The sequence below is a fragment of the Equus asinus genome, chromosome 1 (assembly GCF_041296235.1).
Source record: "Equus asinus isolate D_3611 breed Donkey chromosome 1, EquAss-T2T_v2, whole genome shotgun sequence".
Taxonomy (NCBI): domain Eukaryota; kingdom Metazoa; phylum Chordata; class Mammalia; order Perissodactyla; family Equidae; genus Equus; species Equus asinus.
The window spans coordinates 33,711,912-33,782,655 of record NC_091790.1 but is presented as its reverse complement, the minus strand read 5'-3'; the positions used below and the strand labels follow the sequence as shown (position 1 = coordinate 33,782,655).

Sequence of the window (70,744 nt, the reverse complement as noted above, 5' to 3'; positions counted from 1 at the left end):
ATTACCAAGTAGACAAATGTTGAGTGAACTCAGGTCTCTGGGGTTAAGAGTTCTGGTTAACTTGAGAGATATGCTTGAGGTACAGACAGAGAATTGGGTCTTAAAACAAGAGATTTGGTAATTTTTATCTATCACTAGTTGGCTACACAATGCTGGGAAGATGACGAGATCTTTAGGTGTTTTCTTCCTCTGAAGAATGGAGAGTAGGGAAGCTGCTGGGTGACAACTGAGTGATAATTATAGTGTTGCACATACAATGCAGCAAGCAATGGGCTCATTGGCTGGAGTGGAAGATTCCCAAGGCCTCTTTTCTGCCATGTTTATTTCCATGTTGACTGCTCTAACCCTGGCTGAACAGAGATATGCACAGAAAAATGAATATGACAATTTGTTTTAGAAAGGTTTTTCTAAAAAAATTATTTTCTAAGGATGTACTACAAGGGATGAAACTAATAATTTCAAGGAATCAAAGAAATAGGTAGTGTTTTATAGAAAGTGAATTTTAAGATCATTTTAGTACTCAATTGTACCATGTTTTTGCTCAGCACTCTTTGCATTCCTCTGCTGTCAGTTTCCCAATTGTTTCAGAACAATCCCACTATCTTATAGCTCCAGTCCCACTTACCCATCTCAGAAATGATACTGTCACTGCCTACTATGACTAATAGACTGAAACAGTCTGGCATGGATCCCCACCATGTTATGTTGACAGAAGTGTGTTCATCCTGCTCTCAAAACCCTTAATTTTGTTATTCCCTGTTAATCCTCTCTCATATAAGGTTAAACTCCACTTCCCTGCCAACTCTTCATTCTTCAAGTTTAACTCCTTTTCATCTCATTTTCATTGATTCTAATTAAGCTGGATACTCAAGGTAGAAAGATGACTGGCTACTTATGAAATCCAATGACCTTTTGTCAGTGCTCATACTTCTCAAGCTTTCTTGAATATTTAATGCCATTGGACACCTTTATCCCTTTCCTGAGCCATTCTCTTTCCTTTGGCTTCTGTGCCGATACGTTAGACTCTGATCACTCCTTTTATAGATCTTTCATGGCTCTTCTCTCTCCACCCATCCCCAAGTGTAAAATTTTCCTAAAGTTAAGTCCCTCTGTCTTTGTACTTTCTTCCCTAACTACATTTCTTAGGCCCTCAATCTCTCCCACTCATTTCATCCCAATACCCATAGGTCTCAATCTGTGAAAATGTCCTCCCCTACCCACAGAACATGTGCTTCAGTAGTCAGGCAAGTCATACTGACCTTGACAACTGTTGAATAAAGAATAAGTCATTTTTCTCCTTTCAATTTGATGTGTCATAGCCAAAATCATTTGGTCTAGAACTATGATTTTGTAAGGCACATAAATTATGTTTTGTTATTTAAATAAGTCAAACCTTGAAACTGCTAAATTCAAATGTCTATGAGTCTTCTCTTTACTGTAGGTGCATGACTTTGCTGTTTCTGGATATACTCACATTTACTCCAACATATTTCTGTTCAGTCAGTTAGGAAAATGACTCTTTGACTTTGCTTTCTTTCTTGATGCAGCACAACAGAACACACTAGAGAACTCTGTAGGGAAGGCTCAAAAGTAAATGAATTTTATTGAGTATTGAACATTCAGCAAGTTGAAGAACTTTTTTTGAGGGCTTTTAGTTGGTGTTTCCACCCCAGCCCTTTCACATAATGTCTGCTTTCTTTTGTTCTGTGTGGTTAAATGCCTAGCCTCTGATGCTGAGTGTGCCCTGGGGAGAGATGTGGATGTTCACAATGGCCCAGCATGGTTCTTGGCTCTGTGCTTGGAGGAGGCAGGGGGACCACACAGCAGGAGGAGGCAAGTCAGCAGCAAGCTGCGGGTCTCTACATGGTGTAGAGCATCTCCAGGCTTTCCTCTGTGCCTCATCACACTTCAGGGCTTTTCCTCAAGTTCAAGGCTGAGGGGACAGATCCTGTCCACAGATGAACTGCTAACAGAGCTTTTATTCTTCCACTGGGTCTCAGCTTCTGCTTATCTATGTCAATTATTCTGATCACCATGTTGCTGCATATGATTCTGTTTCCTTTTCCTATAAATGTGGAAATTCCTTCATACAAGACTCATTCAGTAGCTCTTAAATTCAAAGGATAGACTCATGGCAGCAACCTCAGACTAAGCATCAATGATTCACACTTGTGAGCTGAAGAAAGCTTGAATTTGGCACACTAATAAAATAATGACTTCTTCCCATAATGTGATCATGGTACTGTCAATGAGCTAATGATGATTCAAGGGCCTTCTAAAATCATTTTAGGCATTTATCTACACTGTGTGGATGGCTTTTTTCTCAGTTCGGGGAACTAGGCTCTTTGTCAGCCTGCTCAAAAACGTTGTTACTCAAAGTGTGGTCTGTGGACCAGCAGCATCAGCATTAACTGGGACTTGTTAGAAATGCGGAATCTCAGGCTCCATCCTGGCTTACTGAATGAAAACTTGCATTTTTTTTTTAAGATTTTTATTTTTTTCCCTTTTCTCCCCAAAGCCCCCCATTACATAGCTGTATATTCTTCGTTGTGGGTCCTTCTAGTTGTGGCATGTGGGACGCTGCCTCAGCATGGTTTGATGAGCAGTGCCATAACCGCGCCCAGGATTTGAACCAACGAAACACTGGGCCGCCTGCAGCGGAGCGCGCGAACTTAACCACTCAGCCATGGGGCCAGCCCCTGAAAACTTGCATTTTTAGCAAGATCTTCTGGTGGTATGTATGCACTTTCAATTTTGAAAACAACATTTTAAGGCATTAAGTCTGTTTTTAAAAATTTGACTCATTGATACCTTTATCTAATCACCCTTCTTCTCTCCTTATATGTTTGTTTCTTTCTGAGTGTTTGAGAGAATATCTCCCAAACACATACATTTAGTTGAGTCCAGGACTTCTTGGTCACGCTGATTAGAATTAACATCAGTCAGATCATGTTTAAATTATCTGAACACAATCCAATGAGAATCTGTTTCTAATTCTTGACTTGACTATTTGGTAAACCAGTTCTGAGCTTTCTCTGTCTCTGTCTCTGTCTCTGTGTCTCTGTCTCTCATTCTCTCTCTGTCTCCATCTCTCAATCACACGCACTGCCAGTGAGCATGTAAAAATCCAGTTTTCCAGGTTCAAGTAGAGAGCTGGTTAAACGGTGTATGTTCCAGGCACCCTTTAACTGACACAGTAATTGTAGGAGCCCAAATGTCAAGAATAGAAACGGTTCTAATCAAATGCTATTGCTAGATTGCCTGGTTAGGAAAATTGTTTCTCAGTAGACCGTTATTCTTGCAAAGATATCTATCCAAAGACAGAAATGTTTGATCAAACTCACAACTACAACTCAATACAGCTAAGTGAAACCTCCAAGGTCAGTTTTGGGGTAACCTTATTTACGTAGAAAGAGCCAAACATTATTGATAATTGACTATTCAACTTATCGTTGTTTGCCTCTGTCTGTAAGAGGAGTATTTTGGACGGGATTGAAGGTACTAATTGAAAGCAAGTCCTAGACTTGCTCATCCCCCAACACTAATGCTCTGAGTTTTGACATTGACTTGAAGGCTGAGCTGGAGTGAGGTCTCTCCTCCAGGGGAGGAGTTAAAAAGAGCTTACTATGTTCAGGCTGAGCAATCTTTTGGGAGAGACATCTGTACTAATCATGGATCCAAACAATAGAGAGGAAGCAACAACTTCTATCACCAGGGATTGACTGGTCGCCCGACTCCATTTCAGAGGCCTTGGTTAGAAGTCAAGGAAGGCCTGGAAAGATAAGTAGGACATTTAAGCAGAATCCAGGGATACTATGTGGAAATTCTTTCAATATGACTACTTCAATAATTTATTTACTCATTTATGTATTTATTCAATAAGTAGTTATTAAGGATCTCTCATCTGTTAGGCACTATTCTGTGTACTCAGTTCACAGCAGTGATGAAAACAAAGATACCTGCCATTTACAGCTTAACAACTTTCTAGTTGGAAGCCACTGGAAGGTTTTGAGTGGACGTGTGACATGATTTAGCTTACAGTTTAGGAACATCCCTCTGGTTGCTCTGTTGAAAATAGGTTGTGTTTATTAAATAGAATGGACTGGTGGAGTACCAAAGACATCAGTGTGAGGCCTTCTCTATGTCCATCTAGGCTTGTGAACATAGATTCTCAGACCCAGTTGCTTCAGATTCTAGAGCAATTTACTCCTGATAGCCCTTTTGATTTAACATCTTATATTAAAGTTAAAGACAGGGAAACTCTTCCCCAGAAAGCATTACTTAAATCTTATTTTGGTAGTGGACTCCACTGCATGTATGGTAGCTTTGGGTTGAATGGTGTAGACTGCTATAAAAAAATCTTCCTAAAAATGACAGTAGCTGTTGAATGTCTCCTGAAACTTCCTATCAGACATTTATTAAAAATTCAGGTCTTCATCTCTCAGTATATCAATTTGCATGAGAAAAGGAATTGAGGATTAAGGAGGAAAAGGCTAACATTTGTTGATAGTATATTATGTGCCAGGCACTTTATGTACATCTTTTCATTTAATCTTCATGCCAACAATGTGCAGTGCAGTAGGTATTGTTACTCCTAATTCACAAATAAGGGAAATGAGCTCTGGGTAGTTCAGTGTTTTTGCATGTTGCACAACTCGACAGTAGCAGGAGCAAAATTGGGAAACTCAAGCTGTCTTCTTCTGACGGCACTATGCCACATCAGCAATGACTACCACATTAATGAAGACCACTGCTATGCACCACTATTTGAGTAAACACCATTATTACACCAGTTTAAATTAATTAAATGTATAGATTTAAAGATTGTTGCAACCCTCGAAATTCTATTATTTTGTAATTCAGGTCATCCAAGCAACATCTATCTTGAATTGCTTGCTGTAAAATATTCCTGTCAAAAGTCTGGCTGGCACAGTTGATATTTGATACAGCAATATAGAAGTGATCATTGCTCATTGGGATGGCTGCAGTCAAAAGAAAATGGCATGTGTTGAAGAGGATGTGGAAATTGAAACCCTTGTGCACTCTTGGTGGGAATGTAAAATGGTGCAGCCATTATGGAAAACAGTATTGATGCTCCCTCAAAATTAAAAATGGAATTACCATCTGATCCAGCAATCCAAATTCTGGGTATATGTTCAAAAGAATTCAAAGCAGCATTTTAAAGAGATATTTGCATATGCATGTTCACTGCAGTATTAGTCACAGTAGCCAAGAGGTGGAAGCAACTCAAATGTCCATCAATGGATAAATGGATTCAGAAAATGTGGTATATGCATATCATGGAATATTATTCAATCTTAGAAAAAAAGGAAATTCTGTCTTATGCTACTACATGGATGAACCTTGAGGACACTATGCTAACTGAAATAAGCCAATTACAAAAGGACTAATTCCACTTATATGAAGTATCTAAAAAAGTCAAAAATCATAGAAACAGGAAGTAGAAAGGTGGCTGCCAAGGGCTGGGGTGAAGGAGGAGAGAAGATTAGTGTTTAATGGGTATAGAATTTCAGTTTTGCAAGATGAAGTATTTCTAGGGTCCAGCCCAGTGGTGTACTGGTTAAGTTCACGTGCTCTGCTTTGGTGGCCCAGGGTTCACAGGTTCGGATCCTGGGCATGAACCTACACACCGCTCATCGAGCCATGCTGTGGCAGCATCCCTAAGTAGAGGAAGATTGGCATGGATGTTAGCTCCGGGACAATCTTCCTCAAGCAAAAGGAGGAAGATTGGCAACAGATGTTAGCTCGAAGCCAATCTTCCTCACAAAAAAAACAAAACATGGCTGCATTCGATCTGTCTGAGTTTTCTGAAATTGGAAATGTTTGTCTACTTTCTTTATACAATATTATTTTTCATTTATTACAAAGTGAGAATGATACCACTCATTCTATTTGCTTTTTATTTAGCTTCTAGGAAGCTCAGAGTACATGTTTTTATAAAATTTAGTAACTACTTAGCCCCGATTTCTGGTATAATCACCACCACCGTCACCATTAAGCATTACATTTTTACTTTGTATTTTATCGTGAACTAACTTTAGCCCTATTATGGATTTAACAAAATGAAATTTCTGGACTTGTAGACCTTCTTAAGCCATGGTTGAGTCTCCAAACTTGTCATTGGATGGCTTTCACTCACGTACACTTGCCTACTGAAGCATTTCTCAGATGTGTAAAAATTGCCCTTAAAGGCAGCAAGAATGAATGAGAACTCCTGATGGGATTTGGGTGTATCTCAGATAGTCCACTACAGGCATAACATTCCTTTGTAGCTTCGTGTTTTATCTCCTCCATAACACATCTGCATTTTTAAAGATAAAAGGATAATTTTTAAGTCACTTACCAAGTACTTAACTTTTCTTCAAATCTTTGAATAAAACTAGTACTCAGGGTAGACATGCTTTCTTTTGTCCTGTGACTTTGAAACCCCTTTAATTCCTAACACTAAATATGATACAAGAGCGAAATTTAGAAACCAAAGTAAACTTGCACATAACCTCTCCCAATCCTTCATTTTCCGTCTAAAGGAAAACTGGGTACAGAAAAGTTCAACCAAGATCAACCAGAGTAGAATGTGTTTCTGGTCTCCCGCACTAGGGGACTTTGTTACATTCCTGCCTCATTCTATGGTCCTGTCTCCCAACAAATCATACAAGGAGGCTGGATCCGACGATCTCCAGGTTTCTTTCTAGCTCTTCTATTTCTTTTTTGTGTTTCATGCCCATGGAGAGCTTCAACAATATGAGTAGAGTTAAAGAAAATAATGGAGGCCAATCACAGCTCTGAAGATCTCTAAAACTATCCAGTCTAAACACATGGCCCACACGTGAATCTTTGAAAGGATGTAGTTATATTTCTAGAGCAGGCTGTATACGGAGGTGTACAAAAGGTTACATTTTAATTTCTTCTATTCGCCTGTATTTCCATTTCAGAACGTAATTGTAACAGAGAAAGATATTGAACGGGCGGGGATGTACCACTTGTATATATCATTTCCCGGAAATACAGTCAGGTCTTTGAGTGATTATCCCTCAGGCAGTGCCGTCCAATAGAACTTTCTGTGGTCATGGGAATGCTCTATATCTGCTCTGTGCAATATGGCAGCCACTAGCCTTGTGTGGCTATTGAGCATGTGAAATGTGGCTAGTGCACCTGACAAACTGAATTTTAAATTTTATTTAACTTTAATTTAAGTTTAAAGATTTTATTTTTTCCCCCTTTTTCTCCCAAAAGTCCCCCAGCACATAGTTGTATATTCTTCGTTGTGAGTCCTTCTAGTTGTGGTATGTGGGATGCTGCCTCAGCGTGGCTTGATGAGCAGTGCCATGTCAGTGCCCAGGATTCGAACCAACGAAACACTGGGCTGCCTGCAGCAGAGCGCGCGAACTTAACCACTCAGCCACGGGGCCAGCCCCTAATTTAAGTTTAAATTGCACACATGGCTACTGGCAACCGGACTGCACAATCTCAGAGTCATAGCAGAAGAGAGAGACAAAGTGTTGAGGCATGAGGTGATTAACTTTGAAAACACAAATGCAAGGAATAAGGTGTAGGCAAGTAATTTTCTTTTCTTTGTAGTATTTTCAGAAATATAAAAGTCATCTTTGTTAATCATATAAAGAGATATCTCTGCAAAGGAAAAATCTTTACCTTTAAAAAAAAAGACAATTAAGTGACATAAAATTAACTTCTTTAAAAAGAAAATAAAAGTGAGCACTAATGCCACCTTGTGGATTCTGGATGCTGGGACATGTTCCGGTTCTGGGAATGTGCTCACGGGTGAGCTGTGAAGTTGAGGCTGTGTTAACAACAGCCTTTCAATCGCATCTTTTGAATGCAGTAGTATGAATTATAGTCACAGGGCCTCAAAGAATGCCTACACGACAAAAGTCAATTTTAGAAAAAATCATCTTTTAGCCTTGAGTGGCTGATGTAGGATGGGCAGCTATCCGAATTCAGTAGCAGCGAGCTTTTGAGAAAATAGTGGTTGGCTCTGTTTTGCTTCATTTCCATGACAATAAACCACTAAAAAATTGACCCAGGGTCCTCCTTTACCTCTTTAAAGCATCATGGAAAAGAAAAGGAAAAGGAGATGCAATAAAGTATTTAGAAGTTTTCAGGATTCTTCAATCAAAACAAAACTCTCTTTCTATGTACCCTTTTATTTTAAATCCCTGAAAATGTTTCTGATTGTCACTCATGGTTCTATTTGCTTAAACACGCGCGCACACACACACACACACATACCTGCAGTAATTCATTTTCCTTTTTCTCATTGCATATTCTTCTCATTAAAAGAATTGTAGGACCCTTTAGGGCAAGAATTCTGCCCTTGGTAGCATGGTGCTGGTCAAATATTAATTATAATTTACGCTTATTAATTGATTTGTCTTCTGGATCTCCTTCTATTAAAGCTCTTACAGATACTCCCCTGGTACAGCTAAGGATTTGGAAATTGCTTTTATTCTAGACAATGCTTATCTGTTAAAGTGAAAAGATAAAAACGATTTTGCGCCTATGGTGGGGATGAAGAGGAGTAATCCTGCGTATGGAATTACATTAGGGCATGGGAAGAAAGAGGCGATTATGTCTGTTTCATTCCTCCCCATTTGGTTCTGGAATGGTACTGATGATGGTATTGGAGGCATCTTTCTGAATATAGTACCAAAGACTAGCTTTTTATACTTTTTATGTGTCAATAGCAAACTAACCATAATATTAGGGTATTCTGTAAACCTGAATTTGGGATGAAGGGAAAAAGAAGGAAAGGAAGAAGTTGTAATTGATGGGAAACCTTGAATTCAGAATTCTGGAAATTTAATTTAGAAGGTAATAATCATGCGCATTAGTACACACACAAAGCAGAGATTGAAGAGGTGGGAGTAAGGAGAGTAGGGACATCAGGGACTCTAGATTCTTTGTCTCCTGGGGGGCCGGGCTGGTGGTGCAGTGGTTAAGTTCGCACTTTCTGATTTTCAGTGGCCTGGGGTTTGCTAGTTCAGATCCCGGGTGCGGACATAGCACCACTTAGCAAAAGCCATGCTGTGGCAGGCGTCCCATGTATAAAGTAGAGGAAGATGGGCATGGATGTTAGCTCAGGGCCAGTCTTCCTAAGAATAAAGAGGAGGATTGACAGTAGTTAGCTTAGGGCTAATCTTCCTCCAAAAAAGAAAAAAAAAAAAGAGAGAGAAGAAGATTCTTTGTCTCCAAAAAAGAATTTACTGGTGTCATAAACTGGAATAGGGAGACACACATACTATTCTACAGAAAGAAACAGCAGGATTTTCAACATATCGTAATGAGCAATGAATGCATTGTATGCTGTAAGAAATAATTAGAAAAGAAATGGATTAGGAAGAATAGCTGATGTTATAATAAGAGACCTGGCCATTTAGGTACACTAATGGAATCAAGAGAGGAAAAGAGTTTCCTGGATCATTGAGTTAAAAAGAGAATGGAGGGGGTGGCCTGGTGGCACAACAGTTAAGTTCACACATTCTGCTTTGGTGGCCCGAGGTTCACCGGTTTGGATCCCAGGAGTGGACTTACACACCACTTGTCAAGCCATTCTGTGGCAGGTGTCCCATATATAGAGGAAGATGGGCATGGATGTTAGCTCAGGGCCAGTTTTCCTCAGCAAAAAGAGGAGGATTGGCAGCAGATGTTAGCTCAGGGCTAATCTTCCTCAAAAAAAAAAAGAGAATGGAAAGCCTAACTTTCAGTGGGATAGGTAAGAATAGAATATATATATATATATATATATATATATATATATATATATATATACAGGAGAAGTTGTCTTAGAAATAAGAGACAAATCAAGTATAATGCCCAAGGAATAGAAAAGACAGCAATATCAAAGATCTCAAAGCTGACAATAATGAAGATTAACATATGAAAACCAGGAGCATTTCAAATGAAACAAGGCAATGCTTTCCGTGCTTAATTTCCTCTTTCAGGAATAAATTTATTGGCCAAATGTAGGTCAATGAAACAACAGTAGAAGATTTTGAAGGTTTGTACTCCAGAAACTTCAGAGGAACATAACTTATCCTGGGAGACATTCATGAAAGAAGACTCAAGTGTTTGTATGCATAAATTCATTTTTTCTTCAGCTAGAATTTAAGTAAAAATGTTCAAAGGCAACTAGGAAAATTTATATTACATAAGTTTAAAAAAGGAAAACAAAATTAGTACTTCCATTTCTGACAATATGGCAGACTAGATTATCTTAAAAGTCACCTGTAACTAACATCTAGAAATGGAGGATGAAATGTAATAAAAATTCTTTGAAATATAGGTCTGAAATACAAAGGAGCATGATATAAGAGTCAAAAAGGAAGAAGGAAATGAAAACCACTGTTGCAAGTGTGTGAGCTGAAACTACAAGCCTGGAGTGTTTGTCATAGAAACACTGATAGAGAGATAAGAGAAATTGAGGCTTAGCAAGCAAGAGGGGTGGAGCTGATATCGCTCACAGCTTTACAATGCCAAGACTCTCAAAGGGCTATGAGCCCAGTGAAAGGGAATATTAGAAAATTTCTGCATGCCAGCTAGAGAAGATGGTAAAGATGATAGTGTGTCTCAGCCTGGGCTCTAGGAATTGGTAAGTACAGGCATAGCCTCACTTTAATTTGGGAACTGAATTTATGTTATCTGAATTGTTAATCTGAGAGAGAGAACATAAAATGGTCCTTTGCTAGTGATAGCCTTGGGGATCTTAGCACCAGAAAAATCACTGGGAATACTTTATAATCCAGATCATAAGAGGTTCATTGATAAAGGTTCCTATCTAACAAATGCTGACCTCACAATACACTATTTCAAAACTTGAGGTCAAATAGCCATGGGTAAAAGTTAACATACAAAATAAACAAGAACATTGAACTTCAAAAATTTAAGATAGTAGGATTGTAATATGAAATATAAAATAAATGTTTTGTGTATATAAAGAATAGTCCTGTTAGAAAAGGAAACTAATAAATTTCACAAAATTAAACTATACTTTTAATTTTGTGAAATTTAAATGAAAAATCTACTAGACAGGTTAAACAGCTGAACATAGAACTAATGAACTGTAAGATATATTTGAAGGAATTGTGCAATGTCCAGCACAAAAGGATAAAGACAGAAAGTATGAAAGAGAAGTTAAGAGACATGGAGAACAGAATGATGTTTCAACATAGTAAGCAGCAGATAGAGAAAGAGAAATTAGTGAGAATGGAGGAGAGGTAAAACTCAAAGGTACCAGGCTAAGGATATTCCAGAATTGATGCCAGACATGAATTTTCAGATTCAAGGAGCATAATGAATTCATAGCAGGATAAAGAAAACTTCAGATCTAGAAATACTTAGTGATAAAAGCAGAACACCAAAAACTAATACCTACAAATTAATAACAATTAAATTGTCTGCACACTTCCTAATTGCAACAAAAGTAAGTAGACAACAAAGAAATAAGATTCCAAAGAGCTTTGAGAAATAATAATCTTCAACTGTATTTCTATACACAGCTCAACTATGATTTAAGCAGAGAGGGTTAGACAAGGACATTTTCAGACAAAAAAAAATTGGGAGAATTTACCACTCATGGAACAATACTGAAAGAGCTATCAAAGGGTAAAGTGTAGGAAGAAGAATTGTGAACATAGTCTTGTGTGGGATACAAGAGGCAATGATAGACCAGCAAAATGTAAACATGTGGGAAATCTAAATATGATGATGATGATGATGATGACAACTGATTTAGTGGATATAAACATAAAGATTAAAATGCAGAGCGACAATAACATAATATCGAAGGAGTTGGATTAATGTTAAAGCTTTCTCTAGGGTCTTGTCTTGTTTGTGAAGAATGTAGAGATACCGACTAACTTTATTATGTTTATTTAACACATTTTATTGTGTATATTAAAATTTTAAGGACTATCCGTAAGAGAAAAGAAATAGAATGTGTGTGTATATATATTTGCATAAAATAACCACTTTTTCTCTAAAGAATTGAGAGCTACTCCTATAAAAGAACAAATTGTTATCAGATGAAAATAAAGATGTGATGGGTATACCTCTTTTTTTACACAGGCATTATTTTACTATTTTCTTTTCAACTTCAGATTACTTCTTAAAAAATGGGCCTATTTCCCTATCGTCAAAAATGACATTATCACATATAGTAATCATTCCTTAATATCTCTTCTAACTCATTTTGCTTACTTGTTAGAAAAAATGTCCTTTAGAGCTGATTTTTTTTTCGTAAGTAGAATCCAATGTTTCTTTTCCTTGTGAGTGTATAGTGCTCTTTTGGTATCAAAGATATTCAGCTCCCTGCTAACCATTTACTTAATGTTAATAGTCATTGATAATCTTTTCTTGAATCAGTTAAGATTGTAAAGTGATGATTTCCTAATTCCATCATTTCTCCTAAATATATTATCTGGCATTTTCTATAAAGTAGTGCTTTTTGTTTCATCAATTTAGGCTATTTGGTTGTCCTGAAATAAAATTCTTGCTTGAAAGACAGAGTAAATGCTTATTTTCTTCCCTTTATTTAATATTTTTCAGAGTAAGGAGTTGCTTTAAGAGTGGCCTTACATGGTACCGAATGATTTTTTTTTGCTTTCTCTTTTTTTTAGTGTCATTATAGACATTCGGATTCTTATACATGCCAAGTGGCTCAATCAGCTACAACGATTGTTCTTTTTGATGCTCCAATTGACATAATGTTGACCATAGAAGAGCCCCTTCAAGTTGGTTCCTGTGTCCTCTTGACAGACCCCATTAATCTTGAAAATGTTCTTGCTTTTCAGCAGAACAAGATATTCCAGGCTCACATTGTACCTTCTTTACTCAGACCCACACTCAGCCATTTCCTCAAAGACCCTTATTTCTTGTAGCCATGAATTATATTAAAGATGAGAAGCTGAACAATAAGGAGACTCATTACTGCTGTGGTGACCATCCTTCTAGGTTAATTGAGTGGACAATACGGGGCAGTCAGCAAACTCATTTTACCTTTTAACCTTCTTCCCCCTTTTCTTCTGTTTTTCCCCACTTACTGTGCTACTTCTACATTGTCATATAAAATTTATGTTCTTTAGCCACCCATATCCCTCGCTGTATTAGTAATCACGGTAAATGTAAATAGACAAAATTTGCCAATTAGAACACAGAGATTTTCTCAAAAAGTCACAGATATGCTGTTCACCAGAATGAGAGTAAAGGAGATCAGCAAGTACATTCAGGGAAAACACTAGCCAGAAGAAAGGTAGAGAGGCCATATTAATCTTAGAACAAAACAGACCTGAAGGCAAAAATGGAAGGAATAATGACGACTATTACATAACGGTGAGAGGAATAATTCTTGTATAAGAGCATAATGATCCTGCAATTGTACATAGCTAGCCACATAGCCTCAAATTTTATGATGTAAAATCGTCAGAATTTCCAGAGGAAATGAACAAATCTGCAGTCATTCTGGAATCCATGTATCTGGGATGTTTTAACATTCAGGGCAAAAACTTAATAAAGCCATAGAAGTTGAAACAAAACAATGGACAAGCTGCATTTAATGGATGTATATGGAACCTTGGAGCCCATAGTTACAGAATGTACCTCCAAACACACATGGAGCATGTGTGAAAACATCCCTCACTGGGCTGCAAAACAGTATCATCAAATATCAAAGACTCAGTGTCATATGGACCACATCATCTCACCAATAAAGTTAGGAACTCCAAATCAAAATGATAAGATAAGAAAACATGCCCTTCTAAATAACTTGAAAAACAAAAAATTAATGAAAATGTTGCATATCAAAACTTGCAGAATGCAAGTCAATCAGCTCTGGAAGGAAATGTACAACCTCCAAATATGTCTATGAGAAAGAATGAAACTTAAAGAACCAAGCAGATGACTCAACAAGTTAGAAAAAGGAACAACAGGGTGTGTGCAAAGAAGCAGAAGGAAGAAAGTAATGAAGTTCAGAAACTAATAAAACAGAAAAGAACATTCAATGGATAACATCAGTGGGGGTAAAAAGTGTTCCTTCGAAAAGACCAACAACATGAAAAAACCCGTGGCAAGGATGATCAAGAGAAAATAAAGAAAAGGCAAAAAGCAAAACCAAAAAATATTAGGCATGACAAAGAGTGTGTAACTATAGCTCCAGTAGAAGATAAACTCTTTGCATTTGCTCAGGGTTCTATTTTCCATGAGCAGCAAAATCCATAGCAGGGTGGATAGGGCAATAATATTTGTTGAAAAACTGCATGGATGAGGCAAACATCCCTGACAATTGTGACAAATTAATCACTAATGTATGGAGCAAATTAATTTATTACCTTGTTTTTTTTTCCCATGATAAGACATAGCTGAGAGAGAGAGGAATTTTCTAAGGAATAAGGTGGTGGTCTGGGGGAGGCTTAGGAAGGAGTAAGGGGAGATACAGAGCAATGAAGTCAAAAGTTCAGTGTAACTCAGACTCTGCAGACCCGATTCGTGGGAATTCACGTGCTTTTTGGGGAATTCCACCCCAAAATGGAATGTTAAAGAGTTTTCAGAGGTTCAATCATGCTTTTATGGTAGTTGGCCCACAGTTTTATTTAAAAGTATTAATTAAATTTACAACAAAGAGGGATATTTTGAACAATATAGTGATACATGGACATGAACACATATTCTCTTGTAGGAATAGGAGCTTTCAGCGCTGTGTCCTGCAAAGGCTTCAATAAGGGAAAACCATGTCGCTGAATTGCACGCACCTTCAAACAAAATATTATTGAAGGATATTCCCTGAAGATATTTTTTTCCTTACCTAATTCTTTGAAGTGTTGCCAAGTTCCAGCAAAAAGAACATGGAAGGGAAATACTGAGTAACACACACAATATACATATTTATAACACTTCCAGATGTATATACTCATTTTGGACTCTGATGCATTAACACTCAAAGGCTTCTTTTAATGTTTATTGCTGGGAACAAATGTGATATTAAATGAGTGTTGATTTGGATATGATCTTAATGTCCATGGCAAATTTCGTATTAGAAAATCAAACCATCTTTGATTGTTCTCCAAGGAGGCTGATCCTTATTTGAGCTGCAGACAGATCTGGCTACATGGCTTCTGCCAACTGATCCTTTAGGTAAACCTTAATATGGAAAATACACTTCCTTATTTCTTAGGCCCAAGAGATAGTAGAGAATAGGAAAAAATACACACATCACAAACTAGTAAAAACAAAAAAGACTTCAGAAATTAAAAACATTTTTTCCTCTTGATGTTCTGATATTAATTGTCAAGTGATTAACTCCTGGCATTATAGGCATAAGAATTAAGAAAGGCAAATCGAAAGTTATTGTTGCACTCAACTCTCTCACAAGATGTGTTTGCAGGTGGAATTCTGTGGTGGGGGGGCCACAGGTGAAGGTCAACAATTAAAATTTCACAGACTTTCTTTCAGTTAAATAAAATTTGCATCTTGCACAAATTAATTGGAATTTTACAACAGATGGAGCCAGATCTAGGGTCAGCAGAAAGTTTTCAGTTGATTGATGAGACTTGATGAAAATTTCCTACCTCCTTTATGTAATGGAAGAACTTCACAAAGATAATCCGGGTCTGTCAGTGTAGCTTGGGTCTTAACAACGGGCACAGGCACTGAGGTAAAAATACACTAGGGCCGGTTCAATGTCCTTCTGAATTAGCCCTCTGACACTTCTCTCTTGGGAAGGTGTTTTTCTTTTTGTCTCAGTTGTGTTGGCTAAGTGACAACAGAATGGAGGTGAATTTCTCTCAGCATCTCACTAAGCATAGCTGATGCATTGTGCCGTTTAAGAACATTATTTCCGCTTTGTGAAATAAGAATCTCAGAGTGGCATCTGTGAATAGACTTTCTTGATTTGTGTTAAAAAACATTACACCCAACCAACCACCACATTACATAGTGTAAGAATCTTGTCTTTGCCTGTCATCTGAATGAGTTATACTTGTATAAAGTTTTGCTGGAAATTTCTTAGAAAATCTAGATATTTCTTTTTAAAAGATACAGATTTTTTTAATAAGCCTTGAATAAAACTTCACATGCTTTGCAAAGATTGCAAAGATTGAAGGTAGAGGCAATTGCAGACACCTATGGAGATATTTTTCTGAACATTTCTCTGACATACCTACTCAGTTTGCTGTCCTTTGGTGACCTGCATTGTGGGCTGCTGCTCACAGCAGTGGTTGAATAGACATTTGTCATAGAAGGGACTAAAAATCCCCAAAGTGTTACTGGCCTGGGTGTAATAAAACAGACAGCTGAACTCGAACTGATTGAAATGCAGTCTAGCCTACAGCTACAGGCAGAGTTGAAGGCGCAGGCCATGGCAATGCGTATAAATTGACTTAGCTTTTAACACTGGCTCTGCGCAGTGTCTACCATCCCTTGTATGTATGTGGCTTGCTGAACTTGGGGTTGTTTCTGAGAATGATAGTCACCAGGAAGAGCTTAACAACCAAAAAAATCACCAACATAAACCATGCATTTATATACCTTCTGAGTATGTGTTTATGTGTGTGTGTACACATGCATACACACAAAGATGTAATGGCTATGGAAAATGGACATCCAAGGGCAAAAATGAGTGATAATGATAGTTACTTTTATTGACTCATTTAAAGCAGAATCTTCATCAAGTTCCAGTGTTTGCAAGGCATATGTAATGTAGGATAAGGGTTAGATTTCTATATTTGCATCTGAGACTGGAAACTAGCTAGCTTTCCCAAGAACACAACAGACACCTTCAGTTTCTCATCTGCAAAAGACCAGTGGGAACACTCGCAATTTCTTCAAGGCCACCTTTCCTGATTACCTTATGGCAGGGCATCGCCCTGAGAAACAAGTGAGAGAGTTGCTGTTATTATAATAGATTTCCCAGGCTTGACCACAGGTCTTGGGGCTTGTTTCCCAGTGTCATTTGTAGATGTGGCCACGAAATAATGCAATTAGACGCCAGTTTGATTTCAGAAAGGATCATCACATCCTAGATCTGCCTGCAACACCGTATGAACAGGAGCTCCATCATTCCAAGTCCCTTGCATTTGTAGTCATGTAAAAGATGCACTATAACAGTGAAATAAGGAATGGATACGGACATCCAGGCCCAGGTAGGGTACCATTCCTACCTGGCCTGCATTGGAAAAAGGGGAGAGGGTCCATTGAAAGCAGACAGAACAGGAAAGATAAATTAGCAAATAACTGACTGGAGTGCTCAGCTGGTTAATTTAAGACACTTTTCATGGTACCTGGTTGGCTGGCTAGCAAGTTGTCCTTGTCCTTGTCCAAGAGAATCACATAAGGACTGAGACCCTGATTAACATTCGAGGAGAGACACAGGACCAACAGCTTAGGCAGAGGGAAGGGAAAGATCTCAACCTCATAAGATAAAGTGTATGTGGCCTGGGTTCAGACTTTTCACATATTTCAAGTCTATAACAACATTATTAGTTATTTGTTTATTTGTTTGTTTATTTGTTTTGAGGAAGATTAACCCTGAGCTAACATCTGCCAATCCTCCTCTCTTTGCTGAGGAAGACTGGCCCTGAGCTCACATCCGTGCCCATCTTCCTCTACTTTATATGTGGGATGCCTGTCACAGCATGGCCTGATAAGTGGTGCGTAGGTCCACACCCAGGATCTGAACTGGTGAACCCGGGGCTGCTGAAGCGGAATGTGTGAATTTAACCGCTGAGCCACTGGGTCAGCCCCAACATTATAGTTATTTCAAATGTGAAGTACATTTCAAGTCTAAAGTAATATTTCTAGCACATTTCATAAACTTGAATGATAATTGATGCAGAGAATTAGAAACTGAAAAAAGTCATACATAATTCTATCTGGAAATATGGTTTCTGAAGATGTTTTCAGGTAAGAATATGTATTTCCTCGTGCCACTGGCTCTTTTCTCCTTATCTCTTCCTTAAATCAGAAGAAGGGAGGCAGTGGGGACTTTTTACAACATTAAGCATTATTTACTTCTATGGCTTACCTTTCTAATTAGACATTAGCACAGTTTACATGCAAATAGAGGAACTACACAGGTTTATGCGTGAATCTGCTTGTACTTGTCCCTGTAAGTGATTACAGCTAATTTTGGTAAATAATTTATATTGCACTTGGAGGCATAAAATGAATTTACAAATGAGAAAAAATTAAAACAATTGTTTCACACCCTCTGACATTTTTTCGCATCTTGAATCTGAAGGTTTTTTATCTCCCTGGTTGGCCTTAATTATCCTCGTGCGGTAGTAATTCTTTTAGAAGTGATTATTAGAAAACCGTCTTAATTTTTTTTCATCATATTGATGACACCGAAAATACTCTTTACTAATATGCTTTTATCAGCTACATTATAAAGGTTGCTTTAGAAAATATCCTCTCGTTGTACATGCAACTTGGTAATTGAATTTAACATTAGCAAGTAAAATTTAGCCATTTGCTTTGATTTTGAAGACATATCCAACAAAATACTGTGTTCTTCTCAATTACCCCATGTGAAATGTAGCTCCTTTAGGATACGTAGCATAGCTTTTCTTAGATTCTTAGCATAGAGATCCAAACCCAGGCTTTGCTTGTGATAATGGATTGATTAATGATTCAATGAATATTTAGAGACTGTCTATTATGTGCCAAGTCCAAGCAAGTTCTTGGAGATATACATATGGGAAGAGCCCTACTTTTAGGGACCTCAAAATCTAGAGGGCAAACCAACATGTAAATAAATACCTAATATATGATTAGATGCCTCCAACATAAGAGGCGCCGGCAGTAGAACAGAAAAGTAACTGAGTAGACAGGCTAAGAGCAAGGACTCTGGAGCCAGAGGTCTGGACTTTGAATCTTAGCTCTACCAATTACTAGCTACCTGGCGGTCTCCTACCTATAAATGAGGCAGGAATAATAGTGCATAACTTGCTGTAATGAAAAAGTGAGATAATATTTGAAAACCACTTAGAATAGAAATCGTAAAGTACTGGTGATAATATCTGCTTTTACAGTGTCTGTTTAAATCTGCTGGAGAGTTGGGGGTTAGGGAAATTGTCACAGAGGTGGTGTGTTGTTAATTGAATGTTGAAGGATGGGTGGGGATTTGTCATTGTAGATAAGGAGGTTGATCAGATGCAGCTTTCGAGGGTGCCACTCTATATGGGGTGGTAAAACATCACTTGACGATTAAAAGATGGTGAAATTGTATTTATTAGAACTCCTCCCAGGGAGAGCACTGATTGTAGTTGTAAGAAATGCTATGAAAAGCCAATTGGAGTTGAGCAGTGGGACTCCCAAGGGCTATGCTCTTGTGACAACAGATGGTCACTAAGTGGCTTCCTAGGAGATGGGTCTGCTTAACTGCTGGGTGGTTATTTAGATGAGCTCTTACCCTACAAAGCTTTCAGTCTTTTCTCTAGATTGATATTAATTTGACACAGTGCCAATTGCTAGCTTGCCTTGAAGCAAGATTATATGGTTATCCCAGGCAGGGAAGAGCTTGTGTACGAGCGAGAATGCACAAGCAAGTGTGGTGGAATAGTTCAGGGTGGGGCGTAGAAAGCTTCTGGAAGAGTAACAGGAGGTGATGATGGGAAGATGGATGGCACCACGGGATGAAGGGCCTTAGACACATGCTAAAGAGTTTGAGCTCAATCCTTTAGGCAATGGACAGCCATTGATGGAATATGAGCTGGGGATGATATAGACAGACTTCAATAAAATAGACAACAATAATAAAGATGGCTCCAGCTTCGAGTGGACTGGACACAAGAAAATATCAGAGGCTTTTGAAACATTCCACAAGCTGGAGGAAGAGAATCTGAAAGAGTCAGTGGTTGTGGATGAAGAGGAATTGGACACAAGGATGGTGAGAGGGCAACAGCTATAAAACTTAGTGACCAGGGGGTAGTTATTTTATTATCGTCATTACTATTTATTTATTTATTGTAAAAAAGTAAAAATTTATAAGCATGCTGCGAAACCCTACCGAATCAAATTAGAATGTGTGAACTGGAACCAGGAGCAGCCTTAGCTGTGTCAAAGCAGTCCTCCCACTTGTGTATTCCAAGGGACGCACATTTCCTGAAAGAATTCAAATTGACTATGGACTCTTGTCATTCAGAAACGTAATTATTTATGACTTCTAAAACCCAAACATATTTATTAATAAATGATATCTGTGTGGGTTTTTTTAAAGAAGAAATATTCAATGCAAGCCCTTCAGCACAGAAGGTAAGTCCATGTAAAAACACAAAAGAATATTATGCAGAATCTTATTGCTCTTTTTTTTTAGGCTTCAGTTATGTTAAAGTTTCCTCCCCAATTTGATTTATGTCTGTCACTCTCGATGACCACTTTAAGTTCTCCTACTGCATTCTCTGAAAGGAATTTGACAGAAGTCTGCAGATCCTTTGAACTTTAAAACCCTTGGCTTTCCAGTAGCTTAATTAAGGATTTTTCAGTTTAACTAGGTTATGTATGTCTTTGTTCCATCCTAACTGGGCCCTGAGCCAGGTCTCTGAGCATTTCTTGACTAACGTTTCAGACATATTTTGCATTGTCACTTCATTGTAGGAAAGACTGGAACTTCTTTATTGTTTACCTAAATTACATAATCCCATATGCAACAGAAATTTTATTGAGCTCAAAACAATTAAAGCAAAGATGTATGATGCTGTGATTAGAGTAGAAAAGTAATATCTGACCTAAAACCTTGTGTTTGCAGAGGGACCTCCTTGATACAAGCTTTTTAGGTGCTTGGAGAACCAGCATTGGCAGCTGGCTCAGGCTGTGCGTGAAGAGGTCACACCAAAGAAGCTTAAACTCTTTTAACTTGCTGCTCCTCAAGGGTGAATTTCCCAGGGTGAGCTTGCAAAGGTGGAAACACTGCCTCCAGCAGCCCCTGTGTTGCAGTGGATCCCAGGAAAAGAAGTATCCTCTCTCAGACTGAAAATAATAAGTTTCATTAAAAAAAAGTATATATAAAGAGTAAAGGCAAATAATGTTTATTGAGCAGTACCCACTGTGTATGATGTCCTTCACCTACACAATAATATGTAATTCCCACAGCAAACCTATGAGGTGGATTTTATTCCTCCCATTTTACAGTTGAGGAAACTGAGGTTCCCAGGGGTTAATGTGCTCAATCACCAGCTGTGAGCAGAGGAATCAGGCGTCAACTCTTTTGACATGATGCAGAAATACATGTTCCTTCTACAGCTCCAGACTGTCATGTCAATTTTCTTTTGCTTTAATGTTTTACAATTGAATATGTAAGTACAATTTTCATCATGTGATAATGGTAAGGAGGAATATCCACATTTTAATTTCTTTTTCTCCCTCCCTAAAAGTTTATTTATGAGTTAAATGCATGGAACTTGAAGCAGGTTTTGCAAGGTAAATGTGAGACAAAACTGGGCTTATATTCCAAACAGAACTCCCTCCTAATCTCTAGCTTGGAGTTCTAAAATCAAAAGGCCAGTTGGAAGAGGACAGTGTAGACGCAGAGAAGGAAGAGAATTGAGTTCCCTTTGCATTTCCTGGGGTTGGCCTTGGCTCTGTGTAAACTGTTGCAATTGGTAAAGTTTTTGTTAGCCTCTTTTTATTTTCTTCTTTTACCATCAGCCACTCTCCTGGTATCTTGTCTCAAAAGTCCTTTGTACTGGTCTGAGTCCAGTCAGGAGACAGAAACTACACAGTAATTTAAAGAGTGAAGATTTAATATAAAGTATTATTAAGCTATGATAGGGGAATAGTTATAAAGGTGTAAAGAGAAATCTAAAAGTACCCTAGGACTGAAGGAGAGTACCTAAGAAAGGAAAAATGTGGAGGAGGGTGTCCCCTCCTTCAGGCTGGGTTTCAGACCTGGTTGGAGAACATATGATTGCAGCCACTGGATGGTGGAAAAGTTTGCTGGATTGCCCAAGCCAGAGGTGATCCAGTCACTGGGAAGCCAGGAAGCAACCTTGGGGGGTATAAGCAAGTCAAGGGTGCTGTAACTCTCTGGGTTGTAGGTGAGCCAAGGCTGGTGGGTGGGTATACAGAGGGAGTCAGAGTGCTGTTGTGTGGTGGGCATGGGGCCAGGAGCACGTGGCGTTTGCATTGGGACAACGGCAGGAAGGTAGCCAAGGGACCCAGGCCAGGGCTGTAAAGTCACCAAGGGACTGTGAGCTCTGGGGAAGAGCAGCGTAGATGTCTCACACATACACAACACTGTAGAAGCAGCAGCAACAACAACAACAACAAATAATAATAACAATAATGAACACAGCACACAGAACCAGTATAGGGAGCCCCTTCTTTCTTCATTATCCCCTAGTGCCTCTACTTGCAAAACTTAACATCAAGCTCACTGTAAACGAGAAACACTTAGAGTCCAGTCCATTATCACAGCGCAGGTAGTAAAGGGTGAATTTGGAGCTAAGAGGCAATGAATTGATAACTAGCCCACTTCTAATCAGGGGAGGATGATCTTGTCCCCAAGTCACTTATTTCCCTCCTTATGTATCTGTATAGTAGTCTTTTTCCTCACTGAAAATAATTTCACATGTATACCCATAAGGAAAAAGAAAATCAATTTAAATAATTTTTACTAACTGTGAAGGGCTGATCACATATCGTCATTCCCAAATATGTCTAGTTTTTTTGCTGCTATATCACCAGTTATTAGCAGGGTGCCTGGCATATAGTAGGTTTTAATCAATATTCGTTGAATGAATGAATCCCAGAAATATTTACGTTTGTAAAAAAGATGTATGAACTAATAATGATAACCTGTAAGTGGTAGAATTTTAGATAGTAAAAATATGTTAAATGAGAAAGGACGCAGAGCAAGGCATACAGCACAGGTAAGAAGAGTGATTTTGGACAAGGGAATAAATAATTTGTTTAATTGATGTGTGGAGGGTGGGTGTTGTTATTTGGGTCAACTCCCTACCTTGCCCCTGCTTTCGTAGCTTCTTCCTTTCTTCTCTTTTGAAATTACCAATTCACCAGGCCCTCCAAAGAGTTTCACTGAGTGTTTCTGAACAGAGAGAAGAGACAGATGGATCCTCTGTACTCAAAGGTATAAGTAGGAGCCATAGGAATTATTTTCTTGATTAGGATTAATTTTAACTGGGGAATTGTCTTCATTAGCAGAAGTGAACAAGTGCCTTATTGAAGATGTGTGAAAATCTGTTCATATCTGTGTTTTTGCTTTCTTTCTTTGTCGCCTAAGTGTGACTTAAATTTTGTTTTATTACCAAGGGAATCAGCAAGCCTCTGATTTATAATCTACTTGTGTCTATTTATTAATTTATTTATGATATCCTACCTTTTTCAAAAAGCTTTAAAGCAAACATAATTAAACCATATAAAAGATTAATTAAAAGGCCAGGAAGAAGGATTAGAAATACATAAGAGGGGAAAAGCCTATACCCGAAATTAGAATAACGTGGTTACTGGAGAGAATGAAATTGTTGGGTGCCATATGTTGGGTGCCTAAAATATTTGTTTAGCTAGAAAAGTAATTGATTTGAGTTCTAAATATCTAGGATCAAACTCTCGCTCTGCCATATGCTAGCGTGGTGGCCTTGGCAATTGCTTTTCTAGGGTCTCAATTTTCTCATCTGTAAAATAGAGGTAGTATTAACATGTTACTATGAAGATTAAAAGAGCTTTGGTTTGTGCCCATGGTTTGTAAACACACCATGTACATCTGAGATGTTACTATGAGGGAAACAATATCCATATGCTTAGCATATTAAATATGTGGGTAATAAAATCGGCATTTAATTATGAAGAGATTAACTCATATTTTCCTTCAACAATAGTGATAATCCAATTGCTCCCAGGTAGACTGTAGATGGGCCTATGCTTAAGGTTCAAATGTTCTCAAAAGGAAAATTCCTGGTGAAATACTTGGCTTAGACCTCAGAGCTCAGTGCCACAGAATATGAAAGAGCCCAAGTGGCCTAGACATTTTTATGAGAAAATATTACCAATCAGTTCCCTCAAAGACAAAGAACCCTTGACGGAATGGTTGATTTTAAATAATATTGCCTCCTGATAAGTTAGCTACAATATATACCTTGAAGTACAGTGCAAATTTATGCCCACAATGGAGGTGCCTTATTATTCAGAATGGCCTTTGAGAATGTCTGTCGCAAAGAGGACTTTCCATTTGGGTTGATTGTGTAATCAACCTACAGCTTCAGAAAATGGATCTTGAAGGCAACGCTCCGGAGGTTTATCTTCGGTTTCAGGATTCTGAGCATGTTCCTTAGGGTCTTATATGGTGTCTGGAACAAAAGTAGGTGCTGAATGAATACCTTAAGTCATTCTGGCTTCATTTACTGAGAACCCCAGGAAAAGTCATCTGAGGAAGCCAGTGACTCTGCTCTGAGATACTCATTATCTATCCTGTCACCCCTCTTGTCCAGAACAGAGATGACGTATTTAAGTACTAGTCCCTTGGGATTCTGTCTGGATTCTTATCTCCTCCTGCTCACCGTGGTCTCCCTGTGCGCTTGCATCCACTCCTTTGGCATCAATCACAGTCTCTATGCTCAAGACTCTGGATCTTTCTCTGAAATTCCTGCTCCATATAGTCAATTGCCCACCATATATCCAGTTAAGACAGCTCCCTTGCATGTCTCACAGGTATCTCAAATTCAACATTTCTCAAACTCACTGTTTTATCCCCCAAAATTCGTCTCCAACAAAACTGACTTTAGTAGTTAACTCCAGAAATAAGTCTCAGGGCTTATTCTTGATAGTTCCTTCTTTCTTCTCCATTTCCAGCCAATCATCAGTTTAATTTATTCTCTTCCCAGAACACCTCTCCATTCGACTCCTTCTCATTCTCACTGCTGCTACCATAGTCCAAATCACCATCACTGTTTTCCCTGATGATATTTAATAGGTTATCCAGCTACCAAGCCAGGCTTCTTCATTTCTGTCCACTATTCAGCCTAGGGGATTATTCTAGAACCCAAATCTGATTACATCATTCCTCTAAGAGGCAGTTAACTCCTATCCATCCTTCTGTCTCAGTTTAGCGGTCAATTACTTTGATTAGACTTGTCTGATTCCCTGTGGATTAGATATGAGAAGTGTGAATTATATATTCAAAGTGTGAATTATATATTCAAAGCATTTTTTTAACATGAAAATGTAGATCGTACATAGGAAGAATACAGTGCTAAAGCCTTTTATATGTTAGACCCGTTGAATAAACAAATGGAACTTATCTGAGAGTTAGTAAGAATTACCGAACACCTTACAAAATAAACATCCCTAAAACCACAGGGTAATCATGATATTTTTCTAGCATTGCATTCTAATTCCATCTCCACCTTCCTAAGTCCATCCGCTTTCACTTTCTATGTTTCACTTTCATTTTTCTAAGTTGCCACTTAGAACCATCAAATCGTTTGCCACTATCACCACAGCAGAATCCTTTGACCACTGGTAAATTGTTACCAGATTATTCTATCTTCCTCCTTGCTTGCTTTCAGAGTCCAGTTTTTTGAAGTTATTTTGCACTGTGTGATAAATCTCTATTTCAGGCGTGCTGCCTTGATTAGATCTCTGTTTTTCCCAAGTCCATCAGAGTCCCACTGTCTTCTGAATCAAATACAATCTTCTAATAATAGCCTTGACGTTTTCCATCACACAGTCTCCTTCTCCCGGCAAGCTCTCACAGAGTTGTAAATCAGTTGTGGCTGTCTACCTCTCTGTGGTTCTTCTTCTCTTCTCAATAAGCCCTCAACGTACGAAAAACAGCCTTAAATCAGCAGTGCTAGAATTAATCTGTCTCAGAATCACTTGTGGGCTTACCTGCTCAAAGGCATTTCCTCCTATTAAACAATTTTCTTTTGCAATCTACAATAATATACCCCAATGCTCTTCTTAACTCATTTTAACATCATGATATTTATTTGAACATTCTATTCATCTTGGTTGTATATTTTCCTGCCTTCTAAAATCCTTTAGGACAGGAACAATTTCTCTGTTTCTATACCTTGTGTAATCCTAAGTGCCTAGGAATGGTACTGCTTGCTCCATGGGTCTTCAATAAATATTTGCTGATTTAGTGATTAATGTCTGGGTTTGTGACTGTATTGAGGATTCCACGTGGGAAAAATGAGGATCCTGGATTCTGCCTTATGTGCTAATTGTTGTTTAGGATTTGAATACAAATATAATTGAATTTGCGTTACAAAGATTTTGAATATGCTCAAATCCTTAGAAAACTATGTCTCATAAAACCTAATGGAAAGAGAATTTTGAAATAATATAGCATCTAAGAAATCGGTATGAGTTATGACTGAATACGTCCATTTGAAATCTTTAAGGAGTATCTTATATATTGGAAATATAAAGAAATACTTGGAACTTTATCATCACTGGTCACACCAACTTTTGATACAGCTAGGAACTTTAAATTGTGATATTGGTCTCATGATGGCCTTTGAAAATTGTAAACAGTTTTGGGCAAGTTCTGATTGTGATTCATGAAATAATCACCTTGAGTTACTTACTTGTGGTGCTTTGTAGAAATTTAATGGCTTTTATCACTCCAATTTTTAAAGTTCTGGTCACTACCTAAAGGCATATCACAGTGAGTAGAGTTCTGAAGATGTCTCCCCAAGATTCCTATCCCTTACTATTTAATCAAACACAAAGTAGGTGCCGTCGTGAAGGAACTTTGCAGATGGTATTAAGGTTACCGATTAGCTGACTTTAAGATAGAGGCTACTGGATTCTCCAGGGGGATCCAATGTAATCACATGAACCTTTAATAGCAGGAGAGGAAGGCAGAGGAGATAGTGAGCCAGAGAGATAAGGCAGAAAAGGAAACCAGAGAGACTCCAAGCATGAGAAAGATTCTACCTGCTGTTTTCGCTTTTAAGATGTAGGGGACGAGGTGTGAGAGCAGGAGGAGGCCTCTAGGAGCTAAGAGTGACCCCCAGCTGACAGCCAGCAAGGAAGCAGGAACTTTAGTCCTACGACCCCAAGGAAGTGGATTCTGCATACCCCCTGAATCAATGTGGAAGCAGATTCTTTTCAAGGCATCCCAATAAGAGCCTGGCCAGCCAACTCCTTGAAACGAAATGAAAGAATAAAATTTTCTGTAGAGGAAATTTTAACTCATTTCGTGCTGAGCCCTTCCAGGCACCATCCTGAAATTTACAGTGCTCTATGGCTATATGACTAATACAAGCTTTGCTTTAATATGCTTTGTTCTAGAGCAAAACTTGGCTTGTAATTCAAGATGATTTTCAATGCATTTGGGAACACTTCTGTAAATTAAAACTAAGACCTTAGTTTGATGGGAATCTCACCTGTAGAACATTATTTGTCATGCACTATTTGTTGTGCAACGACCCGTGAGGTGGTGCTATTCAGAGCCTACCTTTGCAGTAAGATGACCATGGGTTAAAATATTCATGTGCTATGATCTGAGAAGAATCAAATAGAATGTTCCTCTTCATGGAAAAACATTTCTTTCATTAGCCTGCCTGAAAATTTCACCTTTAGAGATAAGATATTAAAAGGAGTTGCTCAAATGTTACTGTGAAGAAGAAGTAACACTTAATTGTAATGCCTTTGTAGAGCTTGTCATGGTTTGCAAAGCATCTTTACATACATTACCTAATTCCCTCACCATGTTACCAAAAGTTTGGTCTCTGAACCCGATGCTAATCCAAATAACAAGAACAGAGTCTTGAGTGGAAAGGAAAGGCTTTACTTTCTTTTCCAGGCAGAGGAAACAAAGCAATGGCTAGTGCCTTAAGAATTGCTAGCTACCTGTTAGGAAGCTGTTAGGGGTTTTTAAAGGTTGGGAATGTGGCTGTTTGTAGAGAAGGTGTGGTGCTGTGGCCTTACCAGTCAACATTTTCCCATGGGCTTGTATCTGGGGCTGCTTCCAGCAGAGGAGATAAAGGATTTCACAGAAGAGCGTCCTTGGCTGTTTATCTCCATGGTGGATGGTAGCCTCTGGCATCAGAAAGCCATGGAGTTGGGACCTGGGAAGCTTTAGTTTCTTGATATTCTCTGGACATTAGGTTTCCTGTAATAGACTTCAAGGACCTATAATTAGTTGCAACTTTAGTGGGAACCCAGAGTGAGGCCATCTGGGCTTTCCACAACTTGTAACTTCTATTTGGTTGTAAAACTCAGGGAGTCAGAGGTTAAAGAAACAAATATTTACACATGAGTGAAAATAAAGAAGCAGGGAACCCGGATGTGTGCTTTTAGTTTTAACCCTATATATGTTGGGTTCAGTGTAGGGGAACCGATATCAGGGCTGGTATCAAGAGCCTGTAACAATCACAGCAATTCCATGAGATAGATGAGATGAGAGAGGTGAATTTTTTTTTTCCCTCACAGCACTTTTTAATCTTCATCTTGTTACTAGCACTTTTATTTCCTTTATGGGGAATTGTCCTCTTCCCTATTGGATACTGTGAGTTAGGACCTTGAACTAGGTGGGTGGCCTTCTGCTAGCCAGGTAGACATGTGATGCCTCCAGACTAGCTGTGCTCCTTCTCTAGAATGTTCATTCAGGTGGAGACCTGCCACGCTGCTGCTGCCCTGCGATGGAGCCGCCCTGCGATGGAGCCACCCTACAATGGAGCTGCCCTGTGATGGAACTGCCCTGTGATGGAGCTACCCTGGCGTTCTCACCTCCAGTGCCCAGGGGCTTCCTTCATCCTTCTGGTTTTCAAGCTTGGATCCTTAGCCCTCATGTCAATTCTGTGAGCTCTTAATATCCTTTTAAAGATTCCCTTTTGCTCAACTTATCCAGAGGTGGTCAATCTAATTGCCCTTTTGTACTATGTCCAGCTCCCCCCAACTCTTTAAAAATGATTTTGGAGGCCATTCGGTGTTGTATAAAGAATGTTAGACTGGAAGTTAGGAGATCCAGATTCTAGCCTTGACTTACCATTTAATTAGCTATAGAGAAAGCTGTTTCTGGGGGGAAAAACACGAAACAAAAACACCATTGAAAATCAGACTAAATAAACCTCTGTTTCTTACAGGCTGGGATAATCAGGCTGTTGGGAACACTAAAAGCAAGGAAAAAGATATTCCGCTAAATTAAACCCAACAAACATTTATTTAAGACCAATTTAGAAAACGTTTAGAAGGAGAGGATAGGAAAGGGTTTGGAAAGACTTTGGAAAACAGGATATGCTGTTTGATAAAAGAGATTCAGCTCTGGGGGCAAAAGCAGGGCTTCCGACCCTGGGGTTTGCAAGGTGGGTAGGGAGCTACAGGATTTACGTGGGGAGTTTTCTCAGTGGTCCTTTATACTACAGTCTTTTGGGGGAAATTTTTAGGTAGTTTAGGTAATTAATTTTATATTAAAATAGATATAAAAAATTTCATAATACAAAATTTGAATAAATTTTAAGGTAAAATATGAGATTCAAAGTTATTTTGTCATTGTGGCAAAATCTCAGAACCTTACTCTGAGTCTCTTGGGGCTACCTGGTTACTGGACACCTTAGTGGGAGAGTTTGAAAATCACTGTATATGGAGAACAAAGGGGAAAATGAATTATCAAATATCCACGGGCACAGCTTAAGTAACATCAGCTATTTGCCTGGTTTAAGATGGAAGGAGAATGGGTAAGAGGAGAGATAAAGGAGAAATGGTTAAATACAGCTCTGATTTTCAAAAGGGGTAGAACTATATACCATAAATATATACTAGTAATGTTATCATCAATGTCACCTAAGTTTTTTTTTGTCTTCTGCTTTGGACTTCTTATTTTTCACTTTTGACATCACTGAATGCTTTGCTTTTAAATTAAAAATTCAGTTATTTGTATTAGTGAGAAACACATACTCAGTGAAAGTATTCAATCACTATTAGGTGTTGAAAGTAGTTATTTCTCCCTCGTATTTCCAATTTCACCCGTCAGTAAGAAGGAGGTATTTATTTGGCAATGCAGATTTTCAGTTGTCTATATTTCTGAACTCTTTATTTAATTGTTAGTCAGTTGATTTTATAAGATTTTCATATTGTTGTCAAACCATGACATTTGTTCTTCCTTTCTGATATTCGTGCCCCTAGGTTATTTTTCTTGTAGAAACTTCAATACACTGCTCAATAGTAGCATCGATGGTGGATACCTTAGTCTTTTCTTCAATTTAACTGAGTCCTAATGTTTTATGATGTAGTATATTTATGATATGAAAGTTACTGATTTGGGAAGTGGTCCATACTTTTCTTTGGTTTAGAAAAGATTGTATAGGATGGGAAAATTTCTGTTCCTTGAAAATTTATTAGAATTCTACCATAAAGCTCTCCATGCCTAGTGGTTCCAGGGGTTATATCTTTCTCTGTGGTTTTATTTCCTTGAACAGAGACGGTCTACTCAAGATTTTATTCTTGAGTCATTTTGGGGAAATTAATTTATTTAAAATTTCACAGATTTATTAATATACATTTGTTCTTATAGTTAAAAACATATCCCTTGTATACTTTCCCTTTTCATTCCCAATTTTTCTTTGTGCTTTTCAAAAAAATTTTGTCTTCATTGTGCTTATCAGTTTTTTCAAAAAGCAGTTTTATAGAATTTTTATTGCGGAAAAATTTCAAATGAATGCAAATGTAGAGAGTGGTTGATGAATGCAATGTATCCATCGTCTAGCTTGAACAATCATCAGCATGGGCTGCCTTATTTCATTCAGACTTCTAATCGTGTCCCCTTACCAAACTCCCCAGATTATTTTCCGCAAATTCTAGACATCATATCATTTCAAGTATAAATATTTAAGATAAATATTTCAGTTTTTATCTCCAAACAGCAGTTACATTAAAAAATACATGGCAACAATACTCTGATGCCTAAATATCAATAGTAAGAATTTCTTATTATCAATACCGTGTTTATGTTTTCCGATTGTGTCTCATGCACACACACAGTTTAAATTAGGGTCTAAATAAATTCATCATTGCAATTGATTGACATGTTTCTTAAATCTTCTTTAATTTACAGATTCTCTATCTTCTCTTTCTCTGCAATTTGTCCATTAAACAACCTACCTGATTTGTCTTACAGAGTTTCTCACATTTTGGATATAGCTGATTACGTTCCCACTTAACATTTCTCTCTGTCCCTTTGATATCCTGTAAATTTTAGTAAGATCTAGGAGCTTGATCAGTTTCAGTTTTAATTATTTTAAAAAAAATTCTGGCCAGCCTACTTCAGAGTGATGTCTCCTTCCTTCCGTGCTGACTCTTCTCTTTATGGGATGTTATCAGCTGCTGATAGTGATTAGTGACCCCATGAAATTGCCCTAAGGTTAGATTCTGTAGGAAAGGCAGGATAAATATTTGATGCTTTCTCTTTATTTACCCGTTTTCAAAATAACAAGTGTGTGAATGTGAACAATGGGTTTTAAAAATATCATTATAAGTTCATAGATTTAATCCTATTTGTGTTTCAATTGATTATAGGTATTGGCATTACTGATGGTTTAATTGTCCTACCCTCAGCCAGAAGCAGCTTCTCCAGGTTGGATTCTAAATCCTCTTGACGTAACCTTTGTGGCCGTTGATAACTTTCTTCTTTCTAGTATGACAAGGATCACTCACCTTGTACGTCTCCTGCCGCTGACCTGGAAGAAGCCATTTATCCAGGGAACCCTGGTTCTTTTTAATGGGAAATATGTGTATGTAGGGATCACAGTCCTGGTGTTAAGGATGCTCTTTGCTGCTGAGTTGATTATTTCTAGGCATTTTCAGTGGAAAGAGCTAGAAATTGAAAAAAAAAATAAATTCATCGTGAGTTTGCAATGATATATCCAAGTTAAAATTTAAATGCTTACCTGGTTTCAAAATCAAAACTGAAAAAAAAGATATATTAAAAGAAGTGAAGCCAGTATGTATTAAACTATATTTCTTATAATCGTTATTTAGCCTTAGTTCTGTAAATAAATAGCCATTGTCAAGTCTGATGTCTTTTCATATAAGTGATTTGACTTTTTACCTAGATGCCCAGAGGGCATTTTTTTTCTTTTTAAAAGTTTGATAGCTTTACTAGAACATGTCTTGATGTTGGCCATTCTGGACCAGTCTTCAAAGACATATGGTGACTCTGTAATACATAGTTTCAAGTCATCTTTTTTTCAGAAAACTTTTCTTGAATTAATTTTAGTATTAGTCTTTGGGGACTCTTGTATGTACGTTAGCTTTCTTTACCCATATTCCGAATCTATTCATTTCTTTGTCTCTCTCATCATATCTTTTAGATTTAAAGAATTTTCTCCTTTCCATCTATTTCTCTTAAGGCATTACCTGTTCTATCCACCAGCTCTTATGTTCCTTGTAGTTTAGTCTTCATTTTTGATATGATTTAAAGAAACTAAAAAAAATATTTCATGAATTATGCCACCTCTTTGCAATACTATTAAGTATCTTCATGGCTGAGCTTTTTCTAATTTGGATTTATGTCATTCTTTCACAGTTTCTGACATAACTTGTGGTGAAAATATGAGGTCACAGTTTTACCTTTCTGACTTGTTTCCTTGTCCTTCTGACATGTTTGCATTGCTTGTAAAGATATTGTCTTGTTCTCTTTCCTCGTTTTGTTTAGAGTAACCTATATGGCATTTGACTGATTGATTTCTGGTCCTCATTTATTACATAACATGAGTATTATTTTCCTTATAGAAGGGAAATGGGGAAGAGAGCAAGGGTGGGTTTTTGTTTTTGTTTTTTTTACTTTCACAGCTCTGGAAATCTTTTGTCTTCTTAAAATGGTGAAAAAAAGGCCTCATTCTTTCTGAGATCTGCTTTCACTGTTTTCCTTCACCCCCCTCCCTTTTTTTTTTGGTGAGGAAGATTGGCCCTGAGCTAACATCTGTGGCCATCTTCCTCCACTTTACGTGTAGGACACCACCACATCATGGCTTGATGAGCAGTGTGTAGGTCCATGCCCAGGATCCAAACCCTGAACCCAGGCTGCTGAAGCAGAGCGTGTGGAACTTAACTGCTATTCCACCAGGCTGGCTCCCCCAACTTTTATATGGGCCTTCACTTTCATTTATTTCTACTGTGGTTGCCCTGCTCTCTTTGGATTTTACTCCCAGCTGTTTCACTTCAATACAGGGCTTCATTTAGGAATGGAGCTTTGATTTGCTAGTTTTAAGGCTCGAATGGTGCCAATACCATCCACCCTTTTGTGATGTGGTCCCTTCCAGACACCAGTGAACTGGATCCTGCAGTTCACCTTCTGGTTTCCATTGCTGTTCTCAGGTTGCCATGTGGAGCTTTCCAGTGAGTGTCTCTTGCTTTCCTAGAAGCCCAGACATGTTCCCACTGTCTCCTCCTGCACAGATGCATTTGCAGTCTTGTACCAGCAGTGTTTTGTCCCTATCTCTTGAAATGGGGGGTTTGTGGGATAACTTGTCACCTAGATTTAGGCATCTTTGATTTTGCTCTGTCTCTTTTCATGGTGATTTTGGGAGATCAAAAAACAAACTTACTGCTAATACCATAACTTCCATCCATATTTGGGCTTTTTCTTTCTCTTCCTCTCCCCCAACCCCCCCAGTACATAGTTGTTTGTTCTAGTTATACATGCTTCTATTTCTGCTATGTAGGATGCCACCTCAGTGTGGCTTGATGAGTGGTGCTAGGTCTGCACCCAGCATCCAAACTGGCAAAACCCTGGGCCGCAGAAGCAGAGTGCATGAAGTTAACCACTTGGCCTGAGCAATTTTAATTTTTTTTCTGCATCATACGTTTTTATCTTTAATAATTCCATCCTTCACACATGATTAATTGCTTGTTTGGTGTAGATTCCTAGGTTCCAAGTTACTTTTTCTAGGAGTTTGAAGATATTTTTCCATTGTTTTCTTACATTGCTGCTGAGAAGACATTGTCAATCTGATTTTTAACAATTTTTGTCTTTCTTAAAATATTTAAGATTTTTTATTCCTTCCTAATAACTTGAAATTTAATGATGATATGTCTAGGGTCTAGGGTGTGTGTGTGTGTGTGTGTGTGTGTGTGTGTGCTTAAATTCTACTCAAGGCTACATAAACTGCTTTAATCTGCAGATTTATTTTTTCCTTCCGTACTGAGAAAATTTTCTCCATTATTTCTTGGAATATTTATCTTCCATTCTTTCTATTCTTCCTTTTCAGAAATCCTATGAAACATGTATTAGGACTTCTAGACCTATTTTCCATGTCTCCTGCCCTTACTTTATAATGTTAATCTCTTATCCTTTTATTTGGCATTCTGAAATAATTCCTTGGCCCAGTCTTCCAACTCAATATTTTCCTTTTCATCTGATCATTTACCTTTTGAGCCCAATTGAATTTTATCTTTTCATGATCAAATTTTACATTTAATTCACTTTACTTGATTTTTAAAAAATAAATAGTCTCACAAATATGAGGCTTTTCAGTGTATTTGTTCTAAAGGTCTGTTCTGTTTGCTTTACAAAGTGTTTTCTTGGGGTTACTTTTTCATTTTCTCGAAATTGACCCCTGTAATGGAGCTGGTTTTTATGAATTGTTTGGTGATTCTTGCTACTTGCTCATCTTTTATTGGGAGCTTCCCTGTCAGACCCTTGCTTTATCTGTTTTCACCACTGCTGGCTAAGCAGGGCAGTCTCTTTGACTGAGCCTTGCTGGAACATCCTCAGAAAGAGGGAAGAAAAACATGCCTTTCTGGGTGTTTTCATGGCCAGTCTCCTGGACATGGGTGGTCCCTGTCTCTTCCAGGTGTCACCACTGATCATCTCTTCAGCCTTAGCTCCTGAGTCAGACACAAAGGACCTTATTATTCACAGCACAGCAGGCAGCGTGAGCTTCCTGTTCACATCGGTTCTCCTTTCTCCCCAAGGGGAGATGTTGGAGTGGCCCAGGTGGATGCTGCACACACAGTGGGGTTTGCATCACAGTGGAAACAACTCTGAGCTTAGAGAACTTGAGTTTTTATAAGCAGCAAGAAAGCCTGTCTGACCTTTGCTCTGGAGAGAGATGCTATTTCCATCTTCCAAGGTTGTTTGTTGTACACTCATCCTAGAAAAGGAGACAATCTGAAACAAAAGCTGTCAGTGCCTCTGTTTGCAAGACTTGCAAAAACACGAGACTCGATGAAGACCTGTCTCCCAATACCACCTTATTAACCATGTCATTAATAGTAACAGATCTGGGGACTTTTTGATCTTCTAGATATAGTCTTAGCTGCAAATAATGATGATGATTTCTTTTCTCTAGCTTTTCTATGTTTATAGGACTGTTTTTTCTTGTCTTATTGAATTATCTAGCATCCTTAGGACAATGTTAAATAATAATATTCATTAATGGATATCCCTGTTCTGATTTCTGATTTCACAGCAATGCATTTCTTTTAATACATTTGCTATCAGCTTTTGGAAAAGATTTTTTATTGTGTTTAGAAAGTATTCTTCAACTTTTACTTTACTTGCTTTTTATTAAGAAGAGGCTGAATTTTATCTAGTACATTTTCTTCATGTGATTATAGTCATATAAGTCTTTCTTTAAAGTTTTAAATGCAATAAACAACATCAAATGCTAGTGTTGAAGCATCTTGGAATAAATCCTCTTTAGTTGTAGTACATTATTGCTATATGATCCTGGATTGAATTTGCTAGCATTTTATTTCAAATTTGCTTCTAAATTCATAACTTAAAGTTTCTACAATTTTCTTTTGGAGGTTTTGTTATCAGGATGAATTGGAAAGTTTACTGTATTTTCTTACACCTTGAAATAGTTTAAATAACGAAAGAAGATTTTGTTCCAAGTAAGTTATATATAACTCACCCACAAAACCATCTAGTAAAACCTTCTTTACCCCTTTCAAAAAATTGGTTTAAACCTTTCCATCCTATATCTTTATTTTCTAATAACTATTATATTAACATATTTTAAGAGTCAAATAGTACTAAAAGAGCAATAACCAAAAACAGCAATTCTTTTCCACAATTCTTTAAGCATGTTCCCCAAGGCAACTACTTTCAATTTTTCTACTTGTATCTCAATATTTTAAAAGAGTATACTTAAACTGCCACTTTTACTTATCAACTTAGTTACTATCTATTGATTCCCCACACTGATAGATGAGGATTTAACTCACATTTTCTCCCCTCATTTTTTCATTGCCTACCTTACCAATTTGGTTATGTTTTTTCAATTAAATCAGTGTTCAATATTTACATGATGACTATTCAAATATTTTTCACTTATGATGCTTGTTGTATACTATGATATTTTCCCCATTTTCTTTTCAAGCTCTTCTTGTGAAGAGGAAAGGGAACTATAACGATTACCTCATTAAAACAATTTTTTCTTTTGCTCAGTTTTTTATTTACCTATTGCCAATTATTCTCCAATACTCCATGATCAACCCCTCAGAAGAATTCTCCCTTTGTTTCCTTTCTCTGGCTACTCCTCCTATCCGTCTAGTCCAGTCAGGATGGTTGCATAGCTTAGACTGTAACATAGCTATCATTTTGACACTTCACTTTTCCATCATTTTGGGAAATCCTTTAACTTTCTTTATATTGATGCCGTTTCTTAGATCTTGAGTCTTTCTCTTTTTTGGCTCATTGCTTAATTTTTGTAAAGCACATCCTACTGAATTTTTCTAAGTGAGGGTACATGAGAGGTAATATTTGAGGTTTTCCATATTTTGTATTATGTGATAGTTTTGATAGGTATAGAATTTTAAGTAGAAAATCACTTTCCCTCAGGATTTTGAATAAATTATCCCCTCTTCTTGGTTTTAGTGATGCTATTGAGAAGTTCAATGCCATTCTTACTTTTTTGTTCATTTTTTAAAATAAAGTTTATTGAGGCATATCCTGCATGAAGTACACTAATCCTAAATGTGGAACTTGATGCATTTTTACACACAGAAAGAGCCACCTACTGAGACCAAGTTTACACAAAACATTTCCAGCAACCCTAGAAGGCTCCCTGTGTCCTTCACAGTAAATCATTCTCTCTCTTTCTTTTTTTTTGGTAAGGAAGATTGGCCCTGAACTAACATCTGTGCCAATCTTCCTCTATTTTGTATGTAGGATGCTACTGCAGCATGGTTTGATGAGCAATTAGTAAGTCCATGCCAGGGATCTGAACCCATGAACCCCAGGCTGCCAAAGGGGAGCAGGTGAACTTAACCACTACACCACCACCAGGCTGGCCCCACAGTAAGTCATTCTTGATCCCTAAACCTAAGTGCTATTCTGACTTTTGCCTGATTTTGAACATCTTACAAATGGAATCATATAGTACACAATCTTCTGTATTTGGCTTACTATGTTCAACATTTGTCTCTGAGATCTATCTATATTGTTGTCTATAGCAGTAGCTCAATTTTTTTTCCAGATTTAATACTATTGTTGGTGGACATAATGGACATTTGGACTATTTCTATTTTCTTTGCTTTTATGACTAAAGATGGTATGAACATTCTTGCACGCATTTTTTATTCTTGATTCATTGTGTGTCTATTTTTCTCTCTGGAAACTTTTAGAATCTTTGCTTTTTCCTTCAGTGTTGTAAAATTTTATTTAGTGTCTTTAGTGTGGGCTTCTTATTTTTCTTTCTATTTGGCACTTATCTGTTTCTTTCAATTGTGCGCTCCTGGGAAACTTTCTTGTACTGTTTCTCTAACAATTTCTTCCCATGCAAGTTCTCTGCTGTTTACTTTTAGAACATCTACCAATCAAATTTTGAACCTCGAATTTTCAGCTTTTCTATTCTATTGTCCACATATGTCTTTTGATTTCCCTTTATGGCAGATTTTCAAGATCTTACTTTTCATCTGACTAATGAAAACTTATTTTCAGTATATTTTCAATTTCCAAGTGCCTTTGTTGTTGTCATTTTATTTCTTGGAGCAGTGTGAGAGATGGATTAAATTTTTGCTGTCTCATATTCAGAATTTTACTTAATCCTCCCAGTTTGCTCTCTAGTCCTCACTCCTATTCTTTGCTGTGCCTGGTATACAGGAGTCTGTTTCCCTCAGATTTTTTCCTCTGTTGTACTGAATTTTAGTTTCCTCTGTTCCTATATGCCTGTGGGAAGGAGGGGCTACACCTGGTCATGTGACATGAGGGGATGCTTGGGGGTCTAATTATTCCATATATCCATTTTCAACTACTGTGCCTGTTTTAGCAGGCATCATCTTTTCCTTATGCACTTCCTGGTCCTTCCACATGCTGAGCTTCTCCAGGTTCCCGTGGGGCATGTGGGCGCACTTCTCATTGGTATTCTATTCTGTAAGCTCTTCGGTAATAGATGCCGAGATTTTACTAAGTCCTCTGCTTTCCATCCTCCAAATGATAGTTTTATTTACTGTTGTGTCTTCTCTTGTTCTCTTGGTTCTTGTAGTTTTATAGCTTTTTATACCTTTAACTGTCATTTTATTGAGTTTCTGTGAGGGAGAAGAGATGAACGTATGTGGTCCCAGACATATTTCAAAATATGTGCGTGTGTTAGTTTTCTGCTCCATTGCTATGTCATTGGTTTTTCTCTCTATTTTCAAATTTATTTCTGTGAATTCGTACACTGTATTATTTTATGGTTTCTTGCAATCTTTTGGTTGGTAGTTATATGTGGGCAAGAGTTTACATTAGAAATAAGTTAAGGGATTAATTGTGAGCGCCTAAATAAGGAAACAGTGATCTCTAATAACCAGCATGCAGTTAACTAAATACAGCTCAAATCAGTTTCACTGCTTTTTTTTTTTTGACAGGCCTTTACCTATGTCACTTTTTTCTGTTTCTACTAAAATTGCACTGCTCTTTTTATCAAAAATGTTGAACCTAAGAATTGGTAACTCTTTAGTTTTAACTTTGAATTCCATTCATTTAGTATAAAAGTTATTTTGAAGCAAATGCACAGAATAGGTTTTGCTACTGTCGTGAAAAAGAGACCCTTCTTGCAGGTAGAACAGTTATACTTCATCAACACAAAGAGTTCAGGACCCGTCTACACAAGAGCTACAGACTTTGCAATAGCTATGTTCCTACAGAGTTCAGTTTTGTCATAATCAGTTTGATAATTAGAGAAAAATCTCAGTGGAAGACAATAGATACGGCATTCATTAAAATAGCTCCCAGTAATGCCTCTTAAGAATTCACACAATGGCTGCGTTCTTTTTCTTTTTTTGGTATTCTTTCTGCATAAATGTCCTCTTGTTATTTGAGAATTTCAGTTGAGTCTGCAGAGATTTTGAAGAAAATGTTGAAAAACTATTCTGAACGATGAGTGGACCAAATATCTAAGTGAACTTCTGCAGACCAACACCAATTTGAACATCATAGAATTTTCTGATATGCGGAGGCGCGAGTGTTTTGTAAGTATAAATATAACAAACTTACCTCTCAGTTCAGTAGTGTTTTATATATCTAGTGTGATACTAAATAAACTTTCGAGATATCTTTGTTCTACATCTATTCCACAACAAACCAACGTTAGTAAAAATGTTTACAAAGAGATTAGGTTCTATTTTTTTAATTCTTTTTTTCTAAAATAAGTGAAAAAATTTACAATTCTCTTATAAAACAATTTGAGACAGGAAAAACTCTAGTTACATTGGCTTTATGAGGCTTTAAAAAATAATTTATTGACTGTTTTAATAACTCATAACTTTTTACATGGATGGAGCTGGGTTTTACTGTCTGGACCTGGAACTAATTCCTTTAAATCTAAACCTTGGTTCTCATTTGAAAAACTGGAAGGTGTGGGGTTGAAATGCAATGATGTAAGCAGCTTATTTAGCTTCGTATGTAGAACACAGAGAGGTTGTTATTTTTCTAATTATTATATCTTTATAAGACCCAATAAAACTTGGAAATATACATTGGTAATAGAATGTGAATAACGTTCTGCTCCTAATAAAGAAAATGAGAAGTAGTACTTAGAGGTATAAAATGATTAAATCAGAACACTTTGGGAGTTCTGGGAAGTCTTACGAACCACTCAATTTTAGGAGTAAAATGAGTTAAGACAAGTTTCATGTCCTTATACAGATTTTATTAGCTAGCAATATACAGAATATTATAAAATTGCCAATGTAAAATGCTTTTTATACCATTCATTATTTACTTTTCAGGGACATTAAAAAACATACATAATAAGTATCTTGCAGTTTTATTATCTAATGGATATTTAAATAGATTAACAAATTATGGACTGGTAAATAACATGCGAGAATTGCTTGAAAAAATTGTTTTATGAGTCATAAAATTTTCAGTCTAGAATATATTAAGCAAGTTTATTTTCACTAGTTCTTATAGATTTCTTTCATCAGGTTACTGACAAGTAACTCTCTTTCAGTTCTGTTGCCTTTGGCTGCAAATAACAGGAAACATGGATAAAAGTGGAAAAATAGAACATCTTTTCTCACATAAGAAATCTATGATAGGATAGTTCCAGGATTGGTAAAATTTTCAAGTTAGATCTATCAATGTCCAAACTCTATTTAGAGAAGAAGACGTGAGTCCTGTGTAAAGCATTTCTTTAAGAACATTAGCTACTGTTTCAGAATCACGTTTCTGCTGCACGCTTATGCCTAAACTAGTCAGGAACAAAGAATTATAACGACGATGATTGGCTTAGACTAATCAACGTTTCCTGCCTGAGTCTTGGGGGTGGCCCAGGAAATGCAGGGCCACCCAAAACATGAACGGGATGGCACTCTTTTGGGAGCAGGAGGGAATACTTTGGAGTCTGAGATGGAATCATATGAATACATAAGAAATACTTAAACTTGGGGCACCTGGTTCTCAAAATCTTTCCAGTTCCCAGGCTGAGTTCTTCTCCTAGTCCCTTCACTTCTGGCAGCACCCAACCCCGCTTCCCTCACATCATTGATTCCTCTCTCCTCCTGCTCCTTCCCAGAAGCAAAAGTAATCTTTTTTTCAAGTAAAGCAGTTTTCCCACAATGACTTGTTGCCTTGATTTTTTCCAATAATCACTTTCTACCCTTAGAAATTCATCAAGGTGTTTTTTCCAAACAGAAACAGACTGCTTCCTAAAAATGTACACAATGTGAGCTGGTACAGTAATTCACTTTTTTCCTTCTTTACACAGTGGGTTAACATGAAAGCAGAGTGAGAAGTTGCATTAGAAAATTTCATCAGAAATCTTTGTAACTGTATTAGGGTTCTCCACAGAAACAGAAATATATATATGCATGTATCTGTGTGTGTATACGTAGATACATACACCGAGAGAGAATTGGCTCATGTGATTTATTATAAGGAATTGGCTCCCATGATTATGGAGGCTGGTAAGACCCAAGATCTGCAGGGTGGTGAGTTGGCAATTTGGGAACCAGGAGAGCTGACGATATAGTTCCAGTCCAAAGGCCAGCAGGCTTGACAACCAGAAAAAGCTGATGTTTTAGTTCAAGTCTGAAGGCAAGAAAAATCTGAGGTCCCAGCTTGAGGGCTGTCAGGAAGGAAGAATCCTCTTAGTTGGGGAGGATCAGTCTTTTTGTTCTATTTAGACCTTTAACTAAGTGAATGAGGCCCATCCGTATTAGGGAGGGCAATTTGCTTGACTCAGTCTGCTGATTTAAATGTTAATCTCATCCAAAAACAACCTCACAGAAACACCTAAATTATATTTGACCAGGTATCTGGCTACTGTGTCGCCCAGTCAAGTGGATATATAACACTAACCATCACATCAACCTACTGGTTGTTAGGTTTCAGAGAACCAAAAGGAAAAACCGAGGGTCTTAATCTTCTTACCTTCTGTGTTACTATCAGAAGCGCAATTATTTCCTGAGTCATGGTTAAGGATTTCAGGGGTGGGAAGCCAGCCAGCCTACCCAAACTCTACCTTTCTTTAGCATCCACCCAGTGAGCCATTTTTCCTTCTGTCATATTCTCTGAGGGATGCCTTCTCTGACTTTCTGGATTAGGTCAATATCCTGATTATTCTAACAGTATCACATATATATCCCTTATTGTATACACCACAGTTACAAGATATTTATTTATTTATTTAGAGGAAGATTGTCCCTGAGCCAACATCTGTGCCCATCTTCCTCTACTTTATATGTGGGATGCCTACTACAGCATGGCTCCATAAGCAATGCGCATGTCCACGCCTGGGATCTGAACCGGAGTGTGTGAACTTAACCACTGTGCCACTGGGCAGGCCCTGGCTTTATTTATTTTTAAACTCCTTCCACACTTTAATTAAATAATCACAAAGAAATGACAAAAAGGTCCATGCCTTGTACATTTAACATTGTAAATCAATACCTGGTCTATGATAAATGCTGCATAACTATCTGCTGAATAAGTTGATGAATAAAGTAAGGAGCTGTCTAAGGTAGATGAGCTTGAAAAGGTAAAGTGTCTATCTGGGAAAATAGTGGTGAGCCAAAGCTGGCATCTACTGGTTGGGGAAAAAAATCATCAGTTGGTATACAAGATTAAACAGAAATATTGGCAAGGCAGAAGTTCAATGAAGTATGGTTGCTTTCATACTAAGTTTGAGAGTTGGTAGAATATTTAGATTTAGATGGAGATGGGTATGTAGTCAGCAGTTGGTAATGAAGAATCTGAGTAACAGAAGCCAGAGATATAGATTTGGAGAAGTTTGTGGTCCCCTAGGAGAGACTGGAAAAAGATATGTATAGAAGCTAGGAAGCAATGTCTTCATCAAGAGAATAGGGGGTGAAGCTATATCAGTGGAAGAGGGTGAGAAAGTAGAATCAGAGATCCAGTGGGAGAACCAGAAATTTTAAAACCAGGAAAGGAAAGGAAAAGAGGGTATGAATTCAGCAGAGCAAAGCTATAGCATAAAGCAGTCAAGGAGGAGTCCTAAGAGAAGGTTATGGGAATGGCTGCCATCTTTGTGGCTCCCAAGAGCAGAGCTGGAATAAGGGTTTGATTGCAAAGGGTTAAGGAAGAGTTATGGGAGGAGCAAGGGAAACCGGCAAGTGTGGCCATCTCATTTGAAGATGGTGGTGATAAAGTGAAAGACCGGATGAAAGTCAAGGGAATCTCATTGAAGTAGGAAGGTATTTTTAGAATAGAAAAGATGAACATGACTGTAGGTGGGAAGGAAGAGGGCAGTACAGAGAGAGAAACTAAAGATAACTCTTCTAAAGAAAAGTAGTTTACACATTGTTAAGAATTTTGCTTTTTCAGTCCTTATTTCTTAATTCTTAACTCAGTCCTTATTTCAAAATTCTTATTTTTTAAATCTCAGCTGCCTTAGTTTTAACAAATCAACCTCTATCCATTCAGCTTGTAAAATGTTTTCCCTTCTTGCCCAGAATTGGTGACCTTGAAATAATTTTAATTGATATTTCCTTTAACCTCATGTTGTTGTTTATATTAGGACTAGCCTATATTCATTAGCAAACTAATTTCTTCGAATTCAAAATGTACTGTAGAAAGGATGACACAATGAGTCATTGTGCTCAGAAAGGGAGATTTCACATGACCATTACCATTTCTCACATTTTCCCTCATTCCATTTGGCTCATTCTTTGTTCTGACACTGGGATTGCTCATTCAATTTTATAGCCCCGTTTAGAGTGACCATCGTGGTAACCAACCTAGATCTTTGATCAAGAGAGCCGCTAATTAACAGTTGCCTTAACATATTAAAACTTAATTTATTCTTAAGAAATTTATGGAACAAGGGGAAAATTTTGGCACCTTTTGTGCCTTTATCTCATCAAGATCTAAATTCAAGTTCTAATCTGTGTGTTACTCTGGGTTCTCTGACATCCTTTTAGAAACAAGATGATTGTTTTTTCCTTTTCTTCCTTCAATATAGTTCTCATTGCAAATAAAATTCTTTTTGCCTTTCTTTCTGAACCATTAAAATTTTTCTCAAAATTTTAACTTAAAACCATCCTTGGGGGATTCGGTGAATGGCCTTTGAAGTAGTTTGGTAATTCCATGTTTTGTGGAAGTAGATTTTATTCAACTAAAAATGGTCTGCTATTCTTCTATTGTCCTTCTGAAAAAGTTATTCGACTTAAAATGCAATAGATCTGTGCAATAGCCTGCCTGAGGCCGGAATTTCCTTCACTTCTCTAAAGTGAATTACAGGAATAAGTTGTCTGTCAGCCTCCTTGGTTTGCGGGTAGGCCAAACAGTTATCTGAGCTATTTTGATTTTCATTATGTGTTAAGATAAAGACAAAAGAAAGCTTTCTAGGGAGTATTAAATGCTTCAAATATGAACTTTAAACAACAAACTATCATGAAATTACAAATAGATTGCAAGAAAGGCAGTCTATTGGAGAGAAAGTGGCTCCAAATTTATTGGTGGGAGCAAAAGAGAGTAAGTGAATAAACACGTGGGCATATTCTCCAGAAACTTCTTTTTTCTCCTTATAATGTAAATTGTATATGACACAAGGCATGGATTCAAGAGTGGTCCAATGCCACTTAAAATTGCAGCCTCCTTGATTTTGACCAATTATGTTGGTCATATTTTATCTGTTTTAATATTTACTTTTATTCTTATGACATGACGTGATTTTATTAGGACTGGATACCTTTGTTATTATTTCCATAGAGAAATAAAGTGCTAATTGTCTCACTTTTCCTGTGACAGACATAAAAAGTGATCTGAAATATCATTATTAAAATATTTCCTGAACTGCTACTCAGAGCCTTAGTCATAATTCTTTGAGATTGGAGTAGTCAGGTCCACATTGCCAAAAGGCTTATAGGATTATGTAGAATGAAGAGAAAACGATGGATATCTATCAACATGGAGATTAAAATGGAGCTGAATAATAACTTTGGTAGGAGAGCAGCTAGTTCAAGATTATAAGATTTTCTCTAGCTTAACAATAACCAGGGAAGAATATGAGGGTTTCATTTTTGGCATCTCACATTCTGCTGATTTGCAGAGTTAGGTACAAAGGAGAATGCAAAGTTAGCTATTTCTATTAGTGTTATGGGTTGAATTGTGTCCCCGGAAAAGCTGGGTTGGAGTCCTAACCCGCAGTATCTCAGAATGTGACCTTGTTTGGAGACAGGGTCTTTATAGATGTAATCAAGTTAAAATGAAGTCATTAGGGTGGGCCCTAATCCAGTATGACTGGTGTCCTTCTAAAAGGGGAAACGTTGGGCACAGACACACAGTCTTCACATGCCTTGTGAAGCTAGGAGTTCACGTGAAGATCGGAGTTATGCTTCCACAAGCCGAGGGGCTACCAGAAACTGGGAGACACACCTGGAACAGATCCTTTGCTAGCCTCTTCGGAGGGAGCATGACCTGGCCAGCACCTTGATCTTGACCTTCTAGCTTCCAGAACTGAAACAAATATATTTCTATTGTTAAGCCATTCTGTTCAGGGTACTTTGTTACAGGAGCCCTAGAAAACTAACACAGTTAATTAGGATAGGTAATGTCAGATGGTGTAATAGTCAAGCCTGCAGCTCTCAGTGCACAGATACAGTGGAAAGTTGTTTCATGCTGATTCAGATGCCAATGACTTTGGTTGGTGGATAGCCTTCCACACACATTCAGAGGCCGGGCTTCCTCTTATCCTATAGCTTCGCCAGTCTCGCCAGTCTCCGGGCCTTGAGTTGTTTGCTGGGTCATCTGATCCACAAAGCTAAAGTGGGGATGGAGTAGGGGAAAGGAAAGGAGGAAAATTGTATTTGATCAAGAAAAATTTGATCCTATGAGTTTAATTCTTGGGGCTCAGAAGTGTACTGGTAATTCAATATCATTGTCCTGAAATAATGTTGAGACATTTTTAAGCACTTTATACCAGACATTTGTAAAGCGCTTTATATGTAACAGTTTATTTAATTTTTGATTTAGTTAATAGTTGGTACTATGATTAACCTTGTTTACAAGGAGGAAACCAAGGATCAGAGAGGTTAAGTAACTTGCCCAAGATCACACAGATGGACATGGTGGAGCCATGACTGAAACCCTGCCACTGTGACTGCAGAATCTATATTTTTAACTCCTACACCATGTTGCCTCTATAACATATGCAAGCATATTTATGAGTATTCACTCTAGCCCACAGTTGTTTATACCTATGGTCATCCATACTAAATTTGGTACTAAATTGAATGGGTTCAACCTCATAAATAACAGCCCAAATACAGCCTCATGAGAAAGGAGATATTTAAAGTACCCTCAGGAGAGAAGGAAGAGGCACAGAAAAGGACATTTGTTCATAGCTACTCCTTGTCTCAACATACTTTAAGAGCCCAGAAATTCGTCTAGAATTTTTATCTTTCCTTTTACACTCCTCCTTTTCTCTCCTTGTCATTCCCAATTTTTATTAAAGTGCCCAGTGCCTGTCTTTCTTCTCGTGTCCTCTCCCACCCAAAAGAGTAAAAATATCTCCTGTGTTAGTTATTTTCTGAAACTTATTCCTACCAGTCTATTAACCCATTTGAGTAATTGTGCTTCTAGGCTTTTTATGACTTAGAATTAGATTTGGCTGCAAGTAAGAGTAATCCCCCAAATAAAAGAAGCTTAAATAACACAGGAGTTCATTGCTCTTTTGCTATAAAGGCTAGATGTAGGCATGTAGGGCTGCTTCCATGGCTCTGCTCCACTAAAGCCTTAGACTTGGGCTCCTTTTTGCTGGTTCCTTTGCTGTGTTTGGCCATTTGCAAGGGCAAATCCTATGGAAGACAGTTGTTCCAGGTCAGGCTGTCGCAAGCGTATGCCAGCCAGCAGGAAAGAAGAAAGGGGAGGGAGAGGGCATGCTTCTCTTCTTTAGGGCCTTCCTTTAGGGTACATACGCCATTTCACGTCTGTCCCATTGTCCAGAACTTAGTCAAATGGCCACATCTAACTGCAAAAGAGGCTCCCAGTTAAAAAGCAGGGCTTCTATTATAGCAGAAGACGAAGAAAATCAGATATTGGGTGATAAATAGGAGTCTCTGCCACATGCATTACGATTCTAACTGTGGAACAAAAACTTACTGTTCCTGCTAAAGAAATTCCTGCTATCAAGTAATTTGGAAGAATGCATTTTCTGTAAGTTGCTTTATTCTTGGCTCTGAATCATTGCTATGCTTAAAGCTCGACTTTAGGATTAATCTCAGGCTATAGGGCTGGGGGTTTAAGCTTCATCAATTGTGCCAATTTTTTTCTACTAGTCTCTTTACTTTTGCGTTACTGTTACATCTGTGCAAAGATTCTCAGATTTGGAGGATGCAAGACTTCTTCATAGCTTGTCTTCTCCATCTCTGTGCCAGCGCCTCAGGCTTGTACTTACTCTCACTGCCTGGCATGTCTGCTACTTTGATTCCATTTCCTCCATTGCTGTAATGCAGTGTTTACTCAAATTACAAAGTCAGATTAAATCATCTCCCAGCCATATCTGGGGGATCCGTGGTGATTATTAGTAGATGACATTGGAGGAAGGAAAGCAACTAACAGCCTTAGATCCACGATGATATATTCCACTATGTCATGCCCACTGTCACAATATTTTTGCTACTTAATTCCCAATCTTTAAGCTTTTTCTGTCCTCTTCATTAACAAGATTTATATATCACACTAGGTGTGTGTAATATGCACTAAGGACTTAATTAGCATATCAATATAAAGTAATTTGTTTGTCTGACCAGTGAATACTGAATCTTAACTGATATGGAAATAAGAAAATCCTTTTTCCTGCCTTTTCCAGAAGAATACAAATTTAAATAAATTTCAAATTGCTTGGTCCTTGGCCACTGTTTCTCAGGAGACTCATTGTCATCCTTAAAACAAGTTATAACATTTCATATATAATGCATTTTGTTTACATAAACAATTCTGGAGATCTGAGAACCAAAAGAAAATTTTCAAAATTCTTTTTAAAAACCCAAAGGGAGCTGGAATTCACCACTGTCATTTTTATTTTGTTACAGATTTTCGATACATGTAATTGGCTGGTGGCAAGTATAAAACAGATCATTTATTAGAGCTGAAGTATTGCCCAAAAATGTGAAGAGGGAGGGGAATGTTTTCAGTTTAATAAAGTTAACATCTGTACACTAAATACAAGTGCTGTTTTGGTTAGACATTTTTTTTTTCCCTGCAGGAAAATGATGCCAAGTCATTTAGCTTTACTACATTCTCACTGAGGATTCTAACTGCAGAATGGGGCATGGTTGCACTGTCCTATTGGAAATATAAACTGAATGGACCTTCTGAGTAAAAGCTGAGCCAAAATGGTAGACCACTGCTGTGAATGTTTTAGCTGTATGGCTTTATTTCGTTTGCATAGCTTTTTAAATTTTTTTTTATCATATTGGGTAAGACCCTCAATTTTATTCTTCATTTAAATAATTTCTTAGGCTATGCTAGGTTCTCTATTTCCATATATATTTTTAAATTAACTTAACAATTTCTACAAAAATAAAGCTTTGATTGAAACTGTTAAATTCATGGATCAATTTAAATATAACTAACATCTTAGGAGTACTGACTTTTCTAATCAATGAACATGTTCTATTTCTTCACTATGTCTATACGTGTTGTGTAGATTCATTGGGATTTTTGCAAATAGGAAAAGTTTTACTTTTTTTCCTGATTTTTACGCCTTATATTTCTGTTTCTTACCTTACTGCAATGGTCAAGACTTCAATTATAATGTTGAGTAGAAGTGGTGATGTGAGCATTCTTGCCTTGTTAATAATTTTAGAAGGAAATATTCAATATTTTTTCCATTAAGTGTGTTGCTAGCTAGGTCTGTATTTATTAAAAAAATCAGATTGATAAAGTGCCTTTCTATTTCCAGTTTGCTAAAGATTTTAATTGGGAACGTATGTGGAATTCTGTCAGCTGCTTTTTCTATATCTACTGGGATAATATGAAGTTTCCTCTTTGTTATTTTAATATGGTACGTTACATTGTTTGATTTTTAAAATTCCAACCAACTCAACTTGCTAATAATGTGTTATATTTTTTATATATTGTTGAATTCTATTTGCTAGTATTTTGAAAAGGATTTTTGTGTCTACATTCATGATGGATATTAGTCAGTAATATTTTAGGTTTATAGCCCCAGAAAATGAGTTGGTCAGTGTTTCTTCCTTTTGTCTTTTGAAAACATTTAAGATTGGTATTATTTCTTTCCTGAACACTTGATAGGATTCACCAGTAAAACTATTTTTGTCTGTTTTTTTAATTGAAATGTTTTTTATAACAAATTTAATTTTTAAAATTGATATGGGGATATTCAGATTTTCTGCTGTTTTCTATTTTTACAGATGATATTTTTAAAGACATTTGTCCATTTCCCCTATATTGTCAAATTTATTGACATTAAATAATTTGATCTTTTAATATCTTCAAGATCTGAATGGATAATCCCTTTTTTGTTCCTGATATTAGTAATTTGTGTTCTCTCTCTTCTTTTCTTGGTCAGTCCAAGGGTTTACCAATTTTGTTGATCTTTTCAGAAACCAGTTTTTCTTTGTTCGTTTCCTCTATTGCCTGTCTGTGTTGTATTACTTCTAATCTGAGCTTTCTACTTATTTTGAATTTTGTTCCTCTTTTTTCCTAAACTTTTCTTAGAGTCTTAGGTCACTGACTTATGTTATTTTTCTTTTCTAATATAAACATTTAAAGCAATGAGTTTCCCTGAGCGGTGTGGGCCTGGTGGCCTAGTGGTTAATTTCATGCGCTCTGCTTGGGCGGCCTGGGGTTTGCCGGTTCAGATCCTGGGCATGTACCTACACACCACTCATCAAGCTGTCCTCAGGCAGCATCCCACACAGAAGAACTAGAATGACCTGCAACTAGGATATACAACTATGTACTGGGGCTGCAGCGGGGGAACAAAAGAGGAAGGTTGGCAACAGATGTTAGCTTAGAGCCTACTTTCCCCACCAAAAAGCAAAAGGAAAAAAAATGCTTCCACAAACATTGCTTTAGTTGCATCCCACATATTTTGGTGTGCTGTAGTTTTGTTATTCAGTTCAATATATATTCAGATTTCATTTATGATTTCTTCTTCAATTCATGAATTGTTAAGAGCATGATTTGCTTTCCAAATATTTGAGGTTTTCCTAAGTATCCTATTGTTATTGATTTTTAATTTAATTCCACTATGTCCAGAGAACATACACTGTATCATCTCAGTCCTTTACCATTTACTGAGAATTGTTTTATGGTCAATGTTGGTAAATACGTCCTGTGCACTTGAAAAGATTGTATTCTGCAGTTGTTGGAAATAGTATTCTATAAATGTCAATTACATCAATGTGGTTGATATGGTCGTTTCAGTATCTTTCCTGTTTTATGTTTAAATATTCCATCAATTGCTGTAAGAGAGGTGTTAAAATCTCTTACTGTCATTGTGGAATTGTCTAAATTTTCCTTCAATTTTGTCTTTTTATTCCCTACCTGTATATTGATTCTTTGCTTTTAGGTGTATACATATTTAGGATTACTATGTCATCCTGAAGAATTGGTCCACTTATCATTAATTAATTAATTAATTAAAGAAATGTCTGTCTTTGTATCTGGTAATACTCTTGGTCTTACTGTCTATTTTATATGGTACGAATATTGTCCCTTGAATCTTCATTTGCTTACATTTGTATCATGTTCCATCCATTTTCTTTCAATCAATCTGTATTTTCCTACTTAAAATGCATCTTTTATAGGCAGAATTTTATGGTGGTTTTGCTTTTTTATCCACTTTGACAATCTCTGATTTTAATTAGGATATTTATATCATTAATGTTTAATGTAATTATTTATATGCTTTGATCCATGTTATCCATTTTATTAATTTTTTCTGTTTGTCTCCTCTGCTTTTTTGGTTTGTTTTTATGTTCCTCCTTTCCTTTCCTGCTTTTTTTAGGTTATTGGAATATGTCTTAACATTCTATTTTCATTTACATGTTACTATACCTCATTGTCATTCTGGCTTCAGGCATACCTCAGCAATATTGCAGGTCTGGTTGCAGACCACTGCAATAAAGCAAATATTGCAATAAAATGAGTCATACGAATTTTCTGGTTTCCCAGTACATATACAAGTTACATGTACACTACACTGTAGTCTATTAAGCATGCAATAACATTATGTCTAAAAAATCATGTACATACCTTAGTTAAAAGATACTTTATTGCTAAAATATGCTGACCTTCATCTGAGCCTTCAGCAAGTCATAACCTGTTTTAGCTGGTGGAAGGTCATGCAAAAATCGCAATATCTGCCAAGTGCAATGAAGCAAAGGACAGTAAAACAATGTGCCTGTATATCTTTTTGCAGATTTTTAAATGTCTTTTTTCTGGGAACAACAATATATATCCCTAACCTTTCCTAGACTACTTACAGTTAATGTTGTACCATTTTATGTAAAATTGGAGAACTTTCAATCATATAGATTTCTTTAACACCTATTTTACCATATATACCTTGTTATGTATATTATAGCTGCTTACACTGAAAATCTGACAATGTTATAATTTATATCTTGAAGTCATAGCTGTTTTGTGGAACTTGAGAAGAAAGAGTAACCCAGATATTTACCATTTCCAATGCTTTTCATTTGTTCCTGAATATTAAAATTTTTCTCTGGAAACGTTTCTCTTTAGCCTGAAGAAATACATTAAGCGTTTCTTGTAGTGAAGCTCTGCTGGTGACATATTTTGTAAGTTTCTTTGTCTTAAAATTTCTTCATTTCACCTACATGCCTAAGAATATTTTTCACTTGGCATGGAATTCTGCATTGACACTTTTTTTCCCCCTGATGCTTTAAAGATATGATTCCTCTGTCTCTGGCCTCCACGATTTCTAAAGAGAAATCTATGATTATTTGCATTGTGATTCCACTATATGTATTATGTCTTTTTTCTTTTTCTTCTGATTGCTTTCAAGTTTTTCTCCTTACTGTTGATGTTTTGCAGTTTTAACTATGATATAGATAAGCATCATTTTCTTTGAATTTTCCTTTTTTGGGGGGTAGTTTCTGACCTTCTTTAATATGCAAATTTAAGATATTCACATAAGTTGGAAAGTTTTGGGTAATTTTAAATTTAAACATTTTTTTTCTGCCCCATTTGCTCTCCCTTCTCTTCTCAGATGGAGCCGGTATGTGGAGCCACTCTCCCAGCTGTTCGTGGGGGGCAGAATGCGCCATTACAGCAAATTTCTTTTGTTGCATAATTTGGTCTAGGTTGGTTTTGTCAAAGATTATTCTTTCATCCTGCATTGGTCAGACCTTTACATTTTTCAAATACAACTTCCAGAAATAAAGGAAAATGTGGACGATGTTAAGAGAATTTAGAATTACCAGTGACAACTGAAAAGCTAGAAAAAGAAGGGGCTGCTTATAAGTTAGAAGCAGTGGCCTTATTTAGCCTGGACAGAGAACAGTTCCCGAGGGAAAGAAGACAATACCGGCTGACCTAGAGGGCTCCAGGGGTGTTCTCAGGCTCCTCTGGAAATGGCAACTAAATGGTGTACTGGAAGGGTCTTCTTATGCTAAGTGCATTCATCCTGGACTAGATCATAAAAGGTTGTAAACACAACCTAAGATTTAAAAAATACATGTGTTTTCTACGGGTGTAGAATAGTTTATATTTGGTCCCTACAGAGGATGTAGATGCTGACTCTGCTGATTTCTCAAGGTCCTTTTCAACTCAATTGTTCTATGATTCTATAATTAATTAGTGAATGAGAGCATCATTTAATTAATGTTACAATGAAATCTGCCCGAGGTATGCTTACATCCCTGGCATTTCTGAAGAAACCATAGGTGTAGTTTCCTTGAAAAGACCCTTTTGGGAAGTAGTTAGAGGTAGTCTTGCTGAGTTATCAAAGAATTGTCTGCCTTTTGGCATCATTGCAGGACCGTCTTGTTTATCATAGGATAATGCTTGATAGAAAATCTGTAATCATCTACAATAGCATGGCAAGAGATCAACTGCTTTGCTTTTGGCAAGAGCTAATGATTTTTTTTTCTTTTTGCAAGAGCAGCATAATGCATGATTTTGCCTTCCATTTTTCACAAAATAAAAAAATTTGCATACATTTTTTGCAAGAGTGAGCCATAGTATTGAAGAAAAACTAAGAATCATCTAAAAGAATAGCTTAGCATAAATAAAAAAGATTGGATGTACCACAGCACAACAAAAAATAATACTAACTTGCCTCATTGCACTGAATTTCTGCAGAGCATAAAACTTTCATCAGAAAACACAACAGTGGAAATAATAAATGGATGCTATGAATTAAAACTGGTGCAATTATAAGGGGGCATCCCCCAAATTATTCTTTTACATACAGTGACTTCTAGTTGTATTGGAAGATCTCTTGTTTTGTTTTGCAAAACAAATTTCACTCTCCAAAAGAAGGAAAATATTTTTGATGTGCATGATTATAACTGGCTGTTGAATTAAGACTCTAAGGCTTTGCAAAATAAAGAATCTGAATATTCCTAATATGACACAATCCAATATAATAAAGCTGAATTTCTCTTATTATACAAAGCTCTCCTTTTCTACGTTCAAATGATTTCCCAGTGATGCACTTAAACCCAGACTCATTATAACATTTATATTATTCCTATTATTGTGGTTGGAAAGTACAGTTGTATTTCATGGAATGGAAGGATGTAATAGCCGTTGTTAAAAAGAAGTCACAAGAGTGTGAAACAACTGTTTCCGTGATCCAAAGAAAAAAGTGTCAGTTCATTTAATCTAAATATATTTGGAGGACTCTTGGCCATTCATTTTAACCCATGTTTATTTACTCCAGTTTTCATGGATGACTAATATGGCACATATTCTTCCAATGATGAAAAGTTATCTTTTCTGAACTTTTCTGCTGAATTATTCACCCACAAGGGAATTTGCTTAAGGAGTGTTAGACTCTCTTGAGAAACAGAACCAAACTTTTGCAATCACTTTAAAAAAAAAAAACAGAGTAAATAAGCATATTGCTATTTCTCATTATCAATTTCTATTTTCCAATCCAAATGTGAATACAAAAAAATATTGCCCTTCTACTTAGATAGAAATTACTTGGGATGTGTGGTGGGTTATTAAATGATGACTTCAATCTTTCATCTCTACTTGGAGTGTTGATTATAGAGTCTTTGTCTTATTTGTGCCAGGATGTTCTGTGACCGCCCAAACAGATGATTCTGTGGTACTGGGCCAGCAGCTTTGTCACACACGTATTTTCTGATTCATCAGCTCCCACTGTTGCTGCTTCCCTCTCTGTCACCCTTTATTGGCTTAATAAAATTGTTGGGATTGTTACAGGCTCAAAAAGAGAAACCAGGAAGAAAACAGGAATAAATAAGAGAAAAGTTTAGGCATGTGTCTTTGTTATTATGTATTCTTCTCAAACCTAGCCTTCACCATTGTTTTCCGCGTGGTGGTAGTTTTCCTGGTAATATTTCATATTTGAAAGAATATTTATATAGTTAAAATAATTCTGATTTTGTTATATATTTAGAACAATACCTGAGCTACTTGGAAACTCAACATAAATTTCTGTGATACATGGTGACTTTTCTTTTTAGAAAAAGGGCAAGAAAAGCAAGTAAATGTACGCATAAAAACATTGTATAAGGGTGCATTTTGGAGAAAGTAGGCATTCAGGCTGTTTTTGCCTATGTAGCCTCTTCACAAGTTTGGTTATGATATAGCAGGAGATCTGGACATCTGTTGCTTCATTTTCCAGGTGACTTTCACACCTTGTCCAGTCCTGGCATCCCGCTGTTGGTGGTTGGTTGTAACTTATCATTCCACACCTGGAAGAACGTGTATTTCTTCTACCTCCATTGCCTGTAACTCTAGAGTCAGCAAAAGAGGGAAATACACAGACTATGAGGCCTGGGAGAAATAAAAATGAGCTCTTCTGTGGAAAATTTTGGGAACCTTGTCTTAAATTTTCCACAGGAGCTACAATAAAATGACAACCTTGAGATACTGTAAGACGGTTATTACATTTTTGCATTTCACCAGGGAATGTCCTCTTTTTAAATGTAGACTATAAAGACTTTTAGAGGCTGTATTAGTTTGAGTTTCACCAAAAACAGCTCCTGAAAGAAGGATTTGGGAGTAAATACTTCAGGAGGTGATCCATAAAGTGCCGTGTAGTAGTGGAGGAGTGAGGCAGAAATGGGAATAAAGTCAATAAAACGTGTTTTAATGAGTACGTCATTGCAGTGGGCAGTTAAAGCTTAAACCCAGTAGGGACTCTCATAACAACTGTGGAACGTGCCTCAGAATTGTCCTGTGGTATGGCGAGGAAGCTAGAGAATTCATCTACCAATTCCCATCTCTAATTGTTAGAGGGTTACTCCTGAGGTGCTAATTTTCTGACACTTCTGCCCTCCCTGAGGTGTGAACCAAGCACACTCCTGTGGCCAAAGAAATCATTCTGGTAAAGAGATACATGGAGTCGTGGTACCTACGAGAACTGAGTGAGGGTTAGCTCCGGGATGAGCTGAAGGACATGAGAAGGGTACCAACAAGTATGTATTGCTATAAATTAGGGGGAAATAACAGCTGTGAAATAATAATCCTATAAATCCATTGTATCAGTTAGGGCTCAGTCAGGAAGATGGAACCACTCTGAATGATTTGGAATAGGGAACTGTTGCAGAAGTCTGTGGAAGACTGTTGCTTCTGTGTGTGGTGGAGGATCTGAGTTCACTACAGGTTAGCAGGGATAGCAGTCAGGAAGAAAAGCTAGGCATGAAGAGGGACTGAGCAAGGACAAGTCAGAATCTTCAAGGATACTTTGGGACCCACGAGGACAAAGCAGAACCTGTGCATATTTCTCACCACTTCCAATCTTGGCGACGAAGTTGACCTACAGAAGAAGCTGGCACTCTTTGCCAAAGAGCAGCACCCGTATCTGGCCCCAGACTAGAGAAGCTAAAGGAAGAGATGCAGCAGGAGTTCAAGGACCTGTGGGCACAACAGCTGAATCCTGCCAATGAGGTGGGCCAGAAGATTGGTGACAACGTGGCTTACGACATCAACCTTCAGAACATAATAGTTACTGCTTTATCATCTGACTTCCATATCTCACAAAAATCTCTCTTGTGGTCACTCCTTATCCCAAACAATAAAGAGAATGGATTTCTGGACATTTCACTGTTTATATGCAAAACCACCACAAGCATGTTATAATGGTTAAATTCTACTTATTAGTAAGGGTAAGTGAAATGTACATATACATTCAGAAAATCTCGTGATGAATAAACTTAGTAGTCCTTGAAATTTTTTTAGCTCTAAAACTTAAAAGCTTTTAGAAGTATAGAGATACTTGAATAAAATAATCCTCTGGTTAACTTTTATTTTAACAAAAAATTATTTAATTTCTCATGGTGTTGAATAATCAACACCAATTTGATTAGATGTAGTGTGTGTGGAGGCCAAAGAGATGTCTCTCTGGGTGATTCATCAAGCCATGAACTTTATGTTTTCCCTAAATTTCATCCGGCTTTCTCCCCTCGCCCCCCAAAACCAGATTCTCTCATTGTAGGAGCTTGAACTAGTCACACACAAAGTGAACAGAAATTTTATGAACCATGTTGGTCCTTTTGGGGCACTTACTATTAAATCCATTATTATGCCTGTATTTTTAATGATTGACTTTTATAGGTCAACTTATAAGTCAATGGTTGACTTTTAACATGGCTTTAAGAAATTGTTTAAAGATGTTGTTGTTGGTTGAAAAACTTTATAGAATTTGCATCAGCATGTCCAAAGACCCAGAGCAAATGCCTGGTTTTCTTGTAACTCAGGCTGGAAAGTTGTTTACGGAATTCTTGTGCCCACAAAGAAGCTGTAGGTCAGGCACTGTTATTTGGAGTCTTTCAATATTCGACTTACAGAGGACCCAGGGAGAGTGATGGAGGCAGGCATCTGAAGGTAAGAGGTAAATCAGAATGTAAAGACGATGGTGCAATCTTGACAGAGGGAAAGCTCAGGATACATACGGTGGTATGTCGGAACTGGCTTGAACTTGCTCACATGAGCTGGTTGTGGGCAAATTTTCCCAACTTCCAGTTTAATGACATCACATTGGTAGCTTGAAAGTAGCCGTGGTGGAAATATTTACACCAGAGGACTTGGAAGACACCGCAAATCAGGGCTTCCTCCACTCTTCCCACCCCCACCAGCTCAGGAGCTGAGTGTTAAATTTTTACCAGCACACCACTGGCTAAGTATGTTTGAAGTTATCTCGCTCCTTCTCTTTAATATTTTGGGCAGATCTTTCTATGCACAGGGTACTGAAAGGTGGTTGATGGATGTATGTTTCAGTCTATGATTTCTTTAACCATTTCTAACTCTCCTGAGATTTGAATTCAGGCAGCCGGCAGACCTTTGTTTAGCACTTATAATCCTTCCAGATTTGCTGCATACCCACAATGTGCCAGATGCTGTGCTCAGGGCCAGGGATAGCATAGCGATCAGGATCCACATGGCTTTGGTCTTCACAGCGTTGAGGTTCTCCATGTTGGCACTATTGACATTTTGGACTGGATGCTTCTTTGTTGTGGGGTGTGTAGCAGCATTCCTGGCCTCTAGCCACTAGATGTCAGTAGCAACTACCCCCAGTAGTGAAAATCAAAAATGTCTCCAGATATTGCCAAACATCCTCTGGGGACCAAAATTGCCCTGGTGAGACTCCCTGTGATAAACAACTATTATGTAAGAGAAACTAGTTGTATGAGAGAAGTTGAGGCTTGAATAGGTAGAATTGTTATCTCTGTTTTACAGATGGAGAAACTGAGGCAGTCAGATTAAGAAATTACTCAGTAAAACACCTTTTAAGGAGTCGAAGTAGGATTATAACACGTCTTCTTGACTTTACAAATATTTCTTAAATTAGATAAACAGAAAAAACTGGCTAGGTAGCTAGACATGTTATAAACTTTGGAAGAAAAATTATTAATAGCTAACAACAACATTGGTCACAGATTTTAAGAAAGTAATTTTAAATATTTATTAAAAATATACATATTTTGGGGCCAGCCCAGTGGTGTAGTGGTTAAGTTCACACGCTCTGCTTTGGTGGCCTGGGGTTTGCAGGTCTGGATCCTGGGTGTGGACCTAGCACTGCTCGTCAAGCCACGCTGTGACAGCATCTCACATAAAATAGAGGAAGGTTGGCAAAGATGTTAGCTCAGTGACAATCTTCCTCAAGCAAAAAGAGGAAGCTTGGCAACAGATGTTATCTCAGGGCCAATCTTCCTTACAAAAAACAAAGAAAAAAAAGGTATTTTATGGCCAAAGACCATCTATACGAAAACAAAACTTGGGTGTTCTATCAACTAAATTCTAATAACATAATTGGAAAGGATCCTGATGAAAAAGGAAAAAGAGATTGTCTAAACAACTTCATGTGACTGTGTGGCTGCTCTAGGAGCTATCTGATGAGCTCATGTTGGAAAAGGACACATGCAAGATGTGGAGAGAGTTGAACCTGAATAATGATGAATGGTGCAAATTTATAAACATGATTTCTGGAGGGTGATGCCCAAAATGAGCTGAACCTTGCAAAAAATGCCAAAGACAACAGAGAGACCCTTTAAAGCTATGTTTGGAGCAAGAAAGAAACAGAGAGGCCCTCTGTTTGGAGCAGATGGTATAATGCTAGCAGATGACGGAGGGAAAGCAGAGCTCTTAGCTTCAGTCCTGCTAAGCCTCTTCCATCAAGGAAAATCTTGTTCCAATGGGAAAGATATTTTAGAACAAATATTTTGAAAGAAATCAAAGCCCAAGAAATTGAAGGAATCATAAAAGCACTTGTTTTAAATGTATTAAAATTCACTTTCATCTATTTGTTCATTCATTTATTCATCAAATATTAACTGTGTCTACCGCATACCATACACTGGGCTGAGACAGGGAGAAATGGTTGTTCTCAGTTCCTGCATTCAAGGACTTCATCCTTTCGTGGAAATGAGCAAGTGAAATTCAGTGGGATACTTCGTAGATCTAGTATTCCATGCACCATGTTAGGGCCACATATACAAATCAGTGGGATGTAACGTGGTGTGGAGAAGGGAGGGTGTAACATTATTGACTTCCCAGAGTCCTGAAAAATGAGGATTTAACACAGTGGAATAATGAAGGGCAGGCAGTCCTGGTGGTCTAGCGGTTAAAATTTGATGCTCTCATGGCCATGGCCTGCAACCTTTCCCAGTCAGGGACCCACACCACCCGTTGTCATATGGTGGTGGCTGCATGTTGCTGTGATGCTGAAAGCTATGCCATTGGGATTTCAAACATGGGCAGGGTCACCCATGGTGGATAGGTTTCAGGGGAGCTTGCAGACTAAGACAGTCCAGGAAGAAGGACCTGGCCACCACTTCTGAAAAAATTGGCCATTAAAGGCCTATAAATAGGAGAGGAACATTGTCTGATAGAGCACTGGAAGGTGAAAAAAGACCGGGCGGGGTTCTGCTGGGAGTTGGAATGGACTTGAAGGCACTATCAACAAAAAGTGAAGGGTAGGGATGGAGAAGGTTGCTGCTGCTGGTAGAGGAAAATGCATGCTCAGGGGCCAAAAATTACATTATAAACCCCTGAGGGATTCTGCCTATGTGACCATACACCCACTGTTGGCAATCTCTGAGAAACCACAGGAATGGAAGTGATCCCAGAAGACTGGAGATGATTAGAAACTTGATTCTCAAAAATAGAGTCATGCAGAAGGATTGTTCACACTTTTCCAAATCTTAGATGTTTCACTCATTCATTTAAAATTATTTGTACCGACATGTACAAAGTAAAAGATAGCCCTATTTAACATGTGGATGTTGTCAATGAAGAAGGAAGGGGTTCCAATTATGCATCTCCTCATTCTCCTACATTTGGCTCTGGGTGGGATATTTCTAGATTCAGAGTTGTTTTTCTCTCTCTGGATGGAATCACCTTATGGAACTTAATTGATTCCCGTGGGATAAGCTTGGAGGACTGTGAGCTGGACACTCAGGGTCGCCCCCATTGCTATGCAAAGTGTGCACGGCTCCAGAGGGTACCAGCCACATGGTGCTGGGGCCCCACCAGTGGTATGGCTAGGTGCGGAGACGTTGGCTGGTGGAACAAGTTAGAATAATGTTGATGAATATATTACCACTTCGGGGCAGGAGGGATCCAGTGACATAATGCTGGGCTCCTTAGTTTTGTCTTGGCAGCACTATTTTAGCATTGAAATGCAGTGACCAAAACTGCAGGTGATAAACAACTGGTAGAGATAGATTGTGAGTTGAATGAAAGAGTCAAAATTAAACAGTTGCCAGTTTGCAATGAAAGACCAAAACACGGAATGTGAAATTTATCACAGGTTAAATATAAGGCTCTGAATTTTGTTTGAAAAATCAATTTTATGAGTACAGCTTGGAGGAGACAAAATGATTTATTTTAAAAAAGGCTTGTAGGGGCCCGCCTGGTGTCATAGTAGTTAAGTTCATGCACTCCACTTGGTGGCCCAGGGTTTGTGGCTTCAGATCCTGGGCATGGACCTACACACTGCTCATCAAGCCATGCTGTGGCAGCATCCCACATACAAAAAATAGAGGACAGTTGACACAGACGTTAGCTCAGGGAAAATCTTCCTCAAGCAAAAAGAGGAAGATTGACAACAGATGTTAGCTCAGGGCCAATCTTCCTCACAAAAAAATCAAAAAAGGCTTGTAAAGTTTAATTAATCACCAGCTCAATATATGCAGTAATGTGATGTGGCTGCTGAGGAAACAAAGGGGATCTTTCTTTTTTCTTGGAAGTTTCCTTCCTTGATGCTTTTCAAATTACAAAACTAATAAATGCTTGTTTTAAAAAGTGAAACCAAAATAAAATTGTAGAAGAATGTAAGAAGGAAATGCTAATCCTCTCCTCCTTTCTAGTTCTTGGCCCTCTCACAACAAAGAATTATCCATCCAAAACGTCAACAGTGATGAGGTTAAGAAATCCCCCCACATCATATTTACATAATCTACATATTTCTCTGCATACCATGCATCCTGGAAATTCCTGCCGAGTAAATTTTCATGCCAGGGTTCCCCCTCAACAAAATGGAGATAGCAACAGCACCCACCTCGAGAGCTGTTATGAAAATTAGATTAAATAAAACATGCAAAGCATTTAGACCGGTGTGGGAGAAAATGGCATAGAGTACTGTGAAGAGTGAGCCTTTATTCAAAACGTCACAGCAAGAGGAGGCGCTGAAGGAATGTTCTGCCTTCAGGAAGAAGGGTGGATTTTTTATAGAGCTTTAGCAGAGAAAGGTCAGCCCAAGTTCAGCTAGTTTTGAGACTTGTTGCTCCAAAAGCGTCCTCGGAAGGGGAGGAGTTGCTCTTCTGAACTATCAGCTGTTGGCTGGGCAATTTGGGTTTTATCAAGAGGAAGAGATGTGTGGCTGAGGTCATCTGAGGCTGGGATGGAAATTTTTTAGTTTTCAGGGCCTCCTACACTGGTATTTATAATGTGCTCAATAAATGCTTATTGTTGATGTTATTCTGTTTTCCTCCCATCCTGGGCAGACTCTCTGTTAAGCTTGTCACCTCCAGGCGCCAGTGGGAAATGAGGCAGAAGTTCTCCACATTCTTAGAACCCACAATCTGACCTAGAGGTTCAGCTGCACCCCTCCCAGGAGGGTGTGGGCTCCTCCTTGGGCACCCTGACTCCACTGTGGAAATAGATGAAGACCAACCAAATGAGAAAAACAAAGCTTATTTATTCAAAGTTGGCTATCCAAGGCCACCAGCGCTTGTGTTTGGCAGAAACTCAAAGACAAGCAGAGGGATGGGAAGGCTTCAGGTGTGTTCTGATGGAGACTGTCGGCCCAGGGAAGCTGTAGGTGAGCTAACTAAAAGTAAGGCATCCATGGGATCAGTTAGGGGTACATATTTGGCTTTCTCTGGTTGGAATTGGGGACAGGAATTAGGGAAGTTGTTAATTATTAATCAAGTCCTGGTCATTTGGGGGCCAATAGTTTCAGATGTTTTTGTTTAGCTTCCTGGATTGTTACTAGAGATAGCAATATGGCTTCCTGCAAATCTGACTGACAGCAGACCGACTTCTTGGCTGGTTTACTGTAGATACGGGGTTGATTTTCTGGGCAGGTTGCCCCAGGTGGTGGGTCAAAGTTCTATTTTTATATGTGGTTCAGTCATTGTCCACTTGTATCTTCAGATTCACTCTCTCACTTTGCTTTTCCTCTGATTATTTCTTCCTTTCTAAGCTTCTGGTTATTATCTAGTTTGGGGGGCAGAAAAAAAATTGGCTTTAATGGATCATGTATTTCTTCAAGTTTATTGTTTCTAACATAAATTTTATGATGCAAAGGGCTAACAATTTTGATGCTCAGATTCTTGAGACTTGAGCCTTAACATTCAAAAGCTAAAAATTGCATACTTTTCTCCTCCTTATTCTGTCCTTCCAGAAGGCAACAAAAAGGAATCGGGAGAGGGCAACATGTATACGGATATTTAAAAAAAGAGCAAACCAGGAGCTAGTGGTTAAAGTTGGGCTCTCACTTGCTTCGGTGGCCAGGGTTCGCTTCCTGGTTGCAGAACCATGCCACCCATTTGTCAGCTGCCGTATTGTGCTGGTGGCTCACATAGAAGAACTAGAAGGACTTACAAGAGGGATACACAACCATGCACTGGGGCTTTGGGATGGAAAAAAACAAAAGGAAGATTGGCAACAGATGTTAGCAAAACAAACACAAAAACAGCCCATAACACCTATTACACAGGATTTATTATATTTGCAATATGCGTGCAACATCAAGTTGCTTTCCCTGGAACTTCCAAACAAACCGAGAATGATTGTTTGGAAGGATTGTTGAAGGAGCAGCTTTTAGAGACAAGATTTGAGTCAGAGTCTAGCATGAGGCCTGCTGATAAATAGGATTCATGGAAGATTAGCTTCCCCTAAAAAAGACTGGCTGTCTTTTTTCTTTTTTTTTTTAATGCTATACATTAAAAATTGCTGAATTAAGTTTCCAGGACTTAGTTTTGTATCTTTTTCTCTCTAGGCATACTCGTCAGTATGTACAGGTGAGTTTTCCAATAGCTTGTGATATTAGTTATAGATCTTTGAGTGCATACGTTAATTAAGGCTGGTGTCTTATCCTACAACTGAAAACCAATTCAAATGAATGTATTTGAATTTTGGCAGATGCACCTTTTGTAATTTCTCATCAGAGTGATTAGTCTAAAGTTAATTTCTACTTGCAATTCACATGGGGTACTGGCATTTTCGTTTTAGCATCGGTTTCACTTTTTGTAATGAAAGTGTAGCTACAGGACCAAGAACAGAATTTACCACCCCAAAATATGCCTCCTTGGCATAAGGGCTATTTTGAGCTGATGATTATTTAAAAAAAACAAAAATAGAAAACAGCAGACTCTGAAAACCTAGTAGAATTTACCCATTAGTAAGGGAAATTTACATTAATAAGAGAAATCTCTATTTGTAAGGGTGCCTCCCTCTCTGTGCCAAGAAAGAGAGGATGCTGAATCTCTAGAAACTCTTATCAATAGAGAAGACAATGACTTAAATCTACATAACAACTTTACCCTTGCTTATATTGCTTTTCCTAGTAACCTCCCATAACTGACCTCTTCTTCTAGGATGTTAAAGGTATTTTTCGTGGGTGGAGAGCCAGCCAGGAGCATGCGCAGAAGAGAAAATTTTGATCTGCCTATCGAAACTCACCCCGCCCGCGCTTCCGCATACCAGTCTGCACTCCCTGATCCCTTGAACCTTACCCCGTAGCTGGATCGTGGAGACGGAGTTGAGAGTCTGTTGTTCTGTCTCCTTAGCAATGGACTGAGTAATACACTGCTGCCTCTTTCACGGACGGGTGTACTCGGAATTGGCTTCTGTGTGTGTCGGATGGGGAGCCTTTGCCCAGTAACGAAAGTGCCTGAGGGTGCTTATAGCATATTTCCTCAGTCTTCCTGTTTTAAATTTATTACTAAATAAAATACAGATTACTAGATAAAATATTGTTCTAATAAGTTGAACTTTAGTCCTATTTATTCCATTTGACTTTGAATTAAGCAATATTTCCTAAAATATTTATAAACTAACTTTTGGGTGATGCAAATTAAAACATTTCAAAGTAAAGATATTAATATTATAGAACCACATTATAAAAATAAACCACGGGGAGCAGCTTTTAAAATAGCCATATCGTGCCAGCGCTAATGAGAGATTTTTGCAATAAATACATTTTGCATATGACATTTAAAGCAGTTGATTAAAGGAAAGGAAAGATTGAACGTTAGCAGGAGGAGAGAGAAGATTTTTATTGGGTACTTTCTCTCTCTTCTCTTTATGATGCATTAGTGAGCGACCAGTTGAGGGTCGTTCATGGAGCCTTGCCTGTACCCTGCTGGGATGCTCACAGTGAAAAGATTGCTGAGTTCTGTTTCCTTGGTCCTAATGTCTCTTCCTTGCAAAGCTTGGGGTATATGAGAGGTGTTTTTATTGGTTTACAAGAGCGCAGTTGCTTTCAGAAGACTTATAATTTGACTAAAGGGGCTTTCTGTGAAAAAGACATGGTCAGGTATGTTCTGCTGAACTGAATACTAATATGCCTTCTGTAGAGGCACATTACACTTTTATTTCTGACTGTACATTGAATTATTTACACCTTCAAGGCAGCTGATTGAACTGAAGCATCAGTCAATTAGCAAATCAAAAATTTATATGATTCCAATTTAGCATGGAGTCCTTCTCTCTCTCTTTTTTTCTTTTTAGATTTTCACCCTGACAGTGACAAATTACTCCTCTGCTGGCTGAGATTGGAAATTAAAAGCATTTAGAGTTGCTCATGCATTTATGCTAATGAGAACTTCTGATATGATTTGCATGCAAAAGAGGACAATCTGAAAGCTCATCAGTTTTTCATGCTTCCGCATTTTGATGTAGCAGAATTTTTTCTGTTTTTCTGTGGAGGAAAATTTTTTTCTCCGGGAAACAATACCGAATGTGAACAAAAAGAGTTCTTTTAAGTCAGAAAGTTCTTCGTTTTTTTACCCTGCAGATTCTTGTCAAATCGTTTGCTCGCTCTTTCAGCACTGCAGCCCACATTCATTAGCATTTTAGATGTTTATCACAGGAAGGATCCAGTATCTGCCACACCAGATTATAGCTCAGCTTCATTTTCAATTCAGCAAGGAAAAAAAGACCTGAGGACAGATAAGAAGAGGGACACGCACCCTGACAATCTTTTTCGTACATACGCCCGAATTAATCCCATTTAGAGTAAATTTGATTAATTACCAAAGGTGGCAGTTTTAACTTTCATAGATGGCGCTGACAGATTTTAGGCAGTCACAGAATAAAATCCTCCACTGATATTTGCACAAAAAAGAGCGACATTAAAAATGGATACAGAAAACTTGAGGGAAAAAAACGAATGAGGGGGAAAGGTAATATCCAGAAATTTTGAAAAGGATTTAATTATTTCCATAAATATGCATTTCTTAAACCATTAAGATGGCAAAGGGGGAATTGAAAGGATAGGAAACGCTTCATTTTTTAATTTTTACTTTTCTTAGAAGTCAGTCCCTCTCTTGGGACTCTTACAATTTGGTGAAAGTGAAATGTTATCAAAATGCTGTTGATGATGTGGAAATTTTATTTGCCAAAAGAAATGTGCTTTGTTATTGCTTTCAACTGTTATCATTTGAGGTCTTTATTTACATTTACTGCAGTTCAGAATGATTTTGCACCAACTATGTGAAGGGCAACATACTTCACCCCATAACGATACTATCCACTCAGAGAAGTCAGGAGTTCCCTTCTGCTTTAAATGCACATGATCTTCTTATTTACCTAAGATGTTTTGAGGACAATTCCACAGAATTGCCTTTTGGGCTGGAGTTTACTTTAAAGATGAAAACAATGGTCATCTACTTGCCTGCCTGCATCTGGTGCCCTTAAGCTGCTGGAACGTAAGAAATGCGTGCAATTCTAGCTGAGGGTATTGCCTAGTCTTTGGAATCCATTTGGATCGCTTTCTATTTCGTCTATTACCTGCATTATTCTCTGTCCCCTCCCCCCAGCCCCAACACCTCTTTCGAGATCCTTGGGCTTCCATTCTACATTGTAACCTGACTGAGAATGTGTATTTCCAGCGTCCTTGGATTTCTCCAAGTATGATGGACATCCTAAGCCAGGCATTCCATTTTGGGTATCATCTAATATTGACTGACTGGCACCTTAAGTTCAGGGAGAGACTGCTAGCTCTGGATCCCCTAACTTTCCCTTACTACAGCTGATTGAGAGCTGGGTCAACTCCTAGTTCAGCTGACCTGCTTACCTACCACGAAAGGGGATCGGCCCCAATGGGGTAGTTTTCTATTTTGGGTTAAGGGTCCAGGGGAGCAGAATTTGCCACCTCAAAATGTAACTGTTTGTCTTGAGGATTATTGGCAGCTGATTATTTTTAAGACCAAAAGACTCAGGAAGAAACTTTGAACTTCCCTCTAATTACATAAAAGAATTTAAGATAGAAAGCCTCATCTAGGAAGGAGCTCTCACCATAGATAAACCATACTATAACGTGAACTAGGCATGGTAGACAGGGAAGAACCTAGCAAGGCCTGTTTGATCAAAGTCCTCTCTGTGTCCCATTGTCTCTAGCTGACCCAACAAGCATTTGCTTTTCCATCCCCATGTGAATTGTCTTTTCCCCCTTTGAAGTCCCAAATCAGTACCCTAGACATCCTCTTTTGTCTTTCGTGGAAGATGGTATTTAAGGTGAGGGATTCAGCCATTTTGGTGAGTTGCTTAGTTTTCCTTGGTTTTTCCCATGTATACATGTTATTAAACTTTGTTTGATTTTCTCCTGTTAATCTGTCTCATGTCAATTTAATTCTTAGACCAGCCAGAAGAACGTACAGGGGTAGAGGAAAATTTTCTCCTCCTCTACAGAGTAGTACTATGGACTGAATTGTGTTCCTCCCAACCCCAAATTCACTCATTGAAGCCCTAACCCCCAATGTGACTGTGTTTGGAGATTGGGCTGTAATTAAGGTTAAGTGAGGTCATAAGAGTGGGGCCCTGATCCAATAGGGTTAGTGTACTTATAAGAAGAGACACCAGAGCTCACTTTCTTTCCCTCTCTCCCTCCCTCCCTCCTCTCGCCAACCTACCCCCATCACCATGTGAGGACACAGCAAAAAGGCAGCATCTGCAAACCAGGAAGAGGGTTCTCACGAGGAACTGAATGAGCCAGCACCTTGATATTAGACTTTCCAGGCTATAGAAACGTGAAAAAATAAGTTTCTGGGTGTTTTTTTTGTTTTTGTTGGTGAGGAAGAGTGGCCCTAAGCTAACGTCTGTTGCCACTCTTCCTCTTTTTGCTTGAGGAAGATTGTCGCTGAGCTAATATTCATGCCAATCCTCCTCCACGCTGCATGTGGGAAGCTGCCACAGCATGGCCTGATGAACAGTGTGCAGGTCTGCACCTGGAATCCGAACCCATGAACCCTGGGACACCAAAGTGGAGCACGTGAACCCAATTACTATGTCACCAGGCTGGCCCCAAGTTTCTGTTTTTCACGCCTTCACTTCTATGATATTTTGTGCACCCCAAGCAGACTAATACAGGGAGAGAGATGAGAAATGTGTTATTTCTAGACTTAAAACTTATCATTTGTTGTCTATCTATGGTTCCTGACGTGGTTTAACACGACAGTCTTATGAAATAAACTTTTGATCTGTTATCCTCCATGACCATTTAATGTAATCTATCATCTTTGTATGGAAGTATATAAATGAATTTTCAATGACAGAAAATTCTGTTCACTGTAAATAGAGGTGTGTGCAACATAGAAAGTAATAGCTATTAGCAGAATTTTGACAGTATGGTTACTTCTAGAATCCATTAGCAACTATAAATCCCTTCCACCTGCTCAGCACATATGGAGAGAAGTCTTTTCTACACAGATATGGTAGATCTACTGGTCATCTTGGAGGAAAGTTACATAAGCTTAAGCTCAGAAGTTGTAGGTCTTCATTCAATGGCTAAAAGGCAAGAATGAGCCAGAAACAGAGCTGTAAACTCTAAAGCTTGAGTTCTGAGAAGTTGTATAAAAAGAGACTGAGAATTCTCTATAGTTAGAATGTCAGCCGTACTACGAAAATTACATGGAAATTTTCCTGAAAGAATTCCTAATTTCCTTGTCTTAGGCTATATTGCAAAGGGAAGGACTAACATCTTATTTACTCAAAAGTGTATTACTTTTCTTTCAAACTTTCTAAGAAAAACAAAATAACATTTTGGTACTTCCGCATTGATCCTGGGTGTAATTTATCTTTCGATATTTAGAGAAGTGTTAACAGCAAGGCTCTGTGAAGCTACCAAAGCTGCTAGAAGGGGAGGGGAACAGCCAAGAGGGGAGAGGGTGGCAGGGATGTCAGGGCAGCAGGTGGCTGAGCCATTGGTCCTGTCCTATTGTTGGGGTACAGAGGACTGAATTACTTAGCCCACTTTGCTTTGCCCTTCCTGGTAGAAACTATCTTTTCACTATATTTCTGGTATAATTATTTTCTCCTCTGCCTTATAAGATATTTAATTGTTTTTATTGTCTATTTGTTTTTCATTCCAAATGACCTCCAATTCTTTCAAGGGATGTCAATCAATCTAACAACCACTAACATTTATTGAAGGCATAATAAGTTCTAAATGTTTAAGTGCTAAATGTTGATGTAGGTTACAGTCCAATGAGACAACTAGCATTTCACAGAGGAGGGGATGTAGATATAGGAAAGACACGTAGCCTGCCCAAGGCCTGAGTTTCTCTAAGTGGCAGAGCCAGGACTAACATCTGGCCTCATCTGTAATGGAAGTTGACAGCAGAGTGATGTTAGTGGCAGAGGGTTGGTACCTGGGACTTCCTCAGATGTTATCTCTAGAGTTGTTAACTGAAAATACTCAACTCAAAAACAGATCCACAATCTATCTCTTTGGGAACAGGTAAAGTTGCTGGATTCTATCAACTGCATGGAAATGCACAGAGCAGTGTTTACATCAGTCTATTGAGTTACTATGATGTGGCTGCTCCTTTGTGGTGGATTATAAGAAAAGGTTCAAATTAGTGAAGAAAACAGGTTCCTTGATCCTTGCTTTATCAACGCAGATTTCCATCCTGAGTTAAGACAATCCTCTAGGGTCTATACTAACGTTACTTCATAGAACAAATCTCTTGCACAGCAAAAGCCCCATCCATTTTCCATTTTAGTGGATTCTCCTGCAATTTATATTGTAGGAGCTTAAGCTCATATTTACTCCAAACCATTATCTGTGTCCAGTTGATCATTCATTTACTGCAGGCTTTTGAATGTGCTTATGCCAGAGAAGGCAGGCAGACAGTACTCTCTATTTCTTTAGAACATGTGCTTTTGTGGCACAATTCTTACTTTGACAAATTACAATGATGGTTTTGCCAGATGGAATATGGACTCCCCAAGGAAATGTGAGGACTGCTAAGGACTCTGCAAAGGCAGCAAAACTTGTTCCCTTTGGAACTAGAGGTGACAGTCAGAAGTCAAATAGAGGTTGTACCAACAACCATTTACACTTATAAAGCCCCCTTTACAAAGGAGTCCCAAGGCACGATGTATTTAGACTTTTTAAAATGTCAGTGTTTAAGGACAACAGAGAGCAGCAGCAAACATAACCTTTAGTGTAGCCCTGAATACTGATAGTGAGAGGTCGTATGCCTTTTATAGGCGGCGCGTGATGCTCTCCACATTGTCTTGAACTAACCGTTGTTCCTAAAGTGAAACTTCTATCATATGCCAATGGAATTCTGTGTTGTTATGTGATGGCAACATCTGATGATAACACAGCAAGCACTTCCTAGCATTTTTCTACATGAAATAAAAATGCTACAAGGCAGCTCTGCTTTGTAGAGACTAAAAATTATGGCTGATCACTGTTCTTTTAACATAAGATACAGCATAGGTATTCTATATTCACACTGTAGTAATATTTTTAAAATTTGAGCATGTTTTTCTATTCAATTCTTTATCAAACAGACTCTTGTTCTTTTTTATTCCAAGCAGATGACAGTGATAATTAACAATGCCCATGTGAATGACAAAGGGTTTTCTTGCTCTGTGTATGTGTAAAACTTGTCCATCTTTTATAGACACAACAGTATGCTACATTGGAGATTAATGTTATCACGATTCTAAAATTTCAGATTCATAATCTACTTTAAGGTTTCCTTAAGAATAAGCTGCCATTTTTCTAAACAATGAAACCCATAAAATTTGGCAGTTTATTGACTAAAATCTGTACTTTTATGTTACAATTTTATTCACTTGACTTGTTTTACTAAGTCACTGTAGGATACAAATGTTTTCCCTGTATATTTTCTAATATTCCAAATATTGAGATAAAGCAATAGTTTACAAGGCAAGCAGAGGTCAGCAGACAGTTCTAAGTAAGTTATTCATTGCTTCATATATATCAATTTCTTCACAAATATTACTCCCCGCCATTTTTGTGGTGATGATAGAATGAATGAAGAAGTCAGAGATACTTTTGGGCTGATTTCATCCTCAGCTTTCACATTTTATCTTAGAGGATTTCCTTTGATTTATCATTATGATTCATTTTTTAGTCTCCAGAATTACGAAACTAGATTAATCTTCTCTCTAAATATAAATCAGAACTAATTGACAATAGTTGCTAAATTACTACAAATCCATCATGAATCTGACTCTTGAAAC

General features: G+C 37.8%; 1 long non-coding RNA gene across 4 annotated transcripts; it reads left to right on the top strand.

Moving 5' to 3' along the window:
* Nucleotides 1-10,485: 10,485 nt before the first annotated feature.
* On the top strand, nucleotides 10,486-56,377 carry LOC123281846 (uncharacterized). Of its 4 annotated transcripts, XR_011494450.1 has the most exons (8): nucleotides 10,486-10,627; nucleotides 28,590-28,793; nucleotides 37,109-37,237; nucleotides 39,242-39,390; nucleotides 48,090-48,303; nucleotides 48,789-48,890; nucleotides 51,602-51,657; nucleotides 52,089-56,359. It is a non-coding gene; the product is annotated as an uncharacterized lncRNA (long non-coding RNA). The 4 variants fall into 4 exon arrangements; XR_011494473.1 differs by lacking the exon at nucleotides 51,602-51,657 and having other exon boundaries at nucleotides 52,089-56,358; XR_011494435.1 differs by having other exon boundaries at nucleotides 48,789-56,376.
* Nucleotides 56,378-70,744: the final 14,367 nt, after the last annotated feature.